At 40.6% G+C, this 66,908-nt stretch overlaps 1 long non-coding RNA gene across 1 annotated transcript; it reads left to right on the top strand.

Moving 5' to 3' along the window:
- The first annotated feature begins 31,586 nt into the window (after positions 1-31,586).
- Positions 31,587-36,764, top strand: LOC102243551. The gene is made up of 4 exons (XR_313708.1): positions 31,587-31,755; positions 32,942-33,009; positions 34,719-34,805; positions 35,240-36,764. It is a non-coding gene; the product is annotated as an uncharacterized LOC102243551 (long non-coding RNA).
- The last annotated feature ends 30,144 nt before the right edge of the window (positions 36,765-66,908 follow it).

Below are 66,908 nucleotides of genomic sequence, written 5' to 3'. Positions count from 1 at the left end.
TTTCTTGGGATATATTCCTAGAAGTGGGATCACAGGGTCAAATGGGAGTTCCATGTTTTGTTTTTTGAGGAAACTCCATACTGTCTTCCATAGTGGCTGCACCAGTCTGCATTCCCACCAGCAGTGCACGAGTGTTCCTTTTTCTTCACATCCTCTCCAGCACTTGTTGTGTTGGTTCTGGGGCCTCTTGGGAGGGTCACTGGTACAGGCCAATGTGAGACACTGCCTGTGAATGGCCTTGGGCAACCTATTTGGAAGTACCATGTGATTCACAGTTTGGGACAGTATGGATGGACCTGGAAAATATTATGCTAAATGAAATAAGCCAAACTGAGAAAGACAAATATCACATGATCTCACTTATTTGTGGAATCTTAATAAACAAAATGAATTGACCAACAAAATAAGACCCAAAGCATGGAGGCATGGAACAGATTGACATACATCTATGTGGGGTTGGGGGGATGGGGGGGGTAGGGGCTGGGAAGAGGGAGAGAAAGGGGGACGGGGAATTGGAGATATCTGTATACTATCAACAATAAAAAATATATCTAAAAATATTAACTCAAAATGGATAATACAAATTAATGCAAAACATAAAGCTCTAAACTTTTAAAGAAAACCTAGGAAAAAAATCTTCATGGACTTGATTTAGGTAGAGAATTTCTCTATATAAAAGCCTAAGCGACCATTCGACAGTTCAACTGGTAGCTATGATGTGCATTGACCACCAGGGGGCAGTTGCTCCGACTGGTAGGTTACCTTGCTGCTGGGGTCTGGCCAATCGGGACTGGGCGAGATAGGCTGGACATGCCCTGGAGCCCTCCTGCAGTCCCTCCCCGGCCCCGATCATGCACCGGTGGGGTCCCTCGGCCTGGCCTACACCCTCTCACAATCCAGGACCCCTCAGGGGATGTCGGAGAGCCGCAGGCCAGGCCGAGGGACCCCACCAGTGCACGCACTGGGCCTCTAGTTCTTAAATAAGACACTAACAGCTGGATTTATATGAGAAAACTTAATAAATTAGATTTTGTCATAATTAAAGACTCTTTCATTGTCAAAGTTGTTAAGAGAATGAAAACATGTGTTACCAGTTGGGAGAAATTTTTGCAAATCATATATTTGACAAAAGCATTGTCCTTAGAATATATAAATAACTTTTCAAAGTCAACAATAAGAAAACCAACAACCCAATTTTTAAAAAAGCAAAAAATGTCAACAGGTACTTCATCAAAGGAGACATGGCAAATAAGTACATAGAAAGATTCTCAATATCATTAGGAATTAGATGTTATTGAAAGACAGATTAAAATAGCAAAATAAGCCCGGCTGGCATGGCTCAGTGGTTGAGCATTGAACTATGAACCGGGAAGTCACGGTTCGATTCCCAATCAGGGCACATACTCGGGTTATGGGCTCGAGTGTGGGGTGCAGGAGGCAGTTGATCAATGATTCTCTCTTATCATTGATAGTTCTATCTCTCTCTCCCTCTCTCTTCCTCTCAGAAATAAAAAAAAATTTATATTTTAAAAAGCACAAGATAAGCCCTACAACTATTAGAATTACTGAAATTAAGAACAGACAATTGCCAATACCAAGTCTTGAAGTTGTAGAACAACCAGAGCTGCCATGCACTGCTGTGAGAATGCAAAATGGTGCAGGCACTCTGAAGAACAGTTTCTTATAAAATTAAACATATACTTACCATATGATCCAGCTATCCTATGCCTGGGTATTTACCCTAGAGCAGTGGTTCTCAATCTTCCTAATGCCGCGACCCTTTAATACAGTTCCTCATGTTGTGGTGACCCCCAACCATAAAATTATTTTCGTTGCTACTTCATAACTGTAATTTTGCTACTGTTATGAATCATAATGTAAATATCTGATATGCAGGATATATTTTCATTGTTACAAATTGAACATAATTAAAGCATAGTGATTAATCACTAAAACAATATGTAATTATATATGTGTTTTCCGATGGTCTTAGGCGACCCCTGTGAAAGGGTCGTTCGACACTCAAAGGGGTCGCCACCCACAGGTTGAGAACTGCCCTAGAGGATTAAAGACTTACATTCACACCAAAAGAAATCCAGTAAAAAATGCTTATAGCAGCTTTTTTCCCCAAAATTGCCTAAATCTGAAACAACCAAGTGTCCTTTATGAGTGACTAGATAATCAAACTGTAGTAGATCCATGCAGTGGGATATTGCTCATCAATAAAAAGAACTATTTGACACATGCAACAACCCAGATGAATTGCAAGGCCATTCTGCTAAGTGAAAGAAGCCAAATTAAAAAACTTACATACTATGTAACTCCATTTATATGTCATTCTGGATAAACTGAAGCTATAGGGATGGAGAACAAATCAGTGGAATGTTTGACTAAAAACAGGAAGCCTGAACAAATTTGGGGCAGGGTCTGATAGAACTGTTTTGCATCTTGATTATGGTGGTGGTTGTATGACTACATGCATTTGTAAAAATTATTGGAATGCACATCACAAGAGTGAATTTTATTATATGTAGTTTACAAAATAAATATTTTAAAAGTAACAACATAGCTTCAGGTGAGAAATCACACAAATGCAGTAATTTGGGAAGGGATGGTCTGATCTCTGTGTTGTCCCTCCCCAGTGGGGAACTTCAATTATTTTAGAAAAGTATGCAGATAGGTAATCAAGTATCTGCTGTTGGAAGGATTATATAATAGAGGATCATTAAAGTCTCTGGGCTAGCCCTAGCTGGTTTGGCTCAGTGGATAGAGTGTCAGCCTGTGGACTGAAGGGTCCCTGGTTCAATTCTGGTCAAGGGCACATGCCCGAGTTGTGGGCTTGATCCCCAGTAGGGGCATGCATGAGGCAGCTGATCAATGATTCTCTCTCATCATTGATCTTTCTATCTCTCTCTCCTTTTCCTTTCCTCTCTGAAATCAATAAAAAAATATTTTTTAAAAAAACGTCTGGGCTAGAGAAAGCATTGAGTAATTAAAGTGGATGGTTAGGAAGGACTCACATGTGTGAAAGGGGTAAAGTGGCTTGCTTGATGGATGTCTTAGTCCATTTCAGGCTGCTATAACCAGATACCATAGTCTGGAGAGCTTAAACAACAGAAATGTATTTCTCACAGTTTCAAAGGCTGGAAAGTCCAAGATCAGGGTGCCAGCCAATTCAGTGCCAAATGAAAGCTCTCTGCCTATACCAGTGGTTCTCAACCTTCTGGCCCTTTAAATACAGTTCCTCATGTTGTGACCCAACCATAAAATTATTTTCGTTGCTACTTCATAACTGTAATGTTGCTACTGTTATGAATTGTAATGTAAATATCTGATATGCAGGATGGTCTTAGGCGACCCCTGTGAAAGGGTTGTTCGACCGCCAAAGGGGTCGCGACCCACAGGTTGAGAACCGCTGGCCTATACCCTTATACAGCAGAGAAAGCATGAGGAAGCAAGTTCTCTGGCATCTCTTCGTATTTTTTTAAAAAAATTATTTTTATTGATTTCAGAGAGGAAGAGAGAGGGAGAGCGAGGTAGAAACATCAATGATGAAGAGAGAATCATTGAACAGCTGCCTCCTGCACATCCCCTACAGGGGATCAAGCCCACAACCTGGGCATGTGCCCTTGACTGGGACCCTTCAATCCGCAGGCCGATGTTCTATTCACTGAGCCAAACTGGCTAGGGCTGACATCTCTTCTTATTAGGGCACTAATCCCACTGTAAGAATTCCAACCCCATGACTTAATTACCTCCAAATACCATTACATTGGGATTAAGGTTTCAATGGGTGAATTGGGGGAGGGAGGTGATGCACAAACATTTAGGGCTATAGCAATAGACTCTCCTGAGTTGCCCAAATTGAGCTGCTTGTGTTGATGACATGGGGCTAGTTTCCTTGGTTAGGTCTATACTGAATGGAATAAAAGTTTTTCTGAAATCTAACATTGCATAACCACATCCCCTTATGCTCTTCCTCGGTCATGAATAAGGAAGGCTGGGTTCATCAGCTGATTAGTGTCTGGTTTTTCCTCACAAAGATCTTTCTAAGACAGCAGTCGCCAACCTTTTGGACCTCATGAACCACCAGTGGTCCGCGGACCACTGTTTGGCGACCGCTGCTCTAAGACACTCGGCCACTCTGAAACAATGCACTCATTGGAACAGTTCCAAATAAATACACTTATTTGTTATGGACACCTTAAACGATAGTAAACAACGAAGCAAAACAACCTAAAACCCAATTGTTCAATCTTGATGTAAAGATTAGTTAGAATCTAAAGTATATGTTGAATTTTAAAAAGATACCCAACATTAAAAACATAAGTATTAGAAGATCAATGAAATAAAAATCAAGTACCCCAGTATAATCTTGTAGAGGCCTTACTTTCATAAATACATGACTTTTTTATGGCTTTTGGTTACAAATTCTTCAGGAAAGGAATGCTGGTTTTCCAAAGTCACTTGGAGGGATAAATAAAGCTAAAAGTCAATGTTCTCAAAATATAAAAATAAGTAAGAAAGAAAATTATTGAATGAAATTCACTTATTCATAAAGAAATATTTATTGATTTGATATTAATATTAAGCATCAATTAAGTTTCAGGCTTTTCTTTCTGACTGGAAAAGTATTCTGGGTTGTTGATTCAATTCAGTGCAATGTAATGATTACTAATTTGCAGGGTTGGGGGTAAGATGGACATTCTTTTGTGAAAGTTGAGGAACCTGTTAAAGATACATACATTCCTTTTTTAAACTATAGGTAGAATACATAAATACTGTTGAATAAGGCCAAGATTTTATGCATATGAATATATAGTCAAATATCAATTCCACCCCATGGAGTAAGGATGGCTAATATCGACAGATGTTCCACTACCCCACTTGCCATGCCAGAATCCTTTTTAAATAGTGCTGTAGGCAGCCAAGAACAGTCACTGAGTGTATTAGTTTGCTAGGGCTGCCATAACAAAATATCACTGCATGGCTTACGCAACAATTCCAGAAAGTGGAAGTCTAAGATCAAAGTGTCAGCAGGTTTGGTTTCTTCTGAGACCTCTCTCCTTGGCTTGCAGACAGATGCTTTCTTGCTGTGTCCTCACATATCTTTCATCTGTGCATATACCTCCCTGCTGTCTCTTTTGTGTGTTCAGATTTCCTCTTCTTATAAGGACACCAGTCAAATTGGATTAGGAATCCGTGTAATGGCCTCATTTTAGCTAATCACCCCTTTAAAGACCCTATCTCCAAATACAGTCTCATTCTGAGGTACTAGGGGTTAGGACTTCAACACATGAATTTTTGAGGGATACAATTCACCCTACTATACACAGATATAATGTATTTGCTATCTCTGCCACAGAGTACGAATGCAATCATTTTACCCCAAAATAATTTAAAATGAGTATAAACTACTTAGAAAAACTTTTTTAAACTGAAATGTTTTCCAACCCCTGGACCAGAGTACACTGCTTTGAGAATGAATGTTGATTGCATGATCTCATCTTCAGGTGACCTCTCAGTTCCTGGGGCAGTGTAGCAGGAGGTGCCCACTGTGAGCAACACTCCCCTCAGGGGGAACAGCCTCAATGGAATCTGTGTCATGGCTTCCCTGCCTCTCCAGAGTCAACCAAAGCCAAAACCGCAGTGGGGACTGCTCCACAACACTGAGTCAGTGTCCCTGCCTTGGGAAGTGCTCCTCTACCTCCTTAGCCTAGAGGGGAGCCAAGATTGTAAAACCTAAAGAATGTGAGCCACAGTGATGCTATCTCGCTGGAAAATATTGCAAACACATCTATACATAAGCACACAGATTAGAAGAGTATTTCCCAACCATCTTCAGTTAACAGCTATTGTCACTGGAGAGCAACAATAACCCTTTATCACTTCAGAAATTACCCACACCCACAGACTGAAATCTAGAAACGGTTCCATGATTATTTTAGATGGAAGACCCAAGGAAATTACATTGAGAAAAGTGACATACAGACAGGTAAGAGTTGCAGATTGGCATTTAGCAAAGAAACATAGGCATATATTTTTTAAGGCTTAGTGAATTTTCTGGAATTATGCAACAGATAAATGACTCAAAACAATCCACTTGAAACATTGCCCTCTAGGACTAGAAGGAACCTCAATGGGTCTGTGCTCTGATATCTTCTCAGATCTTTTCTCTTATCAGAGGTGTGTCCTAATACTGTTCTGGGAGGACTAAGCCTGCCAAAGGCCATGTGATGTGCTGGCAAATGCCAAGTTCCAGAAAATAACACAGTGACCTTGATGGCAATACAATGTAACACCTCTTAGCTTCAAGCTCATACAAATTTGTATAAATATAAATTTCAGAGAAAACCTCTATTTTTTTTCCTAAACACACAAAAATAAAAGCTACCATTTTGTTGTAAGTTAGAATAAAAGAACATTACCCCTTATATCACTGGAATATATTAAATGACTAATTACATCAAGAATAGTCTATGTATGTCAACTGTACTAAAATTTAAAAAAAGAATAGGCTAGAAATTAGTCCTTTGGAACAATCTGCTTCATAGATTAGCATGAGAGCTTATTTGCATATATGCTGTAGCTACATTTGGAAGGGAGTGTGTGTATGTGTGTGTATATATAGCATATATGGCATATATAGTATTTTAAAGGGAGTAAATACCATATAGTTACAGTTAATTCTGGAGGCAAAAGACAATTTTAGTGTTTTTGCAACATTTGACAATCATTTCATCTTTGTAATATCATCTAAATTAGCATTTTTAAGAATCCCACATATTACTTAACAGAAAAGGCCTAAGTCGTATCAGAAGAGACTGGAGGCAAATTAAGTTTCCTTTTGTCCAACTTTGTGTCACTTCCTGCCTCCATAAATAGGGAAAGCAAAATATCTGTGCTTCTTATTCATGTACATCTGCCAAACCAATTAACACCTCCTGAATGTTATCTTAATTGCATTTATTAACATAACATTATCATAGCAGGGAGATAACATTCAGGAGGCATTAATTGGCTTGGCAGGCACTCTTGAAAGGGGAGCAGAAAGAAGGGCCCTTCTCAGTATCTTGCCTTTTTTTTTTTTTATGGTGGTGGGGAGGAAATGAGATTTCCTTGAAACAGAAAATATATCCTTACCAAAATGGCAGCCGCATCACAGGGTCACTTGATTCTCCTTCCTAAAAGTTGCAAACAGGTGTCTGCTGTAAAGCTGCCTCTTCAACAGTTTACCTAGATGCCTTCTCGGCACTAGTGTCTCTGCAATTCTGGCTAAGGAGGCCCTGGAGGTGGGGAGGCACAGAAATGCTTCTCAGGGATGCACTGGGCTATAGTCATAAATGTTTATACACCTTAACTGCTTTAGAAATAGTCTGAATAAGTTCCTCTGATGAGAATTTGATAGGACTCCTACTCTATTCTTATAGAATCATAGAACTACAGAATGTTATAACTAGATGCATTCATTAACTCATTCTGTAGGCATTACTGAACACCTACTGTAGTCTGGGGACTGTAAAATACAGAGGTAAAGAGATAAACAAGACTCAATACCTGGCTCAAGATGTTCAGCTGGCACAGGAATTGGTCATGTAGACAGTGACCACAGTTGTGTGGCTTACTGTAGACACCCAATACATATTTATTGAATGGATGAATTAAGGAAATATGATGACTGTGGTTCCATTCTGGTAGTAGTAGAAAGCATAGGGAATGTGGGGGTGTAGGGATATGGTAGGAGAAGGCAAAACGGAAGCCAACAGATGATTGTAGAAAGATTTGAATAGGGACTGAACTAAGGCAGAAAAACTAGGGATGAAGAGGAGGGCACAGATAAGGAAGTCCACGTGGGAAAAATAACTGCTAGCATTTATTGAGGGTTTTCTTTGTGCCTTTGTGTGAAGCAGTGTTAACACTTGATATGAATTTAATTTTTGTCAAGAACCATGAGGTGGTCCTATTCAATTAGAATGTGGGAGGCTGAAGAACGCCTCCCCTGACCAAGGATGTCTACTCTCTAATCCCCTGAACCTGTGAATATGTTACTTACATAGTAAAAGGGACTTTGTAGATGTAATTAAGTTAAGGATTTTGCAATGAGGAGATTATCCTGGATTACCCATATGAACCTGAGGTAATTACAGGTCCTTTACTTGAAAGGGACCAGAGTAGAGTCAGCGTGAAAGGTCAAGGATGGAAGCAGAGGCCAGAGAAGAGAGAAGATGCTGTGCTGCAGACTTTGAAGATGCAAGGAATGTAGGTGGCTTCTAGAAGGGCTTTCCTGGGGCATGCTGTGTAATTCTCCGTTACTCTTCTCATTTTAAAAATATGTTTCTATTGATTTTATAGAGGAAGGGGGGGGGATAGAAACATCAATGATGAAAGAGAATCATTGATCGGCTGTCTCCTGCATGCCCCCTACTGGGGATTGAGCCTGCAACCCAGGCATGTGCCCTGACTGGGAATCGAACTGTGACCTCCTGGTTCATAGGTCCATTGAGCAACATTGGCTGGACTCTTTTCATTTTCTTTAGAGCGCTTATCTCTATGGGAAGGTACTTAATTTAATTGCACAATATTTTTCTTTTTTTGAAACTGTTTCCCCCATTACATTCATCATTGATCCAGTGCCTGACACAACAAATGTGCTCAATAAATGTTTGTTAAAAGAATATAGGAAGTAAAGAAGTTCTTAAACTTGCTCGGAGTGGCACATCCTGGCTGTCAGGAAGTCCTCCTAGAGTCTTGATATGTTGAAACAACAGACTATAATCACTTTGTGACATGGAGGTGCACTGCTCAGATCTCATTTCAATGAAGAACTTCCTGACCCAGCTGCTGGGAATGTGGTCTGCTGACAGCCTTTATTGTTAGCCCCTTCAGGGATTACCTCACTATCTCATTACCTCATTACCTCAGAAAACTGCGTAACCCAAGGTTACACCCTTCTCAGGGTGGCTTACATCCAACCATTGATTGAGATGGGTTTAAAGGCCTGGCTGGCCATTTTAGTCCAGCATGGGACAACTCTGGCAGGCCGTTTTAGCTCTGGAGTTCCTTGTAGGGTGGTCCAAGGCTGTCTTTGGGCCCAGATTGTGCTTGATTTCTGCCTCACCTGGTCCGGTTTCCCCTTCCCCTCCATAGCTGTTGATCTCAAGGACACTCCTTACTGAACATCCTGCACACTAAACTCTGTCTTAGAATCTGCTTCCTGGAGGACCGCCCCCCACCCAAATCTTAAACAATCACTAAGCATAGGATTTTCTCTTGAGCCAGGTAGTTATAAGTAAACAGAAAACAGAACCCACAATTTAAGAAAAATTTAAAGAGCTTAATATTAAGGAAATCCTCTCCATTAATTATTATCTTTTTACTGAATTAGGAAAAGACTTCTATTATTAAAGAATTATCAGTGAATCCTTCAAACATTGATGTCTCCCAGAAACATGGTTTGATAGTCACATCAAATCTCTGTCCTAAGTATCTCTTGATCTTGTCTCTTTGATTCATCACCATCACCACTCTTAATTCAAGCCATTCATTAGTTTTCTCTTGGTTTAAAGAACAATTTTGAGTCCCTTATTTTGTCTCCCACCAATTTTGTCTCTATTGTTTAGCTTAAACTCCCCATCACCTTAGATTCTAAAACCTTGACATGACATCCAAAGGCCTCTCTGATTGGGCTTTTCTGTTTTGGGGCTCATCTCTGGCATGCCTAATCAACCTTTCCCCTCCACCACTGCTACTTTGATTTGGTCCTATCAATGCTCCAAATTTTCCATGTCCATCATGACCTGGATTCTCTTAAGAGCTCTAGCTTTTCTTTTCTTTCAAATTCTCATCCAAGGGTATTTTTTTCCATTGATTTCTAGAGAGAGTGCAAGGGAGGGAGGATAGAAAGAGACAGGGAGAGACAGAGAGAGACAGAGAGAGACAATAGAGGGGGGAGAGAGAGAGAGAGAGAGAGAGAGAGAGAGAGAGGAGAGAGAAACATTGACATGAGAGAGACACATCGATGGTTGTCTCCCACATGCACCCGTACAGAGGTTGGGGAATCTCCACATGGACCCATACTGAGGCTGGGGAATCTGCAACTGAAGTATGTGCCCTTGACTGGGAATCAAACTCATGACCTTTTGGTACGTAGGCTGATGCTCTAACTACTGAGCCAAACCAGTCAGGGCTAGAGCTCTAGTTTTGAATATTTCTACCACTCTCTCCTTCTAATCTCAGCCATACCGAATAACATATACAGTTCAACATGCCTTGTTCTTCTTTGCCTCTGAGCCTTTGCACATGTTCTTCCCCCTGTCTGGATTATATTCCCTTTTTCTGCCTACCCACCTCTCACCAAGCCTTTCTCCCTGTCAGCTTGATTTCTGTTGCTGATCACCCTTCCCTGATTCCCTGAGGATGGATATGATAGCTCTCTTATGTGCTCTTATGATACCCTGTGCTTGGCCTTTTTGATAATAGTCTTTTATCATTCATAACTGTCTCTCAACGGCTATCTCAGCTACTAGACTGAAGTCCTTACTCATAGCTATGAACACAGCAAGTAACACAGTGCCTAGCCCATTAAAGGTATTTGGGAAACTTTTGTTGATGAATGAATGAAGTATCATGAAAACTGAAGTCTCATGAAAACCCTAATACATAGGCAGGCTAGACATTTTTTGGCCACATTTTAGAGATATGGAGATTGAGATTGACTTAGCCAAGGTTGTATTGCATTTGGGACTTCTGATTGCAGATATAGTACTACTTACTCCAAATGCCTCAAACCTTCCTTCATTCCACATTATATCATTCCACAAATATTTGAAAGCCTTCTGTATGGTAGACTCTTTTATAGGTGCTGGATTGACATGATTTGTCTTATGGAGCTTACATTCTACAAGGAGAGAATGACAATACACAAGTAACAAAATAATGTTGAGTAGAGTAAGTTCTGTGAAGGAAATATGATACAATGATGTGATAGAGAGACAGCAGTATGTAGGGGAGAGTGGTTGTTTAGAGTTGGGGGTCAGGGAATGCTCCTTGAAGAGGGTGACATTGAGCTGAAAGATAAGAAGGGGGCCAGTCATAAAGCAAGCCAAGCAAAAACCTTTCTGGCCAAAGGGAAGAACATGTGCAAATCCCTAAAATGGAAAAAAGAAACCACAAAGAAAAGTTTGTTGATGGATCAGAAAGAAGGCCAGAATGGCAAGATCACAGTAAGAAGAGCTGTCAGAGAGAGCATCAGCCTAGAATAGATCATTTAGAGCAAGTAGATCCTGGCCAAGAGGTTGGATTTTGTTCTAAATGAAATAAGAAGCCAAAATAAGACTTAAAGCAGAGGTTGGCAATTTCTTAATCTGAACTGTGATAGAGTGGGAATCCTAATGATACAGACAATTTGGATGGTTAGGACTTCCGGAAATAGACTCCCATGTAATTTGGAAAACATAGTCTAGTGAGATAACAGCTCTAGGAGCAGTATGGACCCAGTGACCATTTTCCCGGGAGAATTACAGGTGCTTTTATGAGCCATGATTATGGTTTCCATTAATAAACTCCATGTCTCATGTTCGTCTCTTATTTCTAATTGCCTGGTGGACAGCTCTTTCACAATGTCCAGCAATTTATGTCTAAAGTTGGATCTGTTGGCTTGCCCACCTGCCCTATCATGAAGTGCTATCCTCCTTCTTTATTAATGATCCATTGATTTACTTATGTTACCCTCGTAACAAAAACCCAGCTGAGTACCAAGTCCTGATGCTTACACAACCCAAATATTTCTCAGATTCAGCTTTGTTGCCCTTGTCTGTCTTTAGGTTCTCATCTGCTATTGACTGGACTTTTGCAGCAACCTCCTAAATTATCATTAGTCTTCCTTACTCCACTCCATTTCAAACTATTTTCAGACCTAATCTTATTTTTCCCCCAAATGCACTCTTTCAAGTTTTATTTCTACTACAAAATACTTTATTATTAAATAGCCAAATCCTATCACCAACTAAAAAGCCAATATGTATCCTTCTATGTTTTTTTCTATGATTATACACACATATACACAAATTAGATTATAATATAATTCTGTTTGCTGATCTGCCTTTTTATTTGATAGGTTATATTTTTCTAAATGAATAAAAACACATCTAAATCATTTTTGGTGGCTTTATATTATCCCATTGTATGGATGTACTACCATTTACTTAAATAAATTTCTTTTGAAAGTCATTCAGGTTATTTTGCTTTTATGAATGATGTTATATTGAACATCTTTCTATTTTATCTACTTATATCACTGTCTCACTTCCTTAGGAAACATTTACTTGAAATGGAACTTTTGATCACATATAATTTTTTGTAATAGTTTTGTGGTTTCATGACTTAAATATTTGTTTTTAATTGGAAATTTTTTAGCATGTGGTGTGAGACAATGGTCTGAAGTTTATTTTTCCTAAACTGGTTGGCAAACTTTCTGATATTACTTATAATATTATTTATAGTTTAATCCAACATTTCCCCAATGATGTCAGGTGCCCAAACTCTGTCTTACTCTAAATTCTATTCCATCAATCTGGCTACAACTTCTAGCAAAATTGCCCTATTGTTTCGAATCTAGTAGTTTTCTAACAGGGTTTAATTTTTAGTAGGCCAGTTCCCCCTCTTTGCTCCTTATTTACTTACTTATATATTTTGGTGGCAGAGATTTACTCCCCTATCCCCACATTTTATTTATTTTTAAATATATTTTTATTGATTTCAGAGAGGAAGGGAGAGGGAAAGAGAGATAGAAACATCAATGATGAGAAAGAGTGATCGATCCGCTGCCTCCCACATGTCCCCCACTGGGGATTGAGCCCACAACCTGGGCATGTGCCCTTGACTGGAATCCAACCTGGGGCCCTTCCATCCACAGGCCCACACTCTATCCACTGAGCAAAACTGGCTAGGGCTTATTTTTCAAATAATATTTAGCATCATTGGTATCAAGTTTTTAAAAAACACACGCACTTGTTGAGATTTTTGTTGCTTGTACTAAATTTTTTGCATTATTTTGGAAGAAAATGGCATCTTCATAACTATTTTTAAAATAAACACGGTCTAATCTTTATCTTGCTTAAAAACATATCATAACTCCCCCTAATGGGAAAGTCATGTTCCTTTGCATGGCCTATAACACCTTACATATTGTGACCCCTGCTTACCTTTCCATGCCCTTCAGAGATTAAAAAAAAAAATCTTAGATTACAATACTTCAATGAATATGGAGCAGTTATGTGAATTTCAAAGTTGGGGTGAAGGTGGGGTGGGTAGGAGAGGTTGTATTGGCAGGTTGAAGACATAATTCGGAAATCTCTATTTATCTCACTAGTAGTTGTAACCGGAGGCAGTAGCTCCTAAGCTTGATTGCATTTTGGCCTGTAAACCCATCCAGTGGAAGAACATCAGTTCTAACCTGCAAGCCTTCCAAGAATATGCACATGATCAAGGCTATCTTTCTTTTAAGTCTTGGGAAAATTGTGACTTTCTAAAGTTTGGATCCTGCCTCTTGACACTGAAGGAGAAAATTCCACTAACTGCAAAATAAATAAGTTGGCTGCTGTGTGTTTAAATGTGGCATAATCTCCAAACCCTGGCCCTAGTAAAAGTTTCTGTTGGCTCTTTTCAGCCCTCCTCACCCTTCCTTGTTCTCCATGTGTTTCCCCATTCTCTGCCATGTACAATCTGGTGGTGGAGATCTGGGCCAGTGATTGTGGGTGAGTGAGAAGGAAATGAGAGGGAACAGGGAGAAACATTAAGAAAACTAACTTGGCAATGTTAAAATTTGCTGAGAGAAGACAAATATATTTTTTAAATTTCTCTTTATTTTTTAAAATTCTGTTTAAAATTTTAATTAAATCTTCAACTTCCCTTTGAGACATAACATATAAGAATTCAAATGCAAACACTCTTATAGGATGTAGACTACGATTTTTCAGACATCCACACCAGGTCCTGGATACTCACGGTGTACCTGTTTATAGAAATCATGCTAACTGAAAACGTCTTATAAAAATTCAATCACTGTATTTGAGAATTGGATTTTGTAGTTCTCTTGCTAAAGTTGGGATATAAAACAAACCCCTCCTTGCTTTTAGCACTGGGAAAAGAGTAACTGCATGAGTCTTCAAACTCTACAGATGTGATTTTGGTAAAAGGTTTTTGGTTTCCCTCCAAACAATCTTATTGGATAGATGCTAAAATGGGTACAATACATTAGCTTTCATTTTTTCTATCTTTATTTCTTTGCCTTGTCTTTACTAAGGTTGACATTGCTATTGAGCAAGAAAGTATTGAAAAGATGGACAGAACAAAAACAGGAATAAGAGAAGACAGGTACAATTTATAAACTGGCTCATTGCCAGTGACTAATCAAAAGCTTGGTATCAGAGTCCATGTAAGTTGAAACTGAATTTCTATAAGACAAACAATGCCCAAAAGTTCATTGATCTTTTCCCCCACAATGATGTTGTTTTCTGGAAGTCCTACATGTGTTACCCCTGCTCTATGATCACTTTTAAGATTAAGTTGTGAAACTGTAAAACTATTAACTGCTAGAGGAATTGAAATATTTTTGAGAACGATCTTTCAAAATTACAGAGAATCACTAGAATTGTATTACCTCTCTCCCCCCCTCCCTCTCCATAAAAATATGGTTATAATTTATCAATTATTACACACAAAAAGTAGGGGAGGGAACCGAGAGAGGACGTATAATATGGTTTTAATCCATAAGAAATGTTATAAATGCACCATAACCCTAGAAGCTTAGTTATATAAACAGAAATAAAAGAAATCAACCAAGCCATTTGCCTTTCCCAAGATCATGAATTAGAAAGCTTGGTTTTCAAGGACACTGATTTCCCATACAACCCTGCAGGGAGTTGAACTGAGCTCCGTTAGAGGTCACAGCAGGGCAGCAGAGGACAGAACTTAATGAAATGTCTGAGCTGTAAGGTAGCTCATCAGCTGCACACCTGAGAAATCCTGGTACATGGATGAGACAGATGGGACTCATGGATTCAAGCTGAAGCAGGAAGAATGGTGAACAACAAGGAAGGGAACCAAATAATAACTCAAGTCTCAGATGGTCGGAGACAGCAGAGATAAAATACAATCTTTACAGGAGGCCTTGCCTAACCAGGGCTAAGAGTTAGAAATGCACATTTATCTGCTATTTTTCCACTTTTCTGAAAGAAATTTCTAGTAGAAATGTGAAAGAAATTTCATGCAATAGGACCAATAACATGCACTGACCTGTTAATAAATTATATCTATTGCATCGGGAGGAATCAAAGTTATCAAACATTATAGAACCTATATTCTAATGTAGAGAGAGACTTCTGTTTTTGTCATAATTAAAAGAACATTTCAAACATACACAGAAGTAAAGAGGAACAATACACTGAACCTCATGTACCTATTACCCAGCTTTATCAATTGTCAACGTTTTACCTATCTCAAAAAAATTTCTTTTTGATGAAGGGAGTTGGCATAAGAAGAGACCTAGAGGGTGAGACACACTCTGAAGAGGGGAAGCCAAGGCCCGCGCTGTCAGCAGGGCTCCCTGAATCCCTCCAGTGTGACATTATTACAACATTACTGCATTACTTGCTTAAACGAAAGGTTTTAGCTCCATGAATAATCAGATAATCAAAAAGTAGTTACTGCTTTGACTTTTTATTATAAGTTCTTCAGTCACTTACATTTAAACATTTTAAATATATCATTATTTTAAACACACATCATTATTTTAATTATATCCAATTAAATATACTTGCATCTCCTCAGCATGCATCACTCTGTACTTTACTAAAAAGCACTTTGAATCAAATTGCATGCCAGTATTTATTATAATTTATGTGCACATATCTGCAGCAGATTTATACATTTTGGAGATTAATTACCAAAAAGTTTGTCTGCCAAATAGTGGAATAAAGACTGCTTGTGACTCAGTCCTGATCACATGAAAACAATATTGCTAGGTTACAGCAATATAAGAAAATATAATCTTTAATGATTGCTTTTAGCTCCTGTTGAAGGACTTTAGCTCTTTTTACCCAAAAGTCTGTAACTTTTTATATTTGCTTTTGTATCACTCATAGCTTGGCATAAGAAATTCTTACTACTGGTGTTTGACATATGACAGAGTAGTGCAAAGACCTTTAAACTAGAATTCAATATGCGGTTCTTGCATTCTAGCCAGCTCTTTGCTATCAGCTGCCGCCCACCTCTCTGGCTGTCTATAACAAGGATCCACCTAATAAACTCATAAAAGAAAGATTCAGCTCTAGAGTTGTTGGAGGCAACCAGCTGGTCCAGTTTGATTGCTGATATCTTGACTGGTTCCAATAACCTAGATGCCAAATCTCCAGATTGACTCTCACTTAAACCCTTACCTTTATCAGCTCATGCCCCTGGTTTTGGCATATTTATTTACTTCCTCCAGTATATGAACAAAAACTTTTCTATATGATTTCTGGATTAACTAGTCTCAAGCCCTGACATATATTTTCCTCAAAGGAGGATGCCTGCTGTCAGAGCAGCTATGCGCTCTTCCCCACCCCTCTCCTTTAAATGGAGATTTGGCATTACAAACTGGGTTACTCTGTGACCTGGGATGTATCAGTTCCATTTTCTAATACCTTCCCACCTGAAAGATCTGGGTTTAGGCCATCTCTAATGGTCCTTTCTTTCTTAACATTCTACTTTGTTTGTAATATTTGCCTTATCCTATATAATAAAAGGCTAATATGCAAATTGTCCCCACGCACAGGAGTTTGACCAACTGGGAGTTAAATGTGCGCTGACTACCAGTGGGTGGCATGGAACATGGCAGGCATCAGCGACGTGGTGCTGGCAGCGGGTGGCAGTGGAGGCGCTGCTAGTCCCGATGAGAGTGGGACCGTGGCAGGATGGTGGAGAAGGTGAGTGGGTGGCACCAGGCCAAGGTGGATGTGAGCGGGGGCTCCAATCGCCCCGCTGGTCGCCCCAAAGATAGCGACTGATGGCAGCGGGGGACGGGGACAGAGAGCGGGTGGTGCCAGGTCAAGGCGGGTGCAAGCGGGCCCTGATTGCTCTGCCGGTTGCCCCACAGATTGGCCCTGATTGCTGGCCAGGCCTAGGGACCCTATCTGTGCATGAATTTCATGCACCAGGCCTCTAGTTTTTTAATATTACACAATTACATATGATTATATTCTCATTGCAAAAGTACATGAATATAAAGAAAATGGCTGTGGAGTCCCTTTAACTTCATTGTCCCTCCTATCCCCCCTTTATAGCCAAAGATAACTACCCACAGCAACATTCCTTGATTAATTTATCTAATAACATTTTGTTATACTGAGTTGCTTCTTTGTGAATTGTTATACTGAAGAAAACAACTTCTTTGTTTCAGTAGCTATGATTTGTACATTCTATTTTGGACAGTGTTAGTCATTCTAGAGGCTATGCTGGTGAGGAATGGTGTGGGTGATCTAAAAGGCTCAAGCTTTCAGCAGAAGATTTGAAATATGAATAATGAATTATTCTCTTGAGTTTGAATAAGACTCTGTGAAGTTAGTTCCCTCTCTTTCCAAATTTGACAGGAAGGGGATGGTGGTGAGATAAATAGGAGGAGGAAATAATATTCTGTCATTTTACAGATTTCAGTGTGTAAAACTAGTCATTCAGAAATTTTATTTCCTTCTTTAAATAGCCCATGAAACTTATGTGAAGAATAGTATTTTTTGGATTGAGTTTTGTGATGCCAATGACTAAATTTTTCATTGAGTAGAGTAACCAGGAGCATAGATTATGGTAAAGTTATATATATATATATATATAAAAGTGCTCTCTATTAAAATGATAAAATGTGACAAGTTCTATTGGCAAATTATTGTATTAACAACAGAGCATGTTAGTGATAAATTTGAAGAAATACAAATACATTGGTATACTCTGGTTCCCTTGTCACTAGCATCACCTATTATCAATAGCTAATTATTTGAACAACAGTGCATTGGAGGAAACAATTTTTACTTAACCTTCAATCAGACTTTTTCTAAAGTGAATATAGTTCCAACGTTTTTAGAAAGTAATCAGAGTGGCATATGAAGGTCTTGCAGTTTCCTTTCTATTGTTAATCTCTTCACTTTAGCATATGGTACTTAGAACTCATTTTACATGAGTTTATATGAATAAATCCCATTTTCTGTTTCCATTTCGTTGCTTCCTCACCCCATATAAAATTAGAGGGTAAAAATGACAATTTCTATATGTATTAAACATCAACTTCAGTAATTTTTTTTCCCAAGCAGAAGAATTTACCACATTTTTTTCTTTCATTAAAAAACAAACAAAAAACCCAAACAGTGACTAGTACATAAAGCCAAAATACTAAAGATTATCTATTACTGAAAGCAAACAATTCTGCACCTTAAATTCTGTACCCTACAAAATATGTGTTCCAATGGGAGGTCAAAATAAAGATATTTTTGGACATGACCATAGACCCTCTTTGAAAGCAATCCTCAAAGCACATTGCTGTAAAACAATTTTTTCAAATGTATATAGCAATGAGGGAGATGTGGGCCAAAAAACATTAAAGTTATAGCTGAGTTTAAAGAACTTATTTGACACATAATATAGAAATAGTTGTTAATATAAAACTAAAATCCCAACTTGCAAGTAGGAGATGTCAGAGTACAGGGATTACAGAATAGGGAAAAAAAAGGGTAGGGCTAGAATTGAAAATGTCTTAAGATTCTTATCTTGGTCAGGAGGATAATAGAGATATGATTATTTTTAGACATTGATAAGATACAGCCATGTGCCACTAAAAATATCTGGGTCAAGGATGGTCTGCATAGATGATGGTGGGCTCATAGCTTATGATCGAGCTGAAAAGATCCTATCACCTAGTGACTTCATAGCTGTTGTAACCTAGCACAAAGGTTGCAAAATCAAGGCTGTGGCTGAGATGGCAAACAATTTTATCCTGGGTGCAAATGAGGATGACACTGAGGAGCTCCTAGAGGTGGTCCCTGAGGAATGGACTTGTGGAGAGTTGTTGGAACTGGACCAGGAATGCATAGCTGAAGAAGATGCAAGAGAAAAAGAAACTGCAGGGGAAGAAAAAGAAGCCCCCTCCCTCACACCAACAAAATTCACATTGAAGGGTTTGGCAGAAGCTTTTTCAGACCTTGATAAGCGCCTTAACAGTTTGAAAACATAGACCCCAACACAGAAAGGTTTTCAGTAATAGAGAGGAATGTTCATGGTGCACTATCTGCTTATAAATCTATGATGAAAAAACAGACAAACCAAGCAAATCACCTTGGACATATTTCTGAAAAGCATGACAGCTCCTCAAGAAGAGCCTCAGGCAGGTCCTTCAGGAAGTGTTCCAGAAGAAAGAACTGTTATCACAGGCAACAACAGCTCCATGTACAGCGGTACAGTGTTTGTGTTTAAGCTAAGTGTCCCTACAGAAGAGTCAAGAGGTAAAAACAAATTTTTAAGCTTATAAAGTAAAAAAGTTACAGTAAGCTAAGGTTAATTTATTATTGGAGAAAAATATTTTTTAAAATATATTTTTATTGATTTCAGAGACGGGGAGAGGAAGAGAGAGATAGAAGCATTCAAGATGAGAATCATTGATTGGTTGCCTGCTGCATGCCCCCTACTGGGGATCAAGCCTGCAACCCGGGCATATGTCCTTGAGTGGAATCGAACCTGGGATCCTCCAGTCTACAGGCCGATGCTCTATCTACTAAGCCAAACCGGCTAGGGCGAGAGAAAAATATTTTTAATAAATTTATTGTAGCCTAAGTGTACAGTATTTATAAAGTCTACAGTAGTGTACAATAATGTCCTACTACATATTCACTTACTGACTCAGAGCAACTCCAATTCTGAAAGCTCCATTTATGGTGAATGCCCTATACAAGTGTATCATTTTTTTAAATCTATTACACCACATTATTTATTTATTTATTTTACTGTGCCTTTTTTATGTTTAGTTATACAAATACTTTCCATTGTGTTACAATTGCCTACAGCATTCAGTATGTAACATGCTGTACAGGCTTGAAGTCTAGGAGCAATAGGCTATTCCAGTATAGTCTAAGTGTGTGGCAGGCTACAGAACCATCTAGGTTTGTGTAAGTGCACTCAGAGCTGTTCACACGACAAAATAACTTACCTAACAACATTAAACAATGCATGATAGTATATACTTTTAAATGTGAATATTTATTTATTTATTTAGTTTTTTAGTTAATCCTCACCAGATGATATTTTTTCATTGATATTTAGAGAGAGTGGAAGGGAGGGGGAGAGACAGAGGAAGAGAGAAACATCGATGTGCGAGGGACACATTGGTTGGTTGCCTCCCACATGAGCCAGCAACCAAGGTACCGCCCTTGACCGGAATAGAACTTGAGACCCTTCAGTCCATGGGCCAACACTCTATCCACTGAGCTAAATCAGCCAGGGCCAAATGTGAATATTTAAATGTCAAGGCAATCCCTAAGAAGAATAGGAAAATATACATATTTTTTAAACATTTAAAAAAGAAGAAAATAAACAACTAAGCTAATTCAACAAAAGGCAGGGAACAAAAAGGACGTTAAATGTAAAAGAATAAATAGAAAACATAAAAATAAGTTCAAAAATAAGTCAAATATATAAGTATTCACACTAAATGAGAATGGTTTAAATTCTTTTTTTAAAACACAGACTTTCAGACTGGAAAAAGGAAAAAAATTCAATTTTTTTGCTGTTAAAATATGTGATACCCCCTCAAAAAATAACACAAAAAGTTTGACAAAAAAATATAATAATCATGAAGTTGTATGCAGAAAAAAGTTATAAAATATAAAGCACAGAAAAAAGAGTGTTTAAAATCCAATGAGAAATGGGTAACCCACAATCATAGTGGTAGATTTTAATATAACTGACAAAAATGAATAAATCCAGGAGACAGAATTTTAAAACATATTTAATAATCCTGCTATAACATATATAATTTATACATTTAAAATATAAATTTCATATTCTTTTATAGAGAATTTACACTATTTCATGGAACATTTACAAAATTTGATCATGTATTAGTCTACAGGAAAACCTCCATGAATTCCAAAGAGTAGAAATCATAGTTCTTATTCTCTGAACAAAATACAGTAAATGTAAATAGTAACAATAGAAGGAGACTACCGTAGTCCTAACCAATGCATTTCAAAACAAAAAAGATACACTCTCCCAAATAACTCTTGGTTTAAAGGGAAAATAAAGACAGAAACTATTAATCATTTATGAGTAAACAGAAGTGAAAGCTCTACCAATCAACACTTGCTGACTATGGCTAATGCAGCACTTAGAGGAAATTTTATAGCCTCAATACCTTTGTCCTATATAATAAATGGATAATATGCAAATTGTCCCCTCCACCGGGAGTTTGACCAGAGTTCGACCAGGGGGTGGGGCCGGCCTGCCAATCTTGCGTGTCCCCTCCCTCTGGCCAGCCTGGCCCGATCAGCTCTGATCAGGAGCAGGCCAGCTGGACCCCACCCGTGTGTGAATTTGTACACTGGGCCTCTACCAGTAGTTAGAAAAAAGGAGTTAAAAACTTAGTGAGAAGAGAAACAGTAAAATAAACAAGAATGTACAAGAATGAAGATAATAAATGAAGTTAATGACATAGATACAGAAAACACCAAAGAATGGACTCTATAAAACCCGAGCTACTTCTTTGAAGTGGAATATGAATTAGACAAGATCTTTGGTAAGTCTGGTCAAGAAGAAGAAGAAAAAATAAAAGATGAACACTTTGGAAACAAAAGAGAGCACAACCACAGATCAGGGGAAATTGAAAAACTTATGAAAGTATACTGTCTTTAGCTCGGCCTGTGTGGCTCAGTGATTGAGCGTCGACCTATGAACCAGGAGGTCATGGTTGGATTCCCCATCAGGGCACATGCTGGGGTTGAGGGTTCAATCCCCAGAGTGGGACATGCAGGAAGCAGCCATTCAATGATTCTCTCTCATCATTGATGTTTCTATCTCTCCCTTCCTCTCTGAAATCAATAAAAACATATTAAAAATAAAACAAAATAAAAGTATAATGTCTTTGACCTTAAAATACACATTTAAAATCTATTTGAAAAGTAACACTTTTCTAGGAAAATATAAATTACTAATATTATTTCAAGAAGAGGGAGAAAACCTAAAGAGAACTGTACTCATAGAAGAAATTGACAAGGTAATAAAAATATCTACCCCATAAAAGATACAAGGCTTTGACTATTTAATGGACTATAAATCTTCAGAATTTTTTTAACTAGTTAATCTCTACTGTAAATAAACAGAAGGAAATTATTTCAATTCAGCTATCATTTTATGTAGTTGAGGTACCAAAACTGACAATGACTATACACACTAACATACCCAAACAAATGAAATGACCACTTTTGGCCAATTTGCCTTATAAACATAATATAGAACTCCAAGTAAAGTATTATTAAATTGAATTCACTATTACTAAGTGATATTAATCCCAGGAATGCAATAATGATTGAATACTAAGAGATATATTCCTGTATTTTACTATATTAAAAAGTTAGACAAATCTCAGGTTATCCCAATAATGCTAAAAAACATTTGATGTAAGTTAATACTTATTTGTGATTCTTTTTTTTCCTGTTTGTGATTTAAAATAATGAAAACAAAATGACTTATAAGTTAGTCAGAGGAAGAAACTCTGTCAATTTCATAGAGAGTATCTAACAGAAATCTAAGGCAAATACAAAAATTTTATGGTAAAATAAAGCATACCATAGGAAGGAAGAAGGCTTGTTATCATTAACCCTACTGAAAATTATAATGAAAGTCCTAGCTAAAGCTTTTAGGTATTCAGAAATAGATTAAGAAGAAATGCATATAATATCGGGAAGGAAAACATAAAATGTTTATATATATAAAACCTGCCTACAAAATATAAAAGAATCAACTGAAAAACATTAGAACTCTTGAGTATTTAGTAAAAACTACAGTACTACAGTATCAACTTGTAAAATCCAAATAACTTATGGTCATGGGAACTCTCTAAAAATTAAGATAAATACTATGTTTTGATATGGGAACACTTAATATTTAAAAGATGTCAGTTCTCTATAATTAATTCATAAATTCAACCCAGTCCCAATTATGTCATTTTATTTTTATTGAAGTTATTGTTGTGACATTGGTTAATAAAATTATGTAGATTTCAGGTGTACAATTCTATAATACATTATCTGTATATTGTATTATGTGTTCACCACTCCAACTCATGTCTCCTTCCATTACCATTTATGCCCCCTTTATCCTCTTCTACCTCCTGCCACACTCCTTTCCCTCTGGTAATCACCATACTGTTATCTGTGTCTATGAGTTGTTGTTTTTTAATACCTTCACCTTTTTCACCTAGCCCCTCAAGACACTCCCCTATGACAGCTATCATATTGTTCTCTGTATCTATGAGTCTATTTCTATTTTGTTTTTAGTTTATTTTGTTCATTATATTTCACATATAAATGAAATCACGTGGTACTTGACTTTCTCTGACTGGCTTATTTCACTTAGCATAGTACTTTCTAGGTCCCTCCATGCTGTTGCAAAAGGTAAGATATCCTTTTTTATGTCTGAGTAGTATTCCACTGTGTAAATATATAGTGGTTTTTTTAAAAAAATATTTTCGGTTTTTAAAAAATATATATTTTATTGATTTTTTACAGAGAGGAAGGGAGAGGGATAGAGAGTTAGAAACATCGATGAGAGAGAAGCATCGATCAGCTGCCTCCTGCACACCCCCTACTGGGGATGTGCCTGCAACCAAGGTACATGCCCTTGACCGGAATCAAACCTGGGACCCTTCAGTCTCCAGGCTGACGCTCTATCCAGTAAGCCAAACTGGCTAGGGCTATAATGACTTTTTTACCCACTCATTCATTGATGAGCACTTGGGCTGCTTCCAAAGGCTATTGTAAATAATGCTGCAATGAACATTTATTCTTTCAAATTGATGTTTCAGGTTTCTTTGGATATATTCCTCAAAGTGGAATAACTGCATTATAATTTTTTGAGGTAACTCCATACTGCTTTCCACTGTGGCTGCTCCAATCTGCATTCCCACCAACAGTGTATGAGGGTTCAATTTTCTTCACATCATTGCAACACTTGTTATTTGTTTAGATATATTGATTTCAACATTTTTTTTGAGGGCAAAATGTAGGATGGGGGTTGCATATGTATTAATTTTATTGTTATTCTTTATGTCTCAAACATATTTTAAATTAATGTTTATCTCTTTAATATGTAGCAGAAGCTTTAAAAGGGAGAGAAAATGTTCAATATTACCTATGATAATTTTAAGGAAAAAGAAAAATGAAGGACAACTTGTTCTATCAGATGTCAAAACAGGACATGTAGCCATAGCAATTGAAATGGTGTTGAAAGCAATGACTGGAGAAGAGATAGATAATTGCAACAGACATTAAGGACTCCTAAACACCTGCAGGTATTTACTCTATGGAAAAGTTTGCATTTCAGATAAGAGAGTAAAGTGTGGACTATTTAATAAATGGTGCTGGGAACATTAGCTATTTATTTGGAAAGAAAATAAAGTAAGAGCCTTATCTCTTAGATACATAAAAATGAATTCCAAATGCATCAAGAAGCTAAGTGTAAAAATAAATTCATAAATATATACAAGTATTAGAAGAAAAGGTAGGGGAAAAAAGGGTGGAAACATCCTTTTTAAGATAAAGTAAAAATTCAGGGGCCGTTAAAGAAATTAACTTATTTTTATAACATAAAATATAAAACTTCTATAGAATAAAATACAATTAAAAAGTTAATGACAAAAATTTTATGTGATATATTGTGTTAGTAGCATATGTAATTCAAAATGGATAATGCATAGAGTTCCTAAAATTCATTAAAAATACTCCCTAAGATCCATAAAAGTAATAAATCACAGAAAAAGGAATAACAGAAGGTGGTTTTTATCCATCAAATTGGCAAAATTTTAAAAATCTGATAATAGTTTTGTCGGTGAGAGAGTGAAAATAACAGGTACTGACATACTGTAGGCAGAAGTGTAAAGTGATAGTTATTTTGGCAGTACCTATTAAAATTAAAACCAGATATTTCTTTCAATCAGGATTTCTGCCATGTGCACAAAATAATACACACATGAATGTTTATGGCATTCTTGATTATAATAGCCCACAATAGAAAATTACCTAACTGTCCATCAATAGAATCCATAACAATTTATGGGATGTCCATACTCTTGAATGCTAAGTAGCAATTAATAAGAATAAGGTAGAGTTCTGTCTGTTAACCTGAGAAGTACTTTGACACATAATATTTAAAAAAGTAACAAAGTGGCAAAATTTTGTATAAACTATAACCTCATTTATGTAATATATTAAACAAAGCAAAAACAGATATTGGTAGAAGAACATATCTGTGTGTGTGTGTTCTATATATTTTATATATATATACTAGAGGCCCGGTGCACAAAAATTTGTGCACTCAGGGGGCGGGGGGAGGGGGGTCCCCCAGCCCGGCCTGTGCCCTCTCGCAGTCTGGGACCCCTCGGGAGATAACGACCTGCTGGCTTAGGCCTGCTCCCGGGTGGCAGAGGGCAGGCCCAATCCCTAAGTGCAGCCCCTGGTCAGGCTCAGAGCAGGGCCGATTGGGGAGTTGGGGCGCCGCCCCGACATGCACAGAGCAGGGCGGATCGGGAGGTTGCAATGCCACCCTCAGTCACGCTCAGGGTAGGGCCGACTGGGGGGTTGGGGCACTGCCCCCTGTCACACTCAAGGCAGGGTCGATGGGGAGGTTGCGGCACCACCCCCTGTCACGCACAGAGCAGGGCCAATCAGGGGGTTGGGCGCTGCCCCCTGTCATGCACAGAGCAGGGCGGATTGGGAGGTTGCGATGCCACCCTCAGTCACGCTCAGGGTAGGGCCGATTGGGGGGTTGGGGCACCGCCCCCTGTCACACACAGAGCAGGGCAGATCGGGGGGTTGGGGCGCTGCACCCTGTCACACACAGAGCCGCAGGGCGATCAGGGGGTTTGGGCGCTGCCCCCTGTCATGCTGATCCCGGTGCCGGGAGCCTCGCTGCTCCACTGATCCCGGTGCTGGGAGGCATATTACCCTTTTACTATATAGGATAGAGGCCTGGGGGCCGGCTGGTTTGCCCTGAAGGGTGTCCTGGATCAGGGTGGGGGTCCCCACTGGGGTGCCTGGCCAGCCTGGATGAGGGGATGATGGCTGTTTGCAGCTGGTCACACACCCTTCAGGGTGGGGGTCCCCACTGGGGTGCCTGGCCAGCCTGGATGAGGGGATGATGGCTGTTTGCAGCTGGTCACACACCCTTCAGGGTGGGGGTCCCCACTGGGGTGCCTGGCCAGCCTGGATGAGGGGATGATGGCTGTTTGCAGCTGGTCACACACCCTTCAGGGTGGGGGTCCCCACTGGGGTGCCTGGCCAGCCTGGATGAGGGGATGATGGCTGTTTGCAGCTGGTCACACACCCTTCAGGGTGGGGGTCCCCACTGGGGTGCCTGGCCAGCCTGGATGAGGGGATGATGGCTGTTTGCAGCTGGTCACACACCCTTCAGGGTGGGGGTCCCCACTGGGGTGCCTGGCCAGCCTGGATGAGGGGATGATGGCTGTTTGCAGCTGGTCACACACCCTTCAGGGTGGGGGTCCCCACTGGGGTGCCTGGCCAGCCTGGATGAGGGGATGATGGCTGTTTGCAGCTGGTCACACACCCTTCAGGGTGGGGGTCCCCACTGGGGTGCCTGGCCAGCCTGGATGAGGGGATGATGGCTGTTTGCAGCTGGTCACACACCCTTCAGGGTGGGGGTCCCCACTGGGGTGCCTGGCCAGCCTGGATGAGGGGATGATGGCTGTTTGCAGCTGGTCACACACCCTTCAGGGTGGGGGTCCCCACTGGGGTGCCTGGCCAGCCTGGATGAGGGGATGATGGCTGTTTGCAGCTGGTCACACACCCTTCAGGGTGGGGGTCCCCACTGGGGTGCCTGGCCAGCCTGGATGAGGGGATGATGGCTGTTTGCAGCTGGTCACACACCCTTCAGGGTGGGGGTCCCCACTGGGGTGCCTGGCCAGCCTGGATGAGGGGATGATGGCTGTTTGCAGCTGGTCACACACCCTTCAGGGTGGGGGTCCCCACTGGGGTGCCTGGCCAGCCTGGATGAGGGGATGATGGCTGTTTGCAGCTGGTCACACACCCTTCAGGGTGGGGGTCCCCACTGGGGTGCCTGGCCAGCCTGGATGAGGGGATGATGGCTGTTTGCAGCTGGTCACACACCCTTCAGGGTGGGGGTCCCCACTGGGGTGCCTGGCCAGCCTGGATGAGGGGATGATGGCTGTTTGCAGCTGGTCACACACCCTTCAGGGTGGGGGTCCCCACTGGGGTGCCTGGCCAGCCTGGATGAGGGGATGATGGCTGTTTGCAGCTGGTCACACACCCTTCAGGGTGGGGGTCCCCACTGGGGTGCCTGGCCAGCCTGGATGAGGGGATGATGGCTGTTTGCAGCTGCTCACACACCCTTCAGGGTGGGGGTCCCCACTGGGGTGCCTGGCCAGCCTGGATGAGGGGATGATGGCTGTTTGCAGCTGCTCACACACCCTTCAGGGTGGGGGTCCCCACTGGGGTGCCTGGCCAGCCTGGATGAGGGGATGATGGCTGTTTGCAGCTGCTCACACACCCTTCAGGGTGGGGGTCCCCACTGGGGTGCCTGGCCAGCCTGGATGAGGGGATGATGGCTGTTTGCAGCTGCTCACACACCCTTCAGGGTGGGGGTCCCCACTGGGGTGCCTGGCCAGCCTGGATGAGGGGATGATGGCTGTTTGCAGCTGCTCACACACCCTTCAGGGTGGGGGTCCCCACTGGGGTGCCTGGCCAGCCTGGATGAGGGGATGATGGCTGTTTGCAGCTGCTCACACACCCTTCAGGGTGGGGGTCCCCACTGGGGTGCCTGGCCAGCCTGGATGAGGGGATGATGGCTGTTTGCAGCTGCTCACACACTTTTTTTTTTTTTATTCTGGGCCAGCTTTAGCTCTGAGGCCTCGCTGCTGAAAACATGGATACAATGTTTCGGTCCGGCTGGGTTTCAGTCCGGCTGTTTTCTGGGGTTTTGTTTACCTTCTTATTTGCAACATAGTATATAGTTGCTTAGACTTGCAGATGAGAGGCCGGCAAGTGAGGCGGTGAACGTTGGAGTCTGTAGCAAGCAAGCCTCGTGCTCGCTTCAGTGCCTGGCTGCCGGCCGCCATCTTGGCTGACAACTAATTTGCATATACTCACTGATTAGCCAATGAAAAGGGTAGCGGTCGTACACTAATTACCATGTTTCTCTTTTATTAGTGTAGATATGTGTGTGTATATATATATCTGGAAGGATACACATCAAACTGTAAAGAATCTGGAGATCTGGAGATGGGAGGAAAATAAAGATTGAGAGGGAGGAAAGATGCACTTTCATTGCTGATCCTATATAACAATATGCAAATATGCAAATTGACTGAATGGCGGAACAACTGGTTGCTATGACGCGCACTGACCACCAGGAGACAGACTTCCCATAGGGGGAGTGCTGCTCAGCCAGAAGCCGGGCTCATGGCTGGCGAGCACAGGGGTCCAAGGCAACACGAAGGACCCCTCAGGGGATGTCCAACTGCCTGTGGGAGCAGGCCTAAGCCAGCAGGCATACATCCCCCAAGGGATCCTGGACTGCGAGAGGGCACAGGCCAGGCTGAGGGACCACCCCCCCTCCCAGTGCACGAATGTCGTGCACCAGGCCTCTAGTATTTACAGTGGGGCCTTGACTTTATACAGTGGGGCCTTGACTTACGAGTTTAATTCATTCTGAGACCGAGCTCGTTAAGGAGCTCATTAAGGAGCTCATTAACTCAAATTACTCTATCAACTCAATGCAAAAAATCAGCCGAGAGACAGCTGGTATCTCAAAAAACTCGTTAGTCTGGACACTCGTAAGTCAAGGCCCCACTGTATATAAACTTGTAGATAATTTGTATTATTTATTATCTTCCTTCTATTTTAAGAAACTTGTATTTTTTTTCAGACTTCTAATTATTAAAAGGGAAAAGTCGTGATTTTACTAGTTTATTTTTGATGCATTGTATAGATGACATACCATTACAAAAGAGAAATACAGTATTAGGTTTTATTTATTTTTTTAATATATTTTTATTGATTTTATAGAAGAAAGGAGAGGGAGAAAGAGATAGAAACATCAATGATGAGAGAGAATCATTGATTGGCTGCCTCCTGCACATCCCCTACTGGGGATCGAGCCTGCAACTCAGGCATGTGCCCTTGACCAGAATCAAACCTGGGACCCTTCAGTCCGCAGGCCGACACTCTATCCACTAAGCCAAATCAGCTAGGGCGAGTGTTAGTTTTTTTTAATGATGTGTTATGTTCTTTATTTGTTCAATACTATTCATTGGGTGGCCAAATGTGCATAAAACCCTGGATTCTTGGGCCTGGTGCCTGAGAGCTAGCATGTTCTCATGCCATGATAACTGGTTGATTTGCCTGGAAAATCATCTACCCGTGACTAAGTGGAGGAAGACGCATAGAGCATCTTGCCCAAGTGCTTTTGTGGACCTCTAATGTCTACTGAACAAATATTTCTTTGCAATGAAGGTCAGTCCATGGCTGTTTTGTGTGACAGATAAAGTCACTGGAACCAAGAGCTTCTCTGACTTTCACGTGCAGAGAATCACGCCTCTTGGCTCTTCTATATTTGCAAGATCTGTCACCCATAGAGAGAGGTCAGTTATTCTGAAATAATTTGCTCCATAACTAGCCAGCGTGGCTGTTATCAATGCCAAATACTTTTCCCTTGGATGGTAACAAATTTAAACTGACCAGTATACAATTTCCAAACCAATTTCTCTATTTCTCTTCTCTCTCTTAAAAGATAGGCATTTAGCCCTAGCTGGTTTGGTTTGGCTCCTGAATAGAGCATTGGCCTGCGTACCAAAGGGTCCTGGGTTCAATTCCGGTCAAGGGCACATAACTGGGTTGCAGGCTCCTTCCCGGCCTTGTGCAGGAGGCAACCAATCAATGTGTTTCTCTCACATCAATATTTCTCTCTGTCTTTCCCCCTCTCTAAAAATCAATGGAAAAATATCCTTGGGTGAGGATTAAAATAAATAAATAAATAAATAAATAAATAAATAAAATATTTTTAAAAAGATAGGCATTTAAAAATGTCCACTTTCTAATTTAAGTTACATCCATTTCTGTCCACGAGTCTTAACCCAAGTAGAAATTTAACTTCAGATCTGTCAATATGAATACTTAAAGCTTTAAGAAAAACCCTCGGCCATTCCATTTCTTTAGCAGAGAGAGTAGAGAAGTGCAACAGAAAAGGGGCTGCAGGAGGAATCAAGGAGGCCTGCCTTCCAGGACCTATTTTTTGGTTTGTTTTTGTTATTTATGCCTGCCTTTTAAAAATATTTTCGTTTTCAATTATTTAGTTTACATTCAACATTATTTTGTATTAGTTTCAGGTATACAACCCAGTGATTAGACATTTGTATCACTTATGAAGTGATCACCCTGATAAATCTAGTACCTACCTGACATTGCACACAGTTATTACAATATTGACTATATTCCCTATTCTGTACTTGACATCCCTGTGACTATCCTGTAACTACCAATCTGTACTTCTTCATCCCTTCGTCATTCCCCCCTGCTCCCCAGGCGGTCCCCTCTGGCAACCGTCAGTCTATTCTCTATATCTGTGAGTCTGTTTCAATTTTGTTTCTTCGTTTATTTTATTCTTTAAATGCCCACATGTAAGTGAAATCATATGGTATTTGTCTTTCTCGGACTTATTTCACTTAGCAGAGGCTTGCCTTCCAGGGCCTTTGGAGAGTCACTTACCTTCTCCTTAGCCTCACTCTGTCAGCTGTAAAATGGAGAGATTGGGAAAAACAGGAAAACGGGCGGGGATGGGGGTGGGTGGGAGAATATAGGTAATGGATAAGAAAGGCTTTGAAAGGTATAAAGCCACAGACCTGGATGAAATTTTATACAAGCAATTTGCTCCCCCTCTTATACACACCCACACCCACACCCACACCCATTCTCTTTCATTTATGTTCCCTTTAAAGTAGGCATTTTGGTTTCCCCTAACACACTCAGCTCTATCTTTTGTACCTGAGGCCTTGGATTTCACTCCACTTTTTAGGCAGTCCCTGTTTTCTCCCAGAGGGGCATTTAGCTTAGTGTCAAAAGCACAGTGTGTTCCCTTTCTGTTAACTTAACCTCTGTGTTGTTTTTTAAAAATCAGATTAGAAAGAACAGGGACCCTGGAAAGCCTGTGATATGTAAATATTTAGCCAGGCAGATAGGGATAGTAAGCATTTTCTCTCTTAACACAAAACATGATTTTATTTGCTAAAGCTGCAATCTTGTTTGATAATCCATCAGTTTATTATCAGCTATGTGGTGAGACACAATGCCACAGGGAGATAATCAAGAACCTTCACCTGATACCACAGGGCTGATTACAGAGACTGCAGGAGCGTCTGCTGAAGGGGATTAGGTTAAACATAGCTTTTCTATTTACAGGTGATTTCTTCCGAGCACTTGAACATTCTGCTCAGCCTAGGTAAGTAGGTCATCTGAAAACCTTCAAAGAGGAGGAGTCTTGACAGGTGTGGAACAACTAGACAATGTCTCTTTACCAGGTCCCATAAGTCCTTGTTTCATGCTCAGTGCAGTTCTCTTCTCAATGAGAGAGAGAGAGAGAGAGAGAGAGAGAGAGAGAGAGAGAGATATCCACTGAAGACAGTACTTAAAAAACAAAGTCTGAAACAGAACAGAAAATCCTTCTAACCTAAGGGTAACATTGGGATCTCTGTTCTAAGTATTAAGTCCAGTGAATTGGATTAGTCAACCGAAATTTTAACATAACAGTGTTTGTAGGACTATCAAAGATGTCTTCTGTGGTTTCTGAACCAGGGGCAACAGCCTTGTTGGGTATCCTCGGAGACTCTCCTGGTCAGGGCCTTTGGAATGCTCACCTCCAGGGGCAGAGATGTGATAAGGGGGATGAGTCCCTGGAATGCTACAGAAAGGCAGTGCTACTTCTGGTGATGGGGGTAGGCAGAGAAGCATTTCTTTCCCCTCAGGGTTGACTATCCTATTCTTCTCTTCCTTGAAACGTATCTTTTCAGAATTTTCTACTATGCAAAATAGCTCCACCCGAAAATCCAGTCTTCAAGGGGCTGGCCTGTGGTTACTTGACTGCTTTCTGGCTACTGAAAATAGAGGCTGTGTGGTTCTACAGTACTCTGTAATTACAACGTATCCTCGAAGATTATCTCACTTGAGCCTTTCCTAAGATGAGCAGAGCAGAGAACTGAGTTTCAAAGAATTGAATTATTTTGTCTAAGTTTACACAATTGTGATTTCTTCCCTTCTTTGTTTCTTTCCAATCTTCTTCCTTTTCTCCTTTTCTTTCTCCATGGAAGACATTTTCTTAAGAATGTAAACTCTGAAACCAGATACTTGGTTTTAAATATCTGGCTCTGTATGACCTTGGGTAAGTTACTTCTCTTGGTATGCCTAGGTCTCCCGTGTAAAAATGAGGATAACAATATTGTTTACTCCATTTGGTCACTAGGAGGATGAAGTTGGTTATTATTATAAGAGTAGCACTTAGAACAGTGTCTGGCTTATAGCAAACGTTCAGTGAGTTTTGTCATTATTATTGTTGCTGCTTCTTTCCATTCTCCTGTTTGTCCCCTCATCAAACATTAATGGAATGTCTTCTCTGATACGCATTGTGCTAGGCTGGGGAAATGAGTAACAGAAGGTCCCTTTTCCAGAGAATTCACTGTGTGAGGAGATGGGCCACCGGGTAAGTACAGGGGATGGTCACATAATAAATGAATGCCACAGCCTCTGTGTTGTCACAGGTGAACTGTTGGGTACCCATCTTTAGCTGGGAAAGATCGCATGAGGAGACCAGCCGTTGGAGTTGAACATTGGAGATGAAGCCAATGTCTTCTAGGCCAACAGGAAAGGGACGGGTAGAGGGGCCAGCATGCAGGAAACCATGGCGGCATGAAGGACCATTGTAGGGGTCTGGGAATGAAGGGTTATATTGGTTAGTTAGGGCTGCCATAACCAAGTACCACAGATGGGTGGCTTAAAAAACAGAAATTAATTTTTCCACAGTTCTGGAGGCTAGAGTCCAAGATCTAGGTACCAGCAGGTTGGTGTCTTCTGGGGCTTCTGTGACTTGCAGACAGCTGCCTTCTCGCTGTGTCTTCACATGGTCTTTTCTCTGTGACCTAGTCTCCTTATGTTGGATCAGGGCCCACCAAAATGACCACATTTTGCCTTAATTACCTCTTTAAAGGCCTTATCTCCAAATGTAGTCACATTCACAGGTACTGGGGACTAGGGCTTCCACATATGAATTTTAGCCGGGGACACAATTCAACCCAACTATGGGATGGTTTGGTGCATGTGGATGAGCATCGGGATGAGGCCAGAAGGCCAGCAGTGCCCAGATCTTGAAAGGCCTGGCTTCTCATTGGGCTAAGGTATGTGTGGTGGATGGGAACTGACATGCCCACCACCACATAGAGGCTCCACTGGCCCCCTCAGGCTGCGGTATGAAGGGCAGACGGGAAGGAGCCATGTTGCAACATGTCAGAGGAGACGCTGGTTTGACTCCAGTTCTCCCCCACATCACCCCAGGGCTACGTGGCAGTTACAGGGAGGCGTGAATCTCCAGCATCAAGAGGGTGAATGCCAACAAGGCACGTGGGTGTAGGGGGACAGGAGAGGAGGGGGGAGTTTGTGTCAGTGCCTGTGGGGAACTTGCCAGGCTCACACAAGGGAAGAAGCACCCAAATAACAGATGGAAGCAGGCTCTGGTTTTTCCTTTTCACCCAAAAGCCCCCTCAAGTGTTTCTAACATAATCACATCTTCCTACCTTATTTTGTAAGTGAGAGAACAGCTTCTTTTCCGTTCTCCTGCCAGGTAGGAGCACACAGCAGCTCCTTGCTGTTGACAGTCAGGGAATGAGATAATCACCCCTCTCCGGTTTTAGAATCCTGCTCAAACGCAAGCTTTTTGGTGCAAAAAGAAACGCCGTGTTGGGAGGAGCAGCTTCGTTTTGCGCAGTTCCCATTTGGTTTGCAGGCCTGAGGCAGAGGCGTCCCACCTGGTTTTCCTTGGCTCAGGATGTAGCTGCTTGGTCAGGTCACTTCATCTCTGAGACTAGGGCCTCCTTTTTGTTCAATGAGGATAATAATATGTAAATGACCATACGGTGATGAGGATTCAGTGACAAAATGTATGAGTCCTTTGTAGACCTTAAAGCTTTATGTAAATGTTGGTTCCTACATTTAAAAACAATGTTTGAGGTGTTTGCATTCTGTAAATTTGGTGACTTGGCATAAAAAGGTAAGCATTTTTCATTGTAAATCCCAGCTCTGTACTTGTGTCAGGGCCTTGCAAACCCTGGCTTTTACTACCCTGATTTGTGAAGTGGGAAGGTCTCTCTCACCCCTCCCCCTCTCTTTTTCCTCCCCCCACTCTCCTCCCTTCTTTAGCTCCTCTTCTCTCAGATGACGTGAGCATTAATTGGAAGGTGTCCGTGCTGTCTGCCAGGGAAATGGAAAGCGTGAAGTCTCATCTGGGTGGGTTCCGTAGGCACTAGATTCTCCTTCCTCTGCTTTTGACACACAGAGTGACAGCCATCGCTGTGTTTAAACAAGTTAATATGTATGTTCCCTGACATAAGGAAGCGCTCTAATCACGAAATACAGCTTGCATGTCATTTGGTTTTGAGATTTTATTGAGCACTACTAATCTTGACATATTTTGGTTGGCACCACATTCTTGGTATAGTGGGTTAGCGGTTGAATAGTTTGCAGACTTTGTGAAACAAAATCCTCATTTAATGGTTTAGTTTGGCTACATTTTGAAAATGTACAAAAACATAATGCACTTCCATTTCATAGGGTTTTTTCCTCCCAACTTGTGGCTTTGTTTTTTTCTTTTTCTTTTTCCTTAATGCCCTTTCTTTTCTCTCTCTTTCTCTGTCTCTCTCTTTTTCATGTTCCAATTGCAGGAAACCCAAAGAAGGATGAGCTTGTGAACTAAGAGAACTGTAATCAGAGGAGACTTCTTTGTACTACTTGGTGGGGAGAACGTTTACACCCTGGCGGAATGTCCTGAACTGTTCTGTGTGAGTGCAGGGATCCAGGACATCTGAAGGCCACCGCGCAGTGGAGTGACAGGTCTGCAGCTCCCCAGCAGAAGCACCTGGACTAAGTGTGCAACAAGACCTCAGTCAACACCAGGCCCAGAAGTCACTGAACTCTGTGCCAGGCGGGAAAGGTCAACAGGCCTCTGGCTGGGGTCCTCCTCCCCTGCTCCCCCTTCTGTGGCCTCTCCTGTCCCTAACCTAGGGACAATATTTAGAAAGCAGAGCTGGGTTCAGGCAGCCCTCTCAATTACTTTGGCTGGAACCTTCCTGAGTACATTTTGCTATCTCTTTCTGATGTAAATGGGCACTCACAGTTGGCAGGGGATGGTCTTTCTGTTGTAATTACGCAAGGCATAATTATAGTTCCAGGGCCTGGAAGCAGCATAGAGTTCTTTGGAGAACTTCACAGGGATTTTTCTGTTATGACATAATTTATCTGAGACGGGGGAGGGGAGGGGGGTAAGGCAAAAGGCATTTCCAAAGAGGAAATAATAACACCATTCATGTCAGCGTTCCATTCCATATTGAGAAGAAATCGCAAAATCAGAATCTCCTTTTTTTTTTTGGCTGGGGGATGGGGAGCCATCTCAAAATGTTGGATCCAACTAGTGGTGGGAAAATCTGGATACATACTGATGAATGGATGTGGGTGGAGGAGGATATAAGGATATAAAAATAAATGCTTTTACTTGAGAAAGCAATAATGAAACATCCAGCTGAATCAAAGTGACTTTGTAAGTGCCCTGGGCCCTGGGGATATGGAAAAAGATCTCACCACGGTTATAGTAATCTGGCCTGAACCTGAGTCACAGAATTCCCTGTGCCCCCAGATGTTCAGTAAGAGGGCAAGTCGTTACTCTGCTGATGTAGTGAGAAATCACAGAACTGCCAGCGTAATGGAGGGGACAGTGACAGGGGTGGAGAGATGGGGCTGTTTCTCTGTTATGAAACATGTTTTTGTAGGTAATTCTGATGTACAGTAGGTATTAAAAAGAGCAACTAAAAGATGTTTTATTTTAAATTAGTGCTAGAGTGAAATTTCCCCCATGGCACTAATAAGCCGGCAGCTTTCATACGCCCATTTCCCTCCGAGTTTCTCACAGACTCCAGCTCTGTCTGTTCTGGCATAAGGGTGAGCCACTGCATCATGATTTCTGCCTTAGAAAAGGAGAGAACCCTCCTTACTCACTGTGCTGGTGATATTTAGAAAAGAGGGGTATAACGCTCTTTTTTTGTTTGGAGGCGAGGAAGATAGTAAATGAATTTTGCCTTTGCAATTTAGAGCTAGGGATGTATATATCGGGGCAGTCCTGAGTAAAAAAAACACACAAAAAAACCCAAGGCATTTCAAAAAACGGTGTTTTGTAATTGAGTGATCATTTAAGACACCCCATTATACGTGTATGCTGGTCTGAAATCCAGGAGACATACTTCAGCCTAATAACATGTTGGCTGTCTGCACCACACAGGATGCACAGTCCTTGTTTAATTGTGTTTGTCTTGCATACTTCAAGGGCTGTCACAGGAACAAGAGTAAGAGGCCTGTTGAAACCACATCGTTTCCATCACAGTGGAAAAAAAAAAAAGGTCAATTGTGAGCTTGGAGCATTGTTAGGTTTGAGCCTACTCAAATTATTTCATTCATGTTAAAATTTAAGGAGATGAGAAACATATTGCATGAGAAGCAGAAGTTATTATTTCACATCTGCCTCTTCCCCCACTGCAACATTAGAAAGCCTGCCTCTTTCCCACCCCCTTGTTGCTGGAGGGTGAGTCCTCTCTGTCACGCCCCCTCCCCCCAACCCACTCTGCTGTTTTTGTTGTTGTTGTTTTTTCAATTTGTTAAGATGCTAAAATCTGCTTTGTGTGATTTATGAAGGAACTTGAAGCGATTAGTTTCACAGTGCATGAAAATTCCTCAGGTTGGGGGGCGGGTGATGGCCAATCTGTTACACTGTTTGCCATGGACTGGATGGGAACATGAGCAGCTCGGAGCCATAAGGAGATTGTGTTGAGTTATTAAACACTTGTGGTAAAGCTGCTTATTGTTAATTCCCTGATGTCCTGCTGAAGCGATAGGATAAAATCAGATCGGATTAGATCAAAGAGCCTTCGAGCCAGCCTTTGCAGCAGATTCATTTAATCAATAAAGAGACCTCCTGAGAGGTGGGAGAGAATAAGGGCCGTCCTGGTCGCACAGGAGATTAAGATGGGGGTGGGAGGAGCATGGGGGAGGGAGGAGGTTGTGGTGGGAAAGAAGCAACAGATTCTAGGTATTTATTCACCCCCTCTTCTCGGGGTGTAATTCTCCCCTCCAACATTTTAGCCAAACTCACCAAAGGGTATAAACATTTCTTTAAGATTTCATTACTCCAATACTCCATTACTCAAATAATGCCCTGTTAAGCAGGAGGTTATTTACACACACACACACACACACAGACACACACACACACACCAGCTTCTATTCCATAAAAGGTATTTCAACAAAAGCAATTTAGACTTAAATGATTCCCCAAGAATCATTAATCCCTTATGAGTTAATCTGCAAAATTTCCTGTTGTCCCTTTGTGAGGAGAAATAATAGAGAAACAGCAAAAGGCCAAAGTCTGGCCGAACCCCCCTCTTTGTATTCTCCCAGATGCCCACCTCCCAACCCCCGCCAATAATCATAAAGCATTGTGTGTTAAGAGGTGCGATGCAGAGTCCTTCATCCATGATTAACGCTTAAGCCCATGCATATTCATTCATTGCTCAGTATTACCAAAACCCTCTAAAATGAGGACTTGCCAAGAAGGAAGTGACATCCATTAGAAAGTTAACCACAGAAAATGAGAGAAAAAATGAAGGATGGAGCAAATTAAGGATTCGAGTCCCTCAGTAGTTATTGGCCTTAATGGTGTTGTAAAAATGATGTCGGCTCTTACCAGGAATAATTTATATTCCGAATTAAATAAGGATATGTATCTATAAATTCATTCTATAAAACTTAATTTTCCATCTAGATATGCTGATTACTTCGGGACGGCATACCTTTACCGGTTGTTAATTACCTCGGGATGGTTTAACACTATTTTCTAAATCAGCATGCATGCATAAAATGACTGCAATCCAATTTGACACATTATTAGTGATGATTATTGTCATAGATAAATTAGATTGAACAGAAAATAACCTTCATCCTTAGCATGTTTTAGCTCTCAGAATTAATGTGATTTGGTGAACACATATAAATAAAAATCTGATGAGTCCCTGCTGACTACAGGGCCTGCTGGTGCTGAAGTGTATCAATTTCATGCAGATGATGAATTCCTTAAGCATTCAATGATAATCATGCTTGATTTGACAAGACTTTCTCATGCTATTTTAGGGCCTTAATTTTCTGTGAAGTTCTGTCAAGTGCTCATCAAGCACCCACTTATCTCCGTATCTTAACCTGGCAGCCAATCACAAGGTTGCCTAACAGCACAGCTACCAAGTGCCAGCCCATTAATATTCGAGTCGCATGACTGTCCAAGGAGAGGAACCAATCAATGGCTGATTAACATTCAGGTCACATGACTGCCGAGGAGAGTAAATGAGTTACACAGTAAGACATCAAACAAATTTTCATCTTGAAAGAGTGATTGCTTTTTCTGCTGCTGTGATGTTTGTCAAATTCGCTCTAGCCTTGTCCAATTAAGCTCCATGAGCTGAATTAATAATGAAGAGATGTAAGCACTGTGCCAGCATGAGAGCTGTGAGTGGTGCCACGGAATAAGAACGGCTAAAAAATAAAATTCTTAGAATGATTGAAAAATCACATCTGGCTAACTGGAATAATTGCTTTTGCAATCTTGATGCTGTTTTGTACTCTCCAGTGCAAAGTGTGAACCAGAGTGTGCTGGGACACGGCACTTATTTTTCATTATACTTCAAAGATGAATGTGTTTTTTTAGTTTAGAATGATTTTAAAAGCATTACGTAAATACATGTTAATTGGATTATTGTTGTGACCCTAGTAATGAATGTCATTTGCACACTCAATTATGTTATGGGGCCTTCTAGAGATGGAGGTCTCTCCAGATCTAAAAACTATCCATAGAAAGAAAGGAGATTATTCTGGGTGGAAGAAAGGACTAAACCAAATACTTTAGAATTTGTGTGTGCGTGTGTGTGTGTGTATGTGTGTGTGCGCGCCTACACTGTACCTTTTATTAACATTAAGAGTAAATTAAGCTCACTGAATTATGTCATAATGCTCAGGTGAACCTAATGAGAATTTTCTGAAAAACACAGATGCTCCCTTACTGTTGATAGCCAATGACAGCTTTTTTACAGTTTCAGGGAAAGTTGTATTCAAGCTAGTCAGTTGCATTTCAGTACCAATACTCCACTAAATTCAGGTAACATGTTTAGAATAGAGACTCTATGACTAATAAAGCTTCCATTCTTTCCCTGAGGGGAGTGAGACATGACTAATGGCTTATTGGAATTATCAAAGAGTGTCAAATCCCACTTAATAAGTTCCAGCATGAAATTAGCTAAATTCCCAGAGGCCTCTCTAAAACAATATAGTCAAATAAAAGGTGTTGGGTGTGCTGGAAAGAGTGTTAAAACCAGTTACTTGGAGGTGATGAGAAATAAATCTAACTGTAGGCAGGAGGCAATGTTTATGTATACAGTTAATAACCTTCTTAATGGGACTTCTTGGCTTGGTGATTCCCGCACGGGAAGAAAGTGAGCTGTGGAACACGGGGTAGGAGAAGGGCCATAAGTCAATTCCCAGCACTGTTAGTCAAGGATGGAAATTGCAAAGAGAGAAGCAATGAATTTAAAGCCCCAGCAAGCAGAGGGACTGGAAGGAAAGATGAGCTTTTCTAGGGGAGGAGGTGGAAGAGGGGATGGTTGAGAGTCCAAGTTGGGCCATCCAAATAGAATGAAAATCTGCTTAGTCTAAAGAACAAGGGACTTCACCAGTTCCCCAGGAGTGATTCCTTTCTGACAGTTCCTCACTAATGACTTAGACAATAATGTTGTTGTTAACATCATTTCAGGGAGATTGAGGCCAGAAAGGAGGCATATTAAACAAATGTTTTTTTAAAAAAAGCAAAAGTAGAGATCCCAACCACAAGGTTCAAATTGAATTTCAGAAACTTGTGAAAACACAGCTCTGAGTTTGTATCTGAGATACCCATGGTAATGTAAATTGAACTGATATTTTTTTCCTGAATATTTTCCCCATGACTGGCTTTGCAGCAAACTGGCAGCCTTGAGCTCTGCTTACATTCAACCCACACGCAGTGGAGCGCTTCCTACAAGCACCCTACTTCCTGACACTTGAGAGCCATGGAATGGAAGGCGGCTCAGTCACTTTAGAAGAAGGCCCTGAATAAAAGAGTATTCCACTTTCTGCATAACTTTACATAATTAATAGTTTTCCATGCAAACTATTGTTTGCCTTAATTGTTGCTTCAACAGCTGTTTTCATTAAATTGTAAAGCCCACTGTGTCTAATCCTTTGAGCCTACTATTGATAACAAGAACAGCTCCAAAGCTCGCTCTGGAGGAAGAGTTAGTTCCCTGCCAAACTGGAAAACTCATGGAGTTCCTTGAAAAATAAGGCCTGCAGTGGGACTGGTTGTGTAGCTAATCCATTAGGCTTTTCAAAAGAGCCATGCTCTGTACCCTTATGGCTAAATTGACCCAACAACCAATCAATGCCTTTATTTGCTGCGTGGCTGCCCCTGAAGGGTCTTATAGCTGGGTCCAAGTCATAATCAAAGCCTTCATCAGTACTGGGGCCCAGATGACATAAATGGCCAAACTTGCAACACAGCTGGCCCAGGTCCAGTCACACCATTTGGAAGATACAAAGAGGCTGTGTTACGCGGTGGAATTCATTTTCTTGTTTACTTCCTCCAGAAACAAGAGCATCATCAGCACGCTCAGTGCATCGGATCAGACCACGGAGTTGTTGACAGAAGCTTGGCGAGGCCTGCCAGCTTTCCACACGAAACGCTGGCTTTCTTCTCCTACACCCCCTACCGTTTGTGTCTCTGCCAATTGTAGCACATCAGAGCGGCCATTGAGATAATGACCGTGAAGTCTCATGATACACTTTGATGAAGTGTAACATTTTTTAAAGGATTTTTGTCTGTGCCAAAATGATTGAGGCAGCTGACTAAAAATCGCCCCATCAAAATCAAGGCTGATGAACAGCAGGCAGAGGCCTGAGCCTCCCCAGAGAAGATTGGGGAGATTTCACAGCCAAAGTATTTTTCTTTCTGTGTCTATGTGCACCACAGATTAAAAAAAAAAAGTCGTCTTTGTTTCAGATGAATATATGTCAGTGACTGATGCTTCAGCCTCCAACATTTTAAAATTCTTTTTTTCCCAGCAACCCCCAGAAGATACAAAGAATGATTCCTTTCTGACAGTTCCTTCCTAATGACTTAGAAAACAACATCTCATTGTAAAACTCGGTCTTGGTTGGGAAACGTACCTTGGGCATTTCAGTGCAACTCAGAGGTTTTCAGTCAGAGGCTGACCCTGCACCACTGCTCAGGTGAGTTTGGATTTCTCTAACTGAGCTGGCTTTGAGAGTAACGTACACAAAAATGGTTCTGAGCCAATGAAAAATAAAACCAAGCTGGTAACAATGCAAATGAAGATTGTGTGCTTCCTTGGGAGAAAAATTGTGTGTGTAATTTACTGACCCGTCCATCACGAATACCATTTATTATTGAACTCCTGCTGTCACTCAGGGTGATTTAGGGATTCACCTGGTGTCTGTGAACTTCACAACAACCCCACTTTCCCACCTCTATTCTAGGTGAGGAAACCAAGGCCCAAATGACCAACAGCCTGGAGATGGTGAATTACTTGCCTAAGCCCAGGGACTTGGGAAGTGCAGAAGGCAGAGTCTAACCGGTGTGCTTGTTCACAAGACATGTTCTCCCTCCACCTGTGGTTCATGGTTTCCACTGGACACCTGAGACAGCTCACTAAATGGTGCTCAGTGGGAGAAGAGGAAACAATTTGTGGTTAAATTGGTAAAGGCAATAAATAAAATGGATTTATAATTTGCCACTCACCTCTCAGCTTTTCAAGAAGACATTAGCTGCATGGCATCCTCTCATCCTAGTTAACAAATGTATGCTCAGAAACCAGGTCTCAGGGTGAGAGGAGCTGCAGTGATGTTGTGGCTAACTTCAGTCTGCCTGTAGTTTATCTACTTATTCAAGGTTGAAGCCCGGGACAGGTCCTACCCTTAGGAGGAAGTGTGGGTGGTGAGCTTTAGGACTTCTCAGAATGTCACAATTAAAGAGACATCTGTGCTTAAGCAAGTTTCCACAGAAACCACAGGTGGAAAGGGGGTTACAGTTCAGTTGTCTTTAGAATCTTTGTTTCTGCTTTTGGAGCAAGAATATATGTCAGGGTGGGGTGGGAGGTGGTAATTAGGGGGAAGAGTGAGAGTAAAGGAAGTCAGGGGCAGGCGAATAATGATAAAAAACGCCTACATTTGAATGTGCAAATGAGATCCCCTTGGGTTTCTTTTAAATGTCTTCATACTGTTTCCCTAAATTCAGTCGAATAAAAGGTGACAAAAGCTCAGACAACAGAACAAAGGCATCAAGCTAATTTTGTGCACACTTTGCAAGGAATAGGCTGCAGGGTTTTATTACCCTCTTTCCAAGGAAAGCATATTTCAGGAGTCCAGATGGATGCATCCCAGTTTGCACTGAGATTGTATTAATTATTTCGACTTTAAAAAGAAACAGCGCCCCAAATCCAAGTTTTGCACAGTTTAGGCAACCAGTTTTGTACACCCGAGGCCTTGTGAGAGAAAAAAGACAACGGAGGCTGCGAGATGGCAGAAGTGTGAGGAAGGCGGCTTCTCACTGAGCGGAAGCCAGGCAGGAGCCACATACATCCATTTGCACAAGGAAACTTGTCTAATGGACCCAGAGGTGCTCTGAGACTTCCTTCTGCCTCCCTTCCCTACCAAAGTATGGGAATATGCATTTTATAGAGGGTGTGATTCCACTGGGAAAATCGATCACAAACTCGTTAGCTCATTTCAAATAGAAAGCACTCAACCTCCAAAGAGAAAGGGCTCTAGTACAGTATATTTCTTCCAGGAGCCCTGGAATAAGGGAACCACAAATATCCATCTGATTTTAAAGAAAACTTGCTATCTGAGCCTGTCTCCTCCCTTTACTTTCCTCATTTGTAAAATGATGGGTTTAGATTCTCTGAATCCGTCCCAGCACTAGAAGTTGATAGTTTGGGATTCATTAAGTACAGACTAATGCCTTTCATTTCCACTGACTCTAAGATCCTGAAACTAATTGAATCAAGCCAAATCGACAAATAAAATGGTCTATTTGAGCCTGGCAAGTGTTGTCTGATGCATCAAAAGATTGCTGGTTGGATTCCCGTCAGTCAGGGCATATGCCCGGGTTTTAGGTTCGATCCCTCATCCCTGGTAGGGGGTGTGCAGGAGGCAGCTGATTGATCTTTCAATCTCACATCAATGTCTCTCTCCCTCGCCCTTCCTCCTTCTCTTAACATAAATAAACTATTTTTTAAAAAAGAGAGAGATCTATTTGATACTCTCCAAATATGCTCTACTTTCAAGTCTTTGCTCATGCCAGAGTTTCTCAAAGTGTAATCCCTGGACCAAGGGCATCAGCACTGCCTGACATGCAAATTCCCTGCACTCTCGGCTCCCCCACCCTCCTCTGCCCACCTGCTTACTGAATTAGAAACTCCGGAAATGGGGTCCAGCCATCTTCATTTTAACAAGCCCTCCAAGTAATTTGGTGCTTTGCTCCAATCCCATACCACTTGCTCAAGAAGTTCTGGCTGCCTGAAATGCCTTTTTTTGAGTTCTAATTTGAGACTAAAATTGTGCTTTCTCTAAGAAGCCTTCTAAGCATCTCCCACACGATTTTAAGTTCTTTTTGTACCATCTTAGAGCATTTCCCTTCTACCATTGTTGAATAACATGTTTGTAGCTGCTGTATCTATATGTGCCAGTCTTTGTCCAAGATGTGGAGCTTGACAGCCTCTAAAGGGGTCTCCAGTGCCAGGCCGGTGTGGCTCAGCAGTTGAGTGTTGACCTGTGAACCTGGAGATCACGGTTTGATTCCCCATCAGGGCATGTGCCTGGGTTTCGGACTTGGTCTCCAATGGGGGTCATGCAGGAGGCAGGTGATCAATGACTCTCCTTCATCATTGATGTTTCTATCTCTCTATCCCTCTCCCTTCCTTTCTAAAATCAATAAGAATATATTTCACCACCTGCATAGTCTTCTCTTCTTGAGTGTGAGTTGGTCTTGTTGACTTACTTGTATGGCAGAAGTGATAAGATGTCAATTTTAAGATAAGATACGATAAAAAGGCTGGTGTCCATCTTGGTCAAAATCTCTTGCTTGTCATCTCTCCCTCCTTTTCTCTCCCTCCTCTTTTCTCTTCTCCCTCTCTTTCTCCCTCTCTTCCTCTATACCACCCAGTTTTTCTCCCTCCCACCCCCAGCACAGCTGCTACAGAAGATCAGAGAAGAACCAAACAATGCTTAGAGAGATGGAGTTACACTTTATTATTATTATTATTATTACATGCGGGCTGAGAGAAAACTGTATTTCAAATTCTGGGTCCCCACATGGGGGAACTTTCCCTATTTATATCTTTTTACCTTCTTTGTCTCCCAAATATGGGTTTTTTCCAGTCCCCTTTGCAAGTTCTTAAAGAGCCCTATGTGCTGGGGCGTTGCCTCAACCAACAAAGGCCTGGCCTGGCACCAGCACTAATAACTTCGTCCAGGGAAGGTTTATGGACTCTCTGAAATGGGAGTAGTCTTATTTTCCTTATTATTTAAGCAAGCAAGCATTTACAGAAGCCAAAACAGCAGGGTTGAAATTTCAAACAGCAGTTTTTATATAAGATGGATGCTTCACAGCCACCACGGAAACAAGCCCCAGGCTATCCAGGTTGTCCTGCTAAGGAGGCCCTGGAGGATGCAGGCCATGTGGAAAAACACAGAGGCAGCCCATGGAAAACCTTGTAAGTGGATTCTCCCCTCAACTGAACCTTGATGTGACTGCAGCTCCTGCCTTTATTCGCAGCCTTGTGACTGACCCAGAGCTAAAGAACCACCTAACAAAACGGCTTCTGAATTTCTGAGCCACAGAGACTGTAAGATAAGTGTTTATTGCTTCCGTTGCTAAGTTTTGGAGTAATTTGTTATGCAGCAGTAGATAACCAAATACATAGGCCAGCATGTTTTTATATTCTCCAAAGGACATAAAGGGATACTTTCCACATAATAGGAGTTTATTCTATGATGGAATTAGAGGAATGCTGCCTTGAGAAATTTTAAAGAGTAGTTAATTTCTAGTTTGTTTTTATTTTTTTTTTAATTTCTAGTTTTCAAAAAGGGGTGCATTCCCAGTGAAAATACGTCTGAGTGAGTTACAGGAAAAGAACAAAAAGGTGGGAGTTAAGGGGACCTAGAATGAAAGGAAGAAGGGAAAACATGTGATATTTGAAGGAAACTCAGGCCTCTACACTCTGCAGTGTGGTTCTCAAACTGGATGAAATAAGAGACTTTCAAAAAACCATTTGAAGATGATTGAGACCCAACTACCCAAATAAATGTTTGCAATAAGATAAAGAAAGCCCAGAAGTGCCAACATGCCAGCCAGAGGCCACCATTTGAAAATCAAATGCAACAATGAAGAGGCTGAGTTTGGATTCAGTCGTGACGAGTATCCAGTTAACTCTACTTCATATATATTCTTTTATCCTACTACATCCTTTTTGCTCAACATCCTGACATTCATATTTTCTAATTATCAGATCCCAACTTTGTCTTGAACAATCGTCTGAAAGGAAGCACATCAAGTCATGTGGGGTTTGGGAATAGCTAGAATTTGGTCTTCCTTCTTTTATGCACAGTATACCTCTTGTTTGGCTCAGAATCACCTCCGGTTTCTTTTCCCTCTCTTGTCTGAAGGAGAGCTCTGAGTGCCTGAAAGGAAGGTACTGAAGAGAGGTTATCAACCCACCTGCTCACACAACCAGCAGCTTGTTCACAGAGTGGTTACCTGTTGCTCATTCTACCCCCAGGATAGGACCTTGGGTGCTCCTGAATGCTGCTGCCGATTCCTTTCAACACACACACACACACACACACACACACACACACACACACACACACGCGAGTGTAATACATTCCTCTGAAAACTCTAATCTCAGAGAGAAGCAAGTTAGCTGGAATCAGCAGTGGAACATACTTCTCCTGGTGCTTCAGGACATAATGGAGACTGACCTTCTGGGAGATTACTGACTGGGTGAGGAATGAAGACTTTAATTGAAATGAGCTTGTTTGCACTTTCCTTGAGAAAAAATCTTGGCCTGGATGACACCCAGTATAATATGGTTTATTTGGTGTAAATGCAAGTTTTTTTTTTCATTTTAATTTTCTCATTTCCTGAACATAGGGCTTTCTTTTTGAGTATTTTGTCATTCCACGGCCATTGCCACGTTTAGCTTCAATTTGAAGAGTAAAAATTTCTTAAGAGAAAGGCTCAATTAAGTTTTATATATTAGCTTGTGTTACTTAAACAAAGAAAAGCCAAAAAACAAAACAAAACAAAACACCGTGTAACTCTGGTTCAAGACACAGCATTTTAGAATAAGTGTCAGACAAAATTGTTTCTCTTAATGATCTGCGGGGTGGCCTAAGCAAGCTTTTTTTGTTTGGAGGGATTTTGAAGTAGGTGCTTTACAGAAAATGTGGTCTTGCTGGGAAGATCCTCTGGGTTCTACTTGCTGCAATTCCTTATGTGTCCCTTTCTCCACATGCCTGCCTCACCCTTTTTAAGAAACTTTCCTCTCTGAGGGGCACTGGGTAGAAATGGCTGTCTCCTCTCCCTCTCTCCCAGGCTCTCCCCACTGAGAGGGGAAATGCTGCTCACATGTGGCCAGTTCTCCACAGGGTCTGAGTCACACCATATCTCAGTGCCTGGGAGTTAGGTTAGATAACCATTGCCCTGCAAATCTCACTGTCCCCTTGTGGATTTACTTAATCTACATTTTGAGGAAAGATCTAAAAACTCTATCAGTCTCTGGTCCAAGTAGCTATCTCTTGTCAGATCTTAAAAATAATATTTTGATCTCCCTTCTGCTCTTGCGTCTGTGGCTCAGCAATCAACGTTTGGACTACAACCAACACTCTCTTCAGGCACCCGAGCTCGCAGGGCTCATTCTAGCTCCTCAATCTGCTCCTTCTGACTTAACCCTGTCCAACCTTAATTTACTTGGTCTTGGAAATGCTGAAGTGGGTTCTGCTCTTCTCCATCCCAAACTTATTCCTGCTGAGGAAGATGCTGCGCTTAGGCTGAGGCCAAACAATGGTGATGAGCAGGGAAGGCATGGAAAGAGTGAGTGCTGCCTAACCCTTGCCTCCTCCCTCTGTTTATCCTTTTGTCAACTTGGAAGACATGTGCCAGGGTAGAAAAGCCACGCATTCCTGTATAATTTATAGGGCACTGTTAAGCAGCAGATGGTATAAGTGGTTTATTTTTAAGAAGGTTATTACTGGTCACAAAACTTCAAGTCAGCTATTTTCAGGGAACCCTTATGAAGGAAGCCCCTGTTTGTGGCGTCCACCCTCAAGAGCGCTGGACAGAGGGCTTACTGTACTTTTGCACCCAACCACATTTAATCCATTTATAAGACCCCTTTGTATGAGATGCCTGCCAGAGGAAATTGATGTAGGATATTGCAAACAGCTTTTAAGAATGCTTTTCTATAGAAGAACTGTGTCGTTCTGAGAGCAAAGTGGGCTTTTCTTTTTCTCCACATTGTTATGACTTGACATCTCCAATGTGGAATGTTTCCAGCCAGTTATGATAAGAAAAGGCTGGACTTTTCGCTCTTGTGGAAACCACAGCAGAAGAAAGCTATTATATTATCTATTCACTTACTCTCATCCTGTAAATATAAATGTATTTAAGAAACGGGTCCAAGTTTGGGGAAGGGAAGTGGCAGCACTTAAAAATCAGGCAATGAAAAATGGAAAGTTCAAGATGACAATGATTAGTCATGTGGACAACAGAAGATAAACATGTGCCTTACAGGGAGGAAGACATTTTCTCACCCAGGAGTAAATTTTAGATTTTGAATTTCTGGGAAGAAAACACAATTTTTAAATTAAAAAACTGACAACACATGCCAAATTCTGTTTTCTTTTGTTTTGGAAATAGGGCATTGTGAAGAAAGCAACTGCCATCTTCAATCTCATCATCTCATAAACTAAAGGACGGTGTAATATCGGAAAAAGTAAGACATAATTTCATAAAGAACCATTCTTTAACCAACTGATCTCTTTGTAAAATGTCACTATGCTGGGCTTTTTTTTTTTTTCTTCATCTCACAACAGGCTAGTGAGCTTTTGTCCTTACTGCCTGGCCCCAGTTCAAGACCTGGTGCTGGGAACCGCTGCTCTGGGCATTAAAAGTGCATTGGCTGTGAAGCCAGATGACCCGGGGTTAAGTCTACATCTTTTCACAAGTGGGGGTGTAGCCTTGGGCAAGTTATTTCTCCAAGTTTCCATTTCTGCAAGTATATAATGTGGACAAGAGTGACACCTACTCTTTGTAAGGCTGTTGGGAGAGTTAAATAAAGTAAAAGAAAGTGACTGTGCACTTGTCAGCTCTTACCTGAGGACTGACACCCATCTGGATCATAATAAGCATAGACTATGGAGTTAAAGCAGGAATGTTAGAATGGCTGACATTAGAGGAACATGTTTTTGTTTGCTTTTATTCTTTGCTAAAGTCACACAGATTTCATCATTTGCATTTATAAGCAAATCAGTTAGTACAATTAGCATAAATTTGAAAGAAAAGAAATAATATGTCATGAAAGTATAGGGGCCAGTATAGAAAATGGAGTTCATAGAAGCAAAACATACTGCTTTTTAAGAGAGAGATGTAAGATTTTCTCTGTGGTCAGCTAGAGATAGCTCAGTGCCTGCCTCAATCCTTAGGTACAAGAATGTTCCCCCCACCATTTATTTTCTTTCTCATGTTAGGATTTTGTCCTCATTAGTTAACTTCTGGTTAATAACTTAGCTTTCCTAATACTTTGGCCTGGAGCCTCACTCACCCCAGCCTCTATCCTCTCTACTTGATAAACTCCTATTCATCCTTTAAGATGTCTCTTTTAAAAAGATTCCTCTGTCTGCCATTTCCCTAATTCTTTTATGCTGCATTATAATTTTAAAAATTATATTTTTCCATGAAATTGTGAGCTCTTGAAAAGTAGGGTTGGCATTATCATCTTACTCGGAAGAGTTACCCATTTTTTCAGGTGCCACATCCAGTACAAAGTAAGCACTTAAATACTTGTTCACTGGATGTTGTATAAATACATTGAATGAATGAAGATCAACTTGTAGGTGAACAAGCATTAGGTTGTGTGTTGTAGCAGAGTAAAGTGGAAAGCCATTTCTGGGGGAAATAATGTACAGTTGATGTTTGAACACCATGGGTTTGAACTGTGAGGGTCCAATTATACATGGTTTGTTTTCTTTCAATTGACAGTTTGAGAAAACTTGCATGCAAACTGTGTAGCCTAAAACAGATGATGTAAACCTGTGGTAAACACAGACAGTACTGTAAATGTATTTTCTTTACTTTGTGATTTTCTCAACATTTTTCTCTAGCTTAATAAATTTATTGTAAGAATACAGTGTATAATACAAAATATGTGTTAATCAGTTGCTTATGTTAGAAAGGCTTTTGGTTAACAGGAAGCTATTTGTAGTTAAGTTTTCAGGGTCTCAAAAATTCTACATGGATTTTTCTAATGTGTGTGGGTCAGCACCTCCAACTCCTGTGCTGTTCAAGGGTCAACAGTATTTTTAAATGAAATTGAAAAGAGAAATTTCTTAAAGGAGGAAGTTAACATAACAACAGCAAGTCACACTTATTGAGTGTTTACTATATGCTGATACTCTTCAAAGTGGCTTACATGCATTATCTTCATAAATTTTTACAGTAATCCCATGAAGTTATTATTACCATCCCTATTTTACAGATGTGGAAACTGAGGTTTAGAAGGGTTGAGTAACATATCATATATCACTCAGGTGCTGAATAGTGGAATTGGGACTTGAACCCAGGCCTGATTCCAAAGCTCATGTACATTTTCCACCATATTGCCAACTACAACCATCACCTTGCATAGTACCCTCAGAGCAGTGGGGACACCACTACACAATTTGACAGGCTCCATCCGAGGCAAGTTTTTGCAAAAACATTACATTTAAAAGAAACATGTCTTCAGAAATACATGGACATATTATAGTTGGAGAGATTCTAAAAGTCTGCTGGTGGATAAAATTACTTATGTAGGTGGGTAAAAGTAGGTTTCCAGTAGCAATAGAAATTAATAATACTATAATTAATAAATAATAATCCAAGAATAAACTCTGTGATTCACAACTCACAACTGTAAACCTACTTTTACCCATCCCTGTATTTGGAAACTTGAGAAAACTTTTCTATGGGGCTGAAATTAATTTTGTGAAAGGCAAGAGCTGAGTAAAACAAATAACAAAACAGGTACAAATGTGGGAAAATATTGTGAAAGATTCAGTCTAAAGCAGCCCCAATTACTTTGTATGTGAGGAGCTCAAACCCTCTATGAATCTTACCTTGTAGCAGATGACCCAGTTGCCCAATTGCAGATATGCTGAGTTGCCAGCATTCTCCTGTAAATGAAATGCAGAAAATGGGCTCAGTTTCAGATCTTTTCATTTAAGATTGAATTCTTTTTTTTTTTTTACTTACAAAGGTAAACTTAGTTAGCAAACAAAAAAGATTAAAAAAAAATTTTTCTCATTAAAAATTTCTTCACTAAAGGGCTATTTACTAATTGAGAATCTGTACTTATTAATGAAAACACATTGCTTAACTATACTCCTGATTACTATCTTTTGCTAATTCCAAAGTCTAGGAGGTACCTAGTATCTGGAAACTCAACACAATTTAGAAACTAAACCACAACAAAATCCTGGAAGAATAAAAGTACTTTGTCACAAGTGCTTTTGACCTCTCATCATCCATTTAACATTCTCTAACTTTCAGAAGACTGGGTGTGTGTTGACTATTACTTTCATATTATCCACAGTTTCTGGCAGTGGATGGACTGGACTGAATTCCATCTTCTCGGAATTGGTCCACATATCAGTTTCCTTTGAAGTCACTTTTCACTTTGCTTCTGGAATAGCAGAGGAGGATCAGGATTACTGTTCCTGTTTTCTTGACCATGGTTGCTCTGGGCATATTTTAATGTACAACACTTGCCTCTTTGGTCGTAAAGCTGCTCCAATAAGTCAAGAGCCTGACTGGCTTGAACAGAGAAAGACAAATACTATATGCTGTCACTTATATGTGGGATCTAAGAAAGTTTAACTCATAAAAACAGAGAGTAGAATGAAGGTTATCAGGGGGTGGAGGGTTTGAGGGTACAAACTTGCAACTAGTTGACAAATAAATCCCGAAGATCTAACACACAGCATAGTGATTACACACAGCAATACTGTATTCTAGATATCAAGCTTGCAAAGAGAATAAATCTTAATTGTTCCCACCAAAAAAAAAAAGATAATTATGTGATGTGATAGAGGTGTTTGCTAACATTATCATGGTGATCACATTCAATATATAAATGAATCAAATCAACATGTCATATCCCTGAAACATATACAATGTTATATGTCAATTATATTTCAATTAAAAGTAAATTAAAAAACATAAAAAAAGAATCTGACTGGCTTGAAATCCTTATGTGATATGGCAAAATGTGATTTTAACCTTTAAAGACAAAAAGAATACCCTTTATCCTTTACTTTTAAATTTCTTTGGGGGAAAAGATTAATTGCTAGGGGGGAAAGTGTGCTGCCTGCAATTATGTGGTATGTGTAAGAAAAGGCTAGGTCAATTTCACCAACACAGCATCTTTTATAAAAAAGACTTGACTTGAGTGGATAAAAGTAACATTGGGAAGCAGACCAGGGAAAGAAATCAACCCAGATGTCACTACATTTTATTATGAAAGTAACAATAGCGTGAAATCACTTTTTTAAAAATTCAGAAGCAGCCTACACTTATCCTCAGTTAGAACTAATTAGTGGTCCCTGGTTGAACTTTAGAAAGATTTAAGCTGAAAGAAACCAAGTGTTCAGAATACACCAGCAAAATTCTTCTTAATTTAATGATCAGAAAAAATAGGATCAAAAGAAGGTTAGATGTAGCATCAAATCCTTAAAATAATTCTTAAAAGGCCACACATTGTTACAGCAACAGGGACATGGTATAACAATGACTTCTTTCAATAGAACTGGGTAAATATTTGACCTCCAATGTGATTATGGTTAATGTATATTCTGGACCTCAGAGGACATAGACAGAGGCTTTGATTTCTGATTGGCTCCCTAATCGCCTTTGCTTGGGAAAGAGTGATAGCATACTGAGTCCTTAACTTGGTACAGTTCCACTCTTAGTCGGTCAACAGATAAAACAATAATGATCTCATCCTTTGATGATTTAAGTTCATGAGATTTGTAAATCAGTACATAATAATAACTTCTGGGTTAATTATTAACACTCAGAAAATAGTCTCATTGATGACCTTCAGGGCTAATACCATTCTTTTATTTAATTCTGAAAAGATTTGATGTAGTTGGTGCACATTCATGAATGTCCTATTAAATAAAAGTTGATTACAAGTACACTAATATTTCTAGAACTTAGTAGCACTTGCAATTTCCTATTAGTTTGCAACATACTGCCCTGTATTAAATGACTCATTTTGATAACTATGTGAGAAGAAGATGCACAGATGGTATTTCTGAGAATGGTATCAAAGCATTTAAAATGCTCATTGGCAACATATTGCATATTTATATGTGAGTAGAAAGTCATCTTTTGGCTACATAAATGCTGCAAAAAATAAACACACTCTGGTCTCTGATGCAAAGTTTAAAGTTCTTGGGGCAATATCTGTTTCTTCACTTTGCTTACCAGGTACAATATAATAGCCAGCATTTATCAGTCAACTGCATTTATTAAACACCCACTGTGTTCAGCATGAGGTGCTGGGGAGCCTTAGAGAGAAAGACATTCAAGGACTTTATAGTTTAATGAGGGAGAAGAGAAACACAAATGTGTACATGTCAACAAGCAGGGCTGGAGCTGTAGAAACATGCACACAATCCTGAGCATCTGTGCAAAGACAGAGGCAGGAACTGGCTGGAAGGATGGGTGGGTGAGTGGAACGAGTGGAGCAGATGAAATGAGGTGGGTCTTGTTTTGTCAAGACCGTGTTGGTACAACACTTGTTTTCCATTTCTCAAAAAATAGAGGAGTGAAAAACATACAGAAACAGAAATTTTCATTCTATTTTAGTGCAGTTTGGAGGAGTCTAAGGGATTTGAGGGGAAGGAAGTGAAGCCAAATACTTGTGGCAGTGATTCTCATTGTGGCCCTGACCATCAGCATCAGCATCATCTGAACACTTATAAGAAATACAAGTAACCAGGCCTCACCCCAGAGCTACAGACAGGGAAACTCTGGGAGTGGAGCCCAGCACTCTGTTTCCATAAGCCCTCCAGGGCAGTCTGATGCTCATTTAAGTCTGAGAACCATTGCTCTCAGAGGTGGGTCTGAGTCTGGAGCAAGGGTTGCATGCCTTTGAAATGGCAAGTCTAGGGGCCAGCTGGCATCTATGGGAGGCATTCCGAAGGACAGAAGCAGCTGGTGAAGAGGAGGCAGTTAGTAAAGGCCTCAAAGCTCAGCACTGGAGGCTACCCTGTGCCCTCTGGAATATTATGTCAGAGCCATGATCCCAAGTTAATGCCCAAGTTTATAGAATTCTAACTTTTGCATTTCCTGATTTTTATGAGCATGTGAGTGTTGTAATTCCACAAGGCTTTAAATGTAACTTCCTTTGCTGAAGGAAAAGATGAGATGGTGGGAAGGGGGTTCTTCAGGGATGGATGTGGCTGGTAGTGAGATGGTAAAAATAGGAAAACCATTTCCAAAAGGAAAAAAGCATCAGCAATGTTATTCTTGAAAGACATTGCTGCAAACCCTGTATACATGTACTGAAACATAACAGAATAAATTAATAAGAAAAGCTAATATTTATGTAGCTCTCACGATGTGCCCAGCATTTCTAAAGTATTTACGTATATTAATTCATTAATCCTCACAGCAGCTTCTGAGTTTGGGCCTGTTATTGTTCCAAACCTTGAGAGGTTAAGAAACTTTCTCAGGGTCACCCAACCAGGGCCGGGACTAGAACTTAGGCTTTCAGGTTGTTTTTTAACTGTTAAACTATGTTATGCTGCAAGAACTTAAATATTGGTTGACATCTATTTCTATTTTGAAAGAGTGACTCATTGTTCTAAATTGTTTGGCATTTGAGAATTAGGCTTCAGGGCCTGATGATTTTCTTGTTTAATGTTCTGGTTGGCCAGCCAAGTACTTCCTGAAGTCTATCCAGTTTTCACAGAAGATAGCCGAAGCTGACTGCTGGGTAGAGTAAATCAGTTACAAAATAAAGGTTAGGCTCGCTGCCCAGGGCAGAGCTTGAAAAGACTCAGGATTGATCTCCCTTCAGCCCAGAACAGCTTGGTTGGGCCTCAGCAATCCGGGCAGGGTTTAGGAGCTCCTGAAAGACCTGGGTTCCCCTCTGAGTGCAGGGAGGTGGAGTTCCATGGGGTGGAGGAAGTTAGAGGAAGGAGAAAGGAAGGACTCAGTGGTTTTGCTAATATCATCTTGTTTTCAACGGGTCGTTGTCAGGACAAACAGGCATCGCCATTTATTGTTGAGGAGCATGGGCTTGAGGTCAGTTGACAGCCTGGGTTAGAGGCCAAATCCCTACCCTTGCTGAATGTAGGAACTTATAGCCATGCCTCAGTTTCCTCACTTATAAAGTGCAGATAATGTTAATGCTTGCTTTTGTGTTGTGGAGAGGATTAAGTAAATGATGCATCAAAAGGTCTTAAGTCAATTCTTGGCGCAGAGCAAGCCCTAAATAAATGTTAATCATCTTCTTGTTTACTGACTTCCTGTTACATGCCTGGTACTGCTCTCTAGTCACGGACACCACCAACAACCAGGTGCCACTGTTACTTACAGCTACGCTATGACTTAGGTATCTTCCATTTGGCAGGTGAGGAAACTGAGTCTCAGTGGGGTCATTATGAGGCTTTAATCAAGATGGGCCTGAGCCCATGGCTCAGTGGCACTGCTGTCCCCTCTCCCACGGGCAAGCGTTGCTTCTACATGTACCCGCACTGGATTGAAATAATTGGCTCTGGGGTCCTGGGGAAACTGCTACTTGGTTATTGCTTTGTTCACATTTTTAAAAGCTGGATTTGAAGCAGCTTTTAATCTCTCCACTCATTAGCTTTTACCGCTCTGTGGGAATCCCCCCATAGCCTGTCTTATAGATGCATCAGTATAAGAAATGTTTGATGGGGCCTGCAGGTTGCTTGTGATTTTCTGCCCATTCGAGCGATTTAGAAGTGGTTTGAATCACATATGAGACTGAAGGAACGAATGTGGACTCAGCAGTCATATTCCCTGAAACTTCTCACACGTTCTCTTGCACTTTCACTAACACTCTGACATCACACATGTGGAGCTCTCTGTTCATCATTAACATGTGAAGGGCCAACTGGACCCAATCAAAAGAAGGGGAGCGTGAGTCCGGGTCCACTATAACCTCTGACCTCTGCACAAGCCAGGGTTGCTGTGTCACTGCCACGCACACCACTCAACTTCATGTTACTGCGAATTTAATTTGCTGTTCTCTGCTTAGTCTTGCAATAGATTTGAACTTCTTTAGTAGATTGGTTTCTCCCCTTTGCCTTACTGTGTCCATGTCAGACAAGGCAGGGCAGTATTGGGGATCCCAAAATAGGTGCCCTAGATGTCTTGTGAGAGACTGAAATTCAAGGGGTATATTAAGTGGGCCATTAGCTCATATTTGTGCATGTTTGACAGTCATTTACACAGTAAATCTCTTGACTTTATAATATTTAAAATATACTAAATATATGTTAAAATATAGTTAAAATATACTTAACTATATGTTAAGAAAATAAATAAGCAAGAAACAAAATTGACAATATCAATGACTACATAAACCTATAGAGACTGTAATGACTTTTAGGTATCAGGTTGAAACATATAGAATTACCATTTTTGACCTATAAAAACAGAATGGACCTTGGGAAACAATGGAGTTGAAATTAGGTGAGAAACGAAGAGATTGAAAATATCAAAATGGAAGTCCCCTCCCAACCTCCACAAGTGATAAACTATCTAAGAAATTCTAGTTAGAAAATGTAGCAATATATTTATTGGAGAGGGGTGGGAAATCTTGATAATTCAGGAAAGATAACTTCAGTAAGACAAAATGTCAGAGGAAGAATATTATTAGGGCACTGACTTAACCCATCTGAGTCTCAGTTTTCTCATCTGTAGAATGGGAGCATTGTATTGGGTGATTAAATGTGAAGAGTCTGAGACTTCATGAATATCTGAAATAGACATGGGATTTGGAAACTAACTCTCCATGAGTCGGGATGCCTCCACAGGAGATAGAAAATCCTTTTTTGAAGATGTATGGAACAGGCAGATAAATTCGCTTTGACTAAAAATAAATGATTCTTGTTACCACAGTTCTTGAAAACATCTTCCCCCATCTCAGTGTGGCAAAGGGTGTATAACACACTCTCTCGCCCTCCTAGAGGAGCTACAGGGGTTTGTGAACAGAGAAGGAGCCTTTTCTGGACAGTTAAGCCATCAGGTCAGAGCATTTTACAGACGTAGTGGAGAGAAGCAAAGTCTCCTTGGCAATATCATGACAATGTCTGTATTTTCAAGTGAGTCCATCAACAAGGACTAAAGTCAGTGCTTCAAATGAAAATGTCCTCCTTTCAAAGAAACAGCATGATTCTAATAGGTAAACATTTTAATATACCAGTAATGCGCCAGGCACTCCTCCAAGTTTTAAATGCATGGATTCTCTTAATCCTGATAAGTCTCTGATACTACTTATAAAGATGATAAAACTGAGGTACAGCTGGGATGTAAAGGTTGACAGTCCATACAGAAATGGATTAGGAAAATCTGGATAACCCAGTGAGAAGAGAAAAACTTTAACAAGGAAAAAGAAGCATTCTCTTAGTTTGGAATAGTGGGAGGAACAGATGTTTCTATCCTACCCCTACTGTGATTCATTTAATAAAACAATGATATTTTATGTCATGCAATTATATTACACACACATATGCACATAGTTCTCATTCTCAGCCACTCTGTTGTCTTCATAAATCCTAAGATAATGTGTCTTTGCAGGAATTGTTAGAGTAGATAACTAGATGGGTAGATAAGAGTATAAGTGTAGGGTTTGGTGTCCTATTGACTTGGGTTAAAATCCAACTCCACTACTTGTCAACTATGTGACCCAGGTGAATTGCCTGATGTCACCTGTCACAGTAAAATAGGTTTAATAATACCTCCTTCAAGGGCTGCTGGGAGGTTTAAATGAGATCATATGTATAGAGTAGTTAGCACAGTACCTAGTGCATAGTAAATGCTTAGGAAACAGTGACAAAAGTAGCTATTTCTAGAGTCATCTAACAAAGTAAGCCACCTCCTTTTACAATGCTTACTTTTCCAGGTTTAAATGGAGTGTGACACACTACAATCTTGTTCCTCAAGGTACTAGAGTGGACCAGATAGAAATATATTTACAGTAATGAACTTGTTCATTATCTTGCCAATTTTATGGGCCAATCAAACAGTATCTACACTAATCATTGGAATGAAGTAATAAAGGCAGTGCTACTAAGCCCAGAGTTTTGGTGGAGCAACCCTTCCCTGTACTAGATGCCTTTATTAGACCTCCCTTTGCCCAATTTGCTTTTTCCATTTCTGTGCACAAAGCCAGAGCTATGTGTATTTTCATTCCTGGTGTTCTCATATGGTGATTTTTTTTCACCTACTAAAATGTAGTGAGCTTAAGAAAAGTTCAATTAAAATGAAACATAAATATTTTCTTTCTTACTGTGTCATTAAAAACTCCCCCCTACACTCCCCTTAGCTACTTGGCACCCACCCAAAGGAAACATTTTCCCCTCTAGGCCCCCTGTGTTTAAACATAGAGGAAACAGATCTGCTTAGTCTGTCTCGACAGGATCCTTACATGTGGAGAGGAGCAGAGGTTTCAAAGGACTGGAAAATAGAGTACAAAGCAGAAAAGTAAATGAAAAGAAAAAGGATGGAGAATAAAAGCTAAAAGAGCAAGACAAAAAATAATAAAAAAAGATTTTTTAAATTAATTGTTAGAGAGAGAGAGAGAGAAACATCAATGTGAGAGCAGAACATTGATCAGCTTCCTCCTGCACACCTGCTACAAGGTATGGAGCCTGCAACCTGGGCATGTGCCCTGCCCAGGAATTGAACCAGCAACCCTTTAGTGTATAGGATGATGCCCAACCAACTGAGCCACACCGGCCAGGATGACAAGAAAATGATTTTGCCTGGAATGACAATTTCTGGAAGATGGCATCTTACTGTGGCTTTCTGCATTGAAGATATAAAGCTCACCTCATCCAGAAGAGAGTCTAATACAGGATTGTTATTGTTTCTGGTAGATTCCAACATTATTCAACACAGCTAGTACTTTAGATTTATGCTATCAGATGATAGATCATCTTCACTGGTAGCAGCAGCATTAATATTTATTAAACATTTACTATGTGCTATGAAATTAACAAAGATTAGGTTCTTTAATCCTTAAACATTTTTATGAGCTAGATATACTAGTAATTATACTACCAATTTTAAAGATGGGAAATCTGAGGTTTAGGGAGGTTACAACTAGTAGATGATGAGGCCTAGATTTAAATCCCAGCAGGTGGACTCTGGAGTTGTGCCCTGTTCATATTGTATAGTACACATGTTTTTGGACATCTTTCCAAAGTTCCTCTTATTATAACTCTTCTCCCTTGCCTTCCTCTTAATCTTCTGCCTTCCCCTCTTTACATGAATCCTACCCATAGAGTAAGGTTCTATTTTGTATGTGGTGGATTATTCCATTCTATTGCCAATCACAGAACTATGGGATTGCTACTAGTCAACTTTCTGATAGTCACTAATCCAGTGAAATCAGCATCAGACTCCACAGAAAATTCAAATAGGGGGAACTGCTCCATCTAGAGTTCCATTCTGTAAATAAATTATTTGCTATTTCCCTGTGATGCCCTTCCTCCCATCTGCAGAAGGCTTTGCCTTGTCTAAACATTAGCTTTCTATTCCAGGTCAGACCCAAAATAAACCGATCTATAGTGGTGTGCACAGCAAGTGGCGTCCTGTAGATATTTGGAGGGCAGCACATTCCTTTTTATCATCTCTTTTCTAAACAAATATATCTCTATTTCAATCTTTTTTCCTAGGGAGCTGCTCTTCCCTTCTTCTTCTCATACTCTGAACTCTCTTTGTCTCTCTTTCTTTCATCCCATCATTTAGAATCTTCAATTTTTATTCTGCTCACTTTAAAACAAAACCAAGGTGAGGGTGGGCTATTGTTTTACACCGTGCTCATTTTAATCGGCCCATCCTTACGTTCATGTAGAAAAATGTCATCCTGATAAGTGACACAGAGGCAGCTGAAATCCAGATAAGAGCATCCCTGATCTTCTTAATCTATTGAGCAGGTTGACACATTTGTAAAGAGGATGCAGAGTTTTTTACTTACAAAGTTCAATTCCAAATAAGATAAGTCCCTGGCCTTAAAAGCAGTGGTTGCTAAAACCCTTAAAAATGGTTGGGCAATAAGATTCCCAGAGCAGATTGGCTTCTTGTGGTTATATATGATCATATCTCCCATTATGAGGTATATTACTGGCTGTGTGATTTTTGAGTAGTTAATCTTTACATAGCTCAGTTTGCTCATCTCTGAAATGAGGATAATAAAGATAACTACCTTATAGGGTTGGCATGAGGAATAAATTACAAATATATCTTAGAACTTTACCTAACATTAGAAGTTTAATATGTTACCTATTAATATCATTCATTTAAAGTGCTAGATTTCCTCTTATGTAAGTAGTATCAATTTATCACTCATACAACCTACCTTCCTTCCTTCCTTCCTTCCTTCCTTCCTTCCTTCCTTCCCTCCCTCCCTCCCTCTTTCCCTCCCTCCCTTCATTTAAAAAGAATGTATTTATTTAGTGCATTGAACATATGCCAGACACTGTGCTAGGTTCTAGAATACAATGGTAAGCAAAAGGAGACAGAGTCCCTGCCTTCATGTATCTTACAGTCTAGTGTGGAGATAAGACAGAAATTAAACAATCATACAAAATTGTGTAAATGTCCTGTGATACATTTTATGAAGGGTTCATGAGTTGGTCGATGGTGCCAAGGGAGTTTAAAACAAGGGGATTTAGCCTAAACCAGGCAGGAGAGAGTCTTCCTGAAGCACCCCTCAGGAACTGAGGGAGCTGATATGGATTAAGAGCTAAAGGTGAGTAGGAGACAACTTAGCAAAGCAGGGAGGGAGAAGTGTTCCAGGCAGGGGAATGAGAGCAGGAGGATTGAGGAGGGAGGAACATGATATAACAAAAAAGAGGGAAAAGGGCAGCAGGCACAGATTAAGCAGAGTTCTCTGGGCCAAATCGACTAGTTAAGTCTTTGGAGCAATAGGGAGACAGAGAAAAAAATTTTAATAAGATTTTACCTGTATTCATGGGGTATTTAGACTTTACCCCATTGTTTAAGTTTTCAAAGGATTACTATGAATGAGTTATTGTAAATTAATGAATTACTGTGAATTAACATGAAGAATAGTTTGGAGGGGGCTAAGCAAGATGCAAGAGACCAGTTAAAAGATGCAGTAATCTATGAGGGATGACATCAGCATGGATTACATTAGTGGTGGCCAATGTAGAGTGATGCAGATGGATGTGATCAGCATTTAACAAATAAAATTCATAACATTTAGAGATGGATGAGGTTGGGGATGGGGCAGGGAGAGTTGGTCCCATGGATGACTTCATTAATTCTAATGAGACTGAACATTTTTCCTTCTAGTGCCCAAAAGGTAGAGTAGGTACAACATGTGGGGGTATTTTATTGAGTTGAAATAGTCAACAGACCTGAAACATTTCAAAAAGGCTGCTTAGGAGTGCTTGGTTGGCCAAAGTAAAAGAGGAAGTTGACCTTCAACCCTTGTCTTTGTCTTGTTCCAGCTGCAGAAATCATTTTTGGTTGCTCTCTGACTCAAGTAAATAATACTCCCTGTCACCTTATCCCTTTGAAGGTCGGTTCCACATCTATATTTTCACTGGGACATGATTCTCACTGACAGTAGAAAGTTCAGCACCCAGACCTGCAGCTGTGAAAATACTTGCTCCTCTCCAGAACGATTAGTGCTTCTGGGAGTCACATCACAGTGCCAACCACTCACCGGTCCTCAAGTGACCCTGTTATTTTGGGAGGCAGTAAAGGAAATTATGTTTTAAAAAACCTCAAGTGGCACTCACTTCGGGCATTGAAAGGTGTAAGTGATAAAATGCTCACTATACTGACCGACCAGGGGAGTAAATGCGTGCTGAATGTTCCCCAGACTCTGTGTCAGCAAAATATATCTGAGCTTGGTGAAATAACCCGGAACCAAAGTGTTCTCCTCAGTTGAATAATTAGACAACGGAGGTGGTCAATTTAAAAGAGTTAACTCTGTTCTTTTTCTGACCTTGTTTTAGAATTTTTATTACACAATTTTAAAAACACAATCCTTAGGCAGATTTAAGAGCATTGGGAAAAGACTGCTAGATTTTGAATTGCTGTGAGAGGAGCCTATGTATTATTTACCTTTGTATACAAGCACATCCATGGTGCTTGCCATATAGTAGATACTCAATAAACGTTGTTTGGATACAGGTTCATCCATGTTTTCCTTGGGTATTTATATGGTATGGTGAGTAAATAAGTTTTTGCCCCACTTGGTAGAGATGGATGCTTCTTGTACTCTATATTTAGTTTGAACACTATTTAGCTACAAGGATGTGCTAAAATAAAATAATAAATAAACCAGGTTTTGTATGATTTTACATACAAGACGAATGTACTTGCCAACAAGGTGCATCTAGGGGTGCCTTTCCCTGAAAGATGCTTTTGTAACCTACATTGTAGGTTATGGATGTGAGAGGAAGGGAAAGTAAGATAAAACTTGCAGCTTAATTTCTAAACAGGATTACTATTTTAAAATGAATTTCAAGTGTTTTTTGTGTACCTGGCATTGGCACTAAAGATGATTTATTGGTGACTTGTGATTTGAAATGATCCAGAACATGGTCCAATGTCCCTTGAAGCAGTTAGTCTTTTTTTAAAAAATATATATTTTTATTGATATCAGAGAGGAAGGGAGAGGGAGAAACAGTTAGAAACATCAATGATGAGGGAGAATCATTGATCGGCTGGCTGCTTCCTGCACACCCCCTGGTAGGGATTGAGCCTGCAACCCAGGCATGTGCCCTTGATTGGAATCGAACCTGGGACCTTTCAGTCCGCAGGCTGGCTCTCTATCTGAGCCAAACCAGATAGGGCAGTTAGTTTTTTCTATTTATTGCTGCTCTATACTTTCTCATCATCATCTTCCTAGTCAGGGACTCATTCCTCCTGTCTGTCCTGTTGAAAGAGTCCCTTTACTTCATTCTTGCACTACTTTAGTCTTAACTTCTCTTTGTTGTTAGATTACTTTGTTACTGCTTCTCAAATTGTGGTCTTCAGATCAATATCATTAACATCATCTGGGAACTTAGTAGAAATGTAAACATTTTTTATCCCCACCCTGGACCAACTCAAGAAGAAACTTTGGCCTTGGGTACTAGCAATTTTGTTTTAACAAGCATGTAATCTCAAATGCAAGAACCACTGCTGTATGTAAAGGTCAATTCTGAGCATATCACCTCTGTTCAATACCCTGTTTGCCTTTTTTTTGGTCAACAAAAGTGTCAGCAGTATTTGCATGTCCTTGTATTCAAGGCTGTCTACAGTAGAACACCAGCTTATGATTCTCTATCCATATTGTATTCCACACTGCAATCCAAAGGATACTTGCTCTTCCCTCTGCTCTCCTGCCTGCTTTCTGTTAGTTTTGGTTCTTCTGCTAGAAACTCTAACCTCCCTCTTCTTTGCAGAAACTTTTACTTATTCTTGAAAGCTCATTTAAAAATTAATATGTATCTAAGTAATTCAAACAGTACTGGAAGGTTTATAAAGACACACAATAAATATAAAGAATTAACATCATTAAAATATACATGCTACCCAAAGCAATCTATAGATTCAATGCAATTCCTCCCAAAATAACAATGGTATTTCTCACAAAACTAGAACAAATAATCCATAAATTTGCATGAAAACACAAAAGACCCTGAATAGGGACAGCAAACTTGAATAAGAAGAATAATGTGAGAGGTGTCATGTTGCTTGATATCAAACTATACTACAGGGCTGTAATAGTCAAAACAGCATGGTACTGGCATAAAAACAGACACATAGATAATTGGAAACAAATTGAGAGCCCAGAAATAAACCATGCCTATATGTTAAATTATTCTATGACAGAGGAGGCAAGCACATACAATGGGGTAAAAACAGTCTATTCAATAAATGGTGTTGAGAAAACTGGATACATGCAAAAACACCTGAATATAGACCACATTCTTACACCATATACAAGAATAAACTCAAAATGGATTACAGACTTAAATGTAAGACCTGAAACCATAAAACTCCTAGAAGAAAACATCAGCAGTAAAATCTCTGACATTTATCTTAGCAATATTTTTTCTGATATATCTCCCCGGGCAAGGGAAACAAACAAACAAAAATGAACAAATGAGACTACATCAAACTAAAAAGTTTTTGCTCAGTGAAGGAAACCATCAACAAAATGAAAAGACAACCCACTGAATGGGAGAACACATTCACCAATGATACATCTGATAAGGGGTTAATACCAAAATTTATAAAGAACTTAAACAACTCAACACCCCCCCCCCAAAAAAACCCCAAACAAACCCTAAACAATCCAATTAAAAAATGGGCAAAGAAACTGAATAGACACTTCTCAAAGAGAACATATGGATGGCCAATAGATATATGAAAAAATGCTCAATGTCACTAATCATTAGAGAAATGCAAATTAAAACTATAACGATATATCACCTAACAGTACCCCTATGTTCACTGCAGCATTATTTACAATAGCCAAGATATGGAAGCAACCCAAATGCGCATCAATAGACAACGGGTTAAAAAATTAGTGGTATGTATATACAATGGGATATTATTCAACAATAAAAAAGAATGAAATCTTACCATTTACAACATTATGGATGGAATTAGAGGTTATTATGCTAAGTGAATTAAGCCAGACAGAGAAAGACAAATACCATATAATTTCACTAATATGTGAAATCTAAAGAACAAAATAAATAAACAAATAAAATAGAAACAGATTCATAGATACAGAGAACAGAATGATGGTTGCCAGAGGGGAAGAGGGTTGGGAACTGGGTGAAAAGGGTGAAGGGATTAGGAAATACAAATGGGTAATTACAGAATAGCATGGGGATGTAAAGTACAGCATAGGAAACATAGTCAATAATATTGGAATAACTATGTATGGTGCCAGGTGGGTACTCAAAATATTGGGGGAACACTTTGTAAAGTATATGATTGTCTAACTGCTATGTTATACACCTGAAACTAATACAAAATAATATTGAATTGAAACTTTAATTGAAAAAAGTAAAGAAAGGAAGGAAGGAAGAAAGAAAAAATGACAGGCCATACCCCATCTCACAACCCCAATCCTTCCTATCCCTCCAGTTCCACATCCCAGGGAAAACTTTAGCCATTTCTCTCTTAGTTTTTCCTGTGTCTACCTCTATTTTATAACTAACACACAAGTACTTTGCATCTCTCTTAGTGCCTTGCTCCCCATTCCCCACCCCCTACCTCCTTGTATTACAGCAATGTTTGTATGTGTACAAGAGCCAGAGAAATCTAACCTCTTTTTCACTTTCTCTGCATCCTCCCAGGACAAAGCACAGGGCCTGGGATAAGGTACAGACTGAGTAATTATGGCCAATTTAATCATAAAGAAAATATATGCCTGATCTTTGATGGTGTGACAGAAGTGCTAGAAATGAGTCTTCCCTTTCCAATGTGGTTTTCTAATATTATTGTGGATAATATTAAACTGGAGTCAGGAGACTTGAACCAGACCAGTCTTCTTGGTGACTTCTAAAACCTTCAGTAAGGCACTCATTGGCTTTGCTCCCATTTTTCATCTATAAAATGGCAACAACAACAATATCTATGGACATAATTGTAATGAGGACCAAATGCAACAGCACATGTCATCTACACTAATAAAAGAGAAACATGGTAATTGGCGTACGAGCTACCCTTCCCATTGGCTAATCAGCATATCCTTATGCAAATTAACTGTCAGCCAAGATGGCGGCCGGCAGCCAGGCAGCTGGAAGCGAACATGAGGTTTGCTTGCTGCAGTGACTGCGGACTCCAACCCCCGCCTGACTTGACGGCCTCTGAGCTACAACTCTAAGAAACTATGTACTATGTTGCAAATGTAGTAGCTAAACAAAACCCCAGAAACCAGCTTTCAGCCAGCCGGGATCTCAGAGCTAGAGTTATACATTGTTTCGATTATAGCAGCGGAAGCCTCAGAGCTAGAGCCAGAGCTAAAGCTGGCCCAGAATAAAAAAAAGAAAACAAGGAGCGGTTGGGAGCTTCAGTCAATTGCCAGCCTGAAAGCAGCCCTCAGCCCCTCACCCAGACTGGCCAGGCACCCCAGTGGGGACCCCCACCCTGATCCAGGACACCCTTCAGGGCAAACCAGCCGGCCCCCAGGCCTCTATCCTATATAGTAAAAGGGTAATATGCCTCCCAGCACTGGGATCAGCGGAGCCGCGAGGCCTCCTGGCACTGGATCAGCGTGACAGGGGGCAGCGCCCAAACCCCCTGATCGCCCTGCAGCTCTGTGTGTAACAGGGAGCGGGGCCACAACCTCCCTATCCGCCCTGCTCTGTTCGTGACAGGGGAAGGCACCCCAACCCCCTGATCTGCCCTGCTCTGTGTGTGACAGGGGGCAGTGCCCCAACCCCCCAATCGGCCCTACCCTGAGCGTGACTGAGGGTGACATTGCAACCTCCCGATCCGCCCTGCTCTGTGCATGACGGGGCGGCGCCCCAACTCCCCAATCAGCCCTGCTCTGAACCCAACCAGGGGCTGCACCTAGGGATTGGGCCTGCCCTCTGCCACCCGGGAGCAGGCCTAAGCCAGCAGGTCGTTATCTCCCGAGGGGTCCCAGACTGCGAGAGGGCACAGGCCGGGCTGAGGGACCCCCCCCT

The sequence above is a fragment of the Myotis brandtii genome, unplaced genomic scaffold, assembly GCF_000412655.1.
Source record: "Myotis brandtii unplaced genomic scaffold, ASM41265v1 scaffold266, whole genome shotgun sequence".
Lineage (NCBI taxonomy): Eukaryota > Metazoa > Chordata > Mammalia > Chiroptera > Vespertilionidae > Myotis > Myotis brandtii.
The sequence above is the reverse complement of the archived record's forward strand: the minus strand, read 5'-3'. Positions and strand labels throughout refer to the sequence as shown.